At 45.2% G+C, this 72,089-nt stretch overlaps 1 long non-coding RNA gene across 1 annotated transcript; it reads left to right on the top strand.

Moving 5' to 3' along the window:
- The first annotated feature begins 18,955 nt into the window (after nucleotides 1–18,955).
- LOC144366160 (uncharacterized) lies at nucleotides 18,956–51,874 on the top strand. The gene is made up of 5 exons (XR_013425056.1): nucleotides 18,956–19,128; nucleotides 45,209–45,275; nucleotides 48,300–48,440; nucleotides 49,955–50,021; nucleotides 50,158–51,874. It is a non-coding gene; the product is annotated as an uncharacterized LOC144366160 (long non-coding RNA).
- Nucleotides 51,875–72,089: the final 20,215 nt, after the last annotated feature.

A 72,089-nucleotide genomic window follows, 5' to 3' on the forward strand; every position in this document is an offset into this window, starting at 1 on the left:
GGTGGCCCGCTCCCGCCCCAACACAGGGAACAGCGGCGCGGGCTGGTGTTCCCGTGCCCTGCTCTGGGTGGTCTGGGGACTGGGGCTGCTTCGGAGCTCATTTGCCTGCAGACGCCCTCACCTTGTCAGCGCCAATAATTATCCAGTCGGCGCTCCTCAGAGCTGCCATTCCTTAAGATTGGATTAGATTGAAGAGGCAGAGGCCCGGCTCCTCTGTGCATTTTCTCAGTCAGTTAGCGTAATCACTGGGGGCCGCGGCGAGGCCTACAGCAGAGCTACACTAACTTTCTCTCCCCTTCCTTATTACGGAGCTTAATAACAGCAGGCAGTGTATTAATATGTAAGAGATCAAGAGATTATTGATTAGAGTCACTTGCCTAATATCCCCTGTCCGTCATGTAGTTCAGCAGCCCTTTCATGATTTTTTGTGTCAGGCCATTTAAATATTCATGACCGAGTTGCTTTGTACCTCCACGGCTGAATTTCTAATTAATCTGTCAAAAGAAATACAATATGCCCGGCAGCCTTATTATTATAAGGGTCAGCTGAAACAGAGATGGCCTGGCGAGGCCTAAGGGGTAATTAATTATAACAATGCAGTGTTTACCTTGCGTGATACCTGCGGCCTAAATGAGCGCTAAATTAGACTCCAACCACTCCAGCCCGCGTTTGAAGCGTCCCTATATGCCAGACTAGATCATAATGATGGGAGGAGAGAGCGGAGAGCCGCGGCTATGTAACAACATAATCAGCAATTATAGCTGCGAAATGGGGAGAAGGGGGAATTTTATCTCATTAGAAAAGCCCAAGCACAAAGTTTTTTTTTTCTGTCACCAGCTCTTTTCTTTAGAATTCAAATGATTCCACTCTAAAGGTGAGGGATCTCAAATCTAATTCCAGTGCCGAGCTGGCCTAATTAGTGGTATACTTTGGCTAAAATATGAATGACATTTGTTCCGTCTTGCAGCGGCCTATTAATAGAGGGTGTCAGAGTGAAACATTAAGTGTATCATTCTTCTGTCAATTTATTCCTGTCATTATTGTTTCTTTATTTCCTCTGCCACATTATGGTCACTAATTTCTTCTCACTTTTATGAGATTCTTAATGTGGGCCTTTAATGAACTCCAAAAACTCATCCAAACTCTAAAATTAAAACACTAGGCTCCTGTCAGGTTAGCTCGACAGAGTAAAACTTGAATAGTATCATTCTTCTGTCAATTTATTTCTGTCATGATTTTTCTTTATACCCTGCCACATTATGCCCACTAGTTTAATTCCATTTTTATGTGACTTGTTAATGTGAATTTTAGGTGGCTTTTAATCACCTCCAAATTTGTAGAATATCACAATAAATCATAACTGTATCCCCTCTTATGACAATTTATTTCTGTCATTATTTTTTATTTCTCCTTCCTTATTACAACCCCGAGTTTCATCTCCTGCTCTGTGACCTTTACATTGTTGCATTTTAAAAAGAAGCACAGAGAAAGTTTGCTCTTCCTCGGGAACTGGAAGAGGGAAGCCATTTTATGGGCTTGGGTTTTCCTGCTCCGCGGGGTCACAGGTGTGCTCCCGCCTTGGCCTCTCCCCGGGTCGGCAAGGTGTGTGCGTCAGAGACGGGCACCGTCTGCAGGAGAGGCCGCTGGGCAGAGCACCAGGAAACCCACATGTCGTTTAGAGAAGGGCAGAGGCGGAGACAATGGGCCGAGTTCCGGAAAATCACTCATTTAATTCCAGCAATAAGAATCCGAGATGGTGCCACTCGGGAGGAGAAAGTCGCTCTGACAAACACTCTTGTGCTCTGGCCACCTACCTGCTCTGCGAAGTTCATTTCTAATGCACAGATTGGCCAAGGACAGCCCACGGGCCAGATCTCTCCTCCTTCTGGACAGGCTGCACTGTAAGTGTGTTTTACATTTCTAAGTGGTGGAAAGAAGGCAAATAATAAAATTATTATTATTGTCATTATCATCATTATTATCATTATTGTTATTTTGTGACAAGTGAAAACTACAGGAAACTCAGGAACTGAAGGAGGGAAATTTTGGCCTCCACAAATAAAGTCCCCTTGGAACACCAGCAGCCTTCATGAAGGTCCCCTCCACGGCAGCCTCCTGGCTAACAGAAGAGTCAACTCTACAGCAGAAACCATCAGGGCGGGCAGATAGCCTGTTGACCCTGTTACAAAGAAGAGAAATTACTTACTAATGTTTCTTCTGAAGAACTTCCGTGTGGACTTTCGGTTCAACATGTAGAGAACGTTATGGAACCTTGCAAGCTTGCTCACGGCCAGCACGGAGCAGGCATGCCTGAGCTACCTTGCCCACAGGGAGAGCTGCAGGCTGGACAGGCAAACCCATCTTGAAAGGACTTCATTCATTCATTGCCTCAAAAAATAGTTCCTGTGTTTCAGCTCTGCAAGAGGGCTTGCACTGGGACATCAGGCCCTTGAGAAGGAATGCCCCTGTCCTCAATAACTGTGTTCCTCTTCCCTGCAAGGAACACAGGTTTAAACCATGCTCACAGAGGAAGAATCCCAGACAGCACTTCTTACCATGAGTTAAAATGTCTAAGTGGGGGCAGGAGAGGCGATCAGGGCAATCACATCTTATAACCAACCAAGAGTTTAACGTAACAACATTTACAGTGTGCATGACTTAGGGCAGGTAGATCTTTTGGCTGTGGGAATTCTAAAATACATCACTGGGAAAATGTCCTGCCTTCAGGGAGCTCCTGACTCACCTCTGACCGCCAAGGCTGAAGTGCATTCAGTACCTCCTGCGTTGCTTTCCGAGGTCATCCCACCTGCAGGAACTGAAGGGTTTGATTCAAATCCCTACCAGCCCTCCCTTGTTGTGGAACCCATGGGGTTTTTTTTAGGTATAATTACAAAGGGATCCAAAGCATCAAAGATGAATCACTGCATTGTCTGCGGGATCAAGTTCATGCCCCTGCCCAAGCTGACCCTGAAGGACTTTCCCCATCCCTCTCCAACCCCTAGGGAGCCTTCTGACCACCAAGCATAGACCCTTCCCTCTGTGCTGTGGGTCAGGACCTGCTCCTTGGAACACTCACTCCCAGGAGCATCTGCTCTTCAGAAGATGTCCCTGAATGTTTCTCCAGTTTTTCTCCCTTTCTCACCCAGAAGCCAACACATCTGCTACCTACAGCAGCCACATGGAAGGCAGCCTCCCAGCTGCTGCCTGAGCACACACTGTCTCTCACCCCCAAAGAAGGGTAATTGCCTTTATGGTGATGTCCAGTGCCTCTATCTCTTCTAACAAACACTTTATATTCACTTTTTGGAAAATACAGGAAATTATCAAAAAGGAAATAATAGACACCCGTAATCGACCCATCCAGAGAAACACCATTGACTCCTTTTCGTTTCTTTCTCTGCTTCTTCCCATTTATAATTGAAGTCTTTTATTTTAAATGACATAGTTAACGTTGGATTGGGCACCTTTTCCTGTATTTGAAATTTCCACCAACATGGGCCTCTTCAAAGATTCATAAGATTTTAACAGCAAAAAGACTCCATAACCTAGGAGCAGAAGGAAAGCTCTTCTGCAGGATGAGAAGCATCCACCACATGCTCACAGTCGGCACTGCTCTTCCTGGTGAAGGAAGGAAGGCTTCCCTGCAGGATGGGTCCCAGGCAAGATGTCCGACTGCCCCGCTGTCAGTCACCCTTTGGCAGGAGGGTGTGGCCAGGGCAGGCAGGCAACGAAAACAGATTGAAAAGGAGAGGTAAAGCCATCTCCATTCTGAGATGCCACAACCTAGTACACAGAGGTACTAAGGAATCTGCAGACAGGTATCAGAGGTGATAAGCAGTTGGAGCTAAATTTCAAGATAAAGATCAGTAAATAAATTTCACTTGATATCAATTGTGTCTTATTTTTATCTTTTGCTATGTTTTTATATGACACTAATGATAAATAATCTAAAAACAAAATTAAGAAACAATTCCATTTCCACCAACATCAACAAGAAATTAAATACCTAAGGACAAATTTAATAAAAGAAATGGAAGATTCATTCACCAAAAACTATTAAAGTTTATTGGAAGATATTAAAGACAGCCTGAATAAGTGGGAAGCCTTTCTGTCTTGATGGATCAGAAGACTTGATATTGCTAAAACCTCAATTTACCCCAAGTTCATTTACTGAATCAGTGCAATCCCTATCAAAATCTCAGCTGGACTTCTTGTAGAAATTGACACACTGATCCTAAATTCATATGGAAATGCAAGGACCTCACAATAGTCAAAACAATTAAAAACAATGTTGAAGAAATCACATGTCCCCATTAACACAGAGCCACAGTTACCAAAGCTGGTGGCAGTAACATAAGGATAGACAATGGAATAGAATCTAGAGTCAAAATAAAGTCATACATTTATGGTAACTGATTTTTTGCCAAGAGTGCCAAGACACATCCATGGACATTTTGATGGCCGTTTCTCCAGCGGGAGCTCCAAACCAATGTCTCCATGTGAAGGAGGAGGCTTGCCCCTAGTTCACATTTTATATCCAGAACTCAAATGGACCAAAGACCAAAAGATAAGAGCTAAAACACAAACCTCCTAGAAGAAAACACAAGTATAAATGTCTGTGAGCTTGGATTTGGCAACAGATTCACAGACATCTAAAACAACAAAGGGAAAAATAGATAAAATATATTTTTATTAAAAACTTGTATTCTTCAAAAGACGCTAGTGAGAAAGTGGAAAGAAAATCCCCAGAATGGGAGGAAAAAAAATTTGCTTTAATCATTCAATTTATGAGGGTCTAGTGTCTAGAAGCTAGGAAGAACTCTTTCAACTCTACATCCAAAATACAAATAACCTAATAAAAACATTTTGAATAGACATTTTTCTTTTTAAAAAAAATATGTTATATATAATTTATTAATATTAATTATATAATCAAAATCCTATAAAAAGGAAGGACTCTAATTACTTACTCTTTAGATTCATAGAAACTGAACCATAAAACAAGTGGGAGACTTTAGTTAGTAGGTGGTTAAACCAATGTTACAATTCTATTCCTCAGCTTCAAAGCCCATGCTTCAGACAACATATTGCATGATCTTTCAATTAAACATTGTTTCTATAACTAACTTCAAAGTGTTGATGTATTTTTTATCTGCTTCAAATTCTATTTATTTATTTATTACATATATAAAATATGTATGTATTATATATATTACATATATAATATGTATGTATATAATATTACATATATAATATGTAATTACATATAATATATGTAATAAATAATACATATATAAGATGTCTCCGATGTGGAGACGCTGAGGAAAGGAGACTGACTCCCGGGATCCCACTATCACAATAGTGGAGTGCATTACAGTCATAATTATCCATGAACCGACATTTTTCTAAATAATACATATAATGGTCAATGAGAAGAAAAAAAGACACAACCCCATTGGTCATTAGGAAATTCAATCAAAACCTCTTCCCACTCACTAGGGTGGATATAATCCAAAAGACAGAAAACCGCCAAAGTTGGCAGGAATGTGGAGAAACTGGAACTCTCTCACGATGCTGGTAGGATGTAAAACGAGGCGGATGCTTTGAAAATCTTGCAGTTCCTCTTAAGACGCCGAAATCTGACTCCTGGGCACGTACCCAAGAGAACCGTAAACAAATGTCCACACACAGACACAGAATCTGCACAGCTCAGCTCTGTTCATAGAATCCCCAAAGTGGAAACAACCCACAGGTCCATCAGCTGCTGATGAATAAAGGAAGCAGTTTGTTCAGCCATGAAGGCATTGGAGCCCCGATACAAGATAGAGCAGGCTGAACCTTGAGAAGGACCTGGCGAGGGAGAGAAGCCAGACCACACAGAGGACCCTGAGCTGTGCCATCCCACCCATGTGCAATGTCCAGGACAGACAGATCCACAGGCAGAAAGCACATCAGTGGGTCCCAGCACAGAGGGGTGAAGACTGTTCTGGAATCAGCGATGGTCATGTAGGCTTGTGAAAATACCCAAACCCGCGACTGGTACCTGTGAAGGAGAATCACAGGGCGTGTGAATGTGTTTTATGGAGTTCGGCGACACAGGTGACTCTCCCGTCAGTCGTGGGTCAGAATACCCCTTGTGCCTTGAACACTCCACAGGGGAAGACAGGCGCGTTCTTAGGGAGCCCTGGGAGGCCCTCGGGTCTCAGGGAGCCCCTCGGAGTGGTTACCCTGTCCATCGTCCAGCCATCCACTCTCACCTATGTAGGCCTTTTCCTGGCAATGCCTGTCCCTAAATGCCCAGGAGTCTTATGGACACCTTCTGGGCTCCTTAAAATTGTCCCCAAGGGCAGGGAGGGCTGGCCTGGTGCTGGCTGCTCCTCCTCTAGTCCCTGGTACCCCTGGACCTGGCTGGGAGCACGCAGCAGGAGGCACCCTCAGGAGGGCAGCCTGGGCACACAGACCCTGAAGCAATGAGGAAAGGAGACTGACTCCCGGATCCCAGCCTCACTTCCCTCATCTAATCTGGGCAGGTGCCAGCCTAGCTTCTGGGGCCCCTCCCTCTTGCTCTAAACTGGACACGGGAGGTGAACATGCAGTGTGCACCTATGTACACACACACGTACAGACACACACACACTTATATTTATATATTATTATAAATTTCCAAACACAGAAGTATTGAAAAAGATAATGCAATGTGCACCTTCCTTCCCTCTACGGAGATCTCACACCTGTTGCCCTTCCGCCATGTCTGCTGTCTTCCTTGGCATGTTCTCATACACACTTTTTTCTGTATTGTGTACAAGTTAGAGGCCTCGTGACCCTTGCAGTGTGTATTCTTCACCTTGAGTCTCTTTAGGAGATGTGCTTGTCCATATGGCCTCCACGTTATCTCACTGACAATGTACCCAAAACTTCAGCATCTTACTTGACACCCAGTCCAGTGTCCCGTGTTCTTATTTATCCCCAGCCTTTACAGGATTCAGTTTAGATCCACATTTGATTTGGTCACTGTTATGTCAGTTTGCTCTTTTGTGATCTGCAAAGCTCCCCCTCCCCCGGTCCCTGCACAATGTCTTGCTGGACAGCCTGAGACCATTCCAGAATGACTTGGTCATTGGGCTGCACAACACATTTTGATCCTTTTTTCGCCACAAGCATTTTCTATGTTAGCCCACGATCTGCAGTCTTCGTCGCATTAATTACATCTATTCATTCATGCTTCCTTCTAAAATAAAAATAAAGGAAGTCTCGGCCACAGAAAGTGAAGTACTTACAAAGATGCAGAAAGAAAACAAAATCAGTACATGCTCTTGGTTCCTCCGGGTGGCCAACGACTGCAGTCCTCGCTGGCATCTGTTGTCCCCAGCTCTGAATGGCCGCACACGGGGTGCCCAGCACAGTCTTGCAGCTCAACCTTCCTTGGCTGTCCACGTTAGGATCAAGGTGGTTGGAGAGAAGGACAAAGCCTTGTACAAATTTGGTCTCTGCCGTGGACTTTCATTTTCTTTGGGTTCATCGTCTCCAACCGAGGTGGGTATCAAAGTTCTCCACCACTGTTAGGCTGGGTCAGCTTTCTCCAGAGGGAGCCCTGGGTGGGGTGACCATGGGAATTCAAGAGCCTAAGGGGTGAGGCTCTGTGTCTATGGGCTCTGTATACTAGCTCCTCACGATCTGACTTTAACGAAGGGCCCCTTCTGCCCCATCCATCAAGCAGCAGAGCCTGCAAGGACTGCTCACCCTGGACACACATGGTTCAGGTCCACGGCACTGAGCCACCAAGAACCTTCCAGAGAGATGGAGGATCTGTGGCCTCAGGCCAATGCAACCTGCCTCACCATGAACATCCAGGGGAGAGATCAGATTTAAAACAAGTTCAGCCAGGCAGACCTGAAACGTTTCTAGATGTGAGGTCCAGATACCCCAACCATTGGGGACAGAGCTGAAGGGCTGCTAGAAGAGAGCACCCAGAGATGGCTCCAGTGATCGCTCCAAGGTGCTGCGCCCCAGCACCTACTGGAGCAGAGAGTCCCCCTGTCACCCTCTCCCCTCCATCCACTGTGCAGTGGGGCCAGTACGCATGATGCTGGGCCAAGCAACTGAAAACATCCTTGCCTCTTAGATGCGTGGTGACATTCTAGAATCTTCTTTGAGGTTCATTGCCCAATGTCCTAAGAGTTGTCAAGTACCACCACTTTTTAGTTGTTCCAAATGACATTTAAAAAAATTATTCTTTTAATGACAGTAAGGTGTATTTTGACATATAATACACACATGGAGTGTAACTTATTCTAACCAGGATCCCATCCTTGTGGTTGTACATGATGTGGAGTTCCACTGGTCGTGTATTCATATATGAACATGGGAAAGTGATGTCCAATTCATTCTACTTTTTCCTAATCCCATCCTCCACCCTTCCCTTCATTCCCCCCTTGTCTAATCTAATGAACTTCCATTTTTTCCTACCTGCCCCCATGATATATTATTTTAATGAAAAGTCTGAATGAAAATATTTTCCTCAAAAACAGCTTTATGATTTTTCTGATTATAAAATAAACACATGATCAGTATTAAGCCACTCAGAGTCAGAAACCCTGTGCTAATTTTTGATGTACGTAATTCTAGTGTTTAGGGTGTGTGTGTGTGTGTGTGTGTGTGTGTGTGTGTGCGCACCAACATACAGGACAGCAAGAAGGGGCCTTAGGATATTGACTTTAAATCTACATCATTATTGTAATGGCTACGTAGTATTCTGTTTTATGTATTTTTAATAATGTAGTTGATAAGTTCTTTATAAGGTTATAATTGTTTAGAATATTTTTCTTACATAAACAATTTAGAAAAAAATCCTTCCCTATTTATCTTATCTTTCATTAATTCTCTTATAGAGATAAGTGGAAGCAAAATTAAAAAGTATTCAGGATATCAAAGTCTGTACTACATTTCAATGATTTTCTTCACATAATTTATAAAATTTTCTCCAACAACCTGAGAACATTCGTTAGTGCTTACCTCATTTGGCAGCACATATTATTTTGTTGTTCTATTTTTGTGTATGATATTTTACCTATTGTTTCATTTTTGCACATTTTTATTTTTTAGTCTAATAGGCACAAGTGATGTCTTAGTGGTAAGTTTCCATTTTCTGATTAGGAGTCAACCCCAGCATCTTCTCCTCTCCTCGTCCCCTCCTCCATCTTGGACCACTCCTAGGCAGCGGAACTGACTTTCCAGGGGCTCTGCAGGCAGCTCCACCTGAGGCCCCAGCCTTCCCTGCTCTCTCTGACCCACCCTTTCTTGGCCGCCACGAGACTGTGCATCTGCCTTTCAGATTTGTGCTTCTCCTTTCCTTGTCCTAGTTTGTTTTGTTTCAATTGCAGCTGGTTTGCTATATATATGATTTTCCCCTCTAGCTAAATCTCTCCATCTTTTTTTTTCTTATGTTTTCACTCCCTGATTGAGTCTTAGAAGTCCTTTCCTTCCCTAAGATCATTTACTTATTTATTTTTCTTCACAGTGGGCTCTCTGTGTTAAAGCTGGCATACATCTGGACTCCACTTTGCTCTATGTTATGAGGGCAAGGATGATCCAAGACCAAAGGATGCCCTGGTTAAAAGAAGAACACGGGACCATGTCCCAGGGGTAAAAGTTAACCCATTGTTTCTCAATAAGAAGCAGCATAAACCTTTAAATTACTAATAGAAAACAAATATTTATAATTGTTTATTACTTCATGCAACTAGAATTACTTGTAGGGTAAATTGGGAACTCAGGGATATTATGATAAATAGCAAAGGATGTGAAATACAATCTGATGTTCACATTTTTAACCAGGACTCTGATGTCAATTAAGTTTTTTTTTTCTTTAAAATATATTAATATCCATGGAAAAGCACATCAGTGGATTGTATAGATATTGCAAGATTCGCAAGATTTTCAATAGTTGAATTTGCCTCCCTCTAAGCAGGGCAAGGCACACCCACCACCTCCGAGCAGAGCACCTGGCCTTCAGGTGCTGGAAAACTGTCATGAAAGGCACTTGTGCTCAAATCTCCCTCACTGCACGTGCTCAGAGAGTCTCAGATGCAAACGTACAAAGCACCATCCGTGAAGCCAACACTGCACTCATGCAGATGCAGAAAACTTCCAGAGCAATGAACTGTCAGTTCTGTAGCAGGCACTCACTCCTGAGGAGCTCACCGTACGGCTTCCATCACCACCTTGACCCTGGCCCCACCCTAACCCTTATGGATGCCTACTCAGGGGTCTGGCACCATTCATTAGACAGCCTACTCAAAATGCCACTTGAAGTGCGTCCTGAGTGGCCACGCGCACCTGGGTGGACTGCTCTGGTGTTCCTGTACTTGCACTGTTGCTCACTGCGTTGATTCTGGGTTTTGCCCAAGACGTGGTACAACAAGCTCCTCTCATTACCCCTGCTGTTATCCTCAGGAATTTTCTTTTATTTTTATCTTACATTGAACTTAGAAATCATTTTATCCATTTCTAAGACCTATCTCAGACACAAAACAATCCTGCTACAATTTTATTAAGGTTTAGTGTAAAAAATAATTTGGGGAGTATTGTAATTATTACAATATTGAGTCTTCCTGCAACCAAGGTGTGTCTCTGCATTCATTCAATTCTTCTTTTATGCCCCTTATTAGATTTTTACAGTTTGCCTCATACACTTTTCCTTTGCATTTCTTGGCAACTATTCCTAGATATTTTATAAGATGGTTTTGCTGTTGTCAACCTTATTTCCACTTTATTATCAAAATGATTGTCATTGGCATATAAGAAGACAATTGATTTTTGTATTTATTTTAAACAATGTCACTGAAGTCTTTTTAAAATTTAGAATGATTCTTTCACATTTTTAATTTTTCCAGATAAACCATTATTATTTTCATTCGCAAATAATGGCAAATATACTCCCAACATGCCAACATATGCCAGCATGGGTACATTTTGTTTCCTGATCTTATTGGGTTGGGTTAGTGCATCCTAAATAATGTAAAAAAAAAAAATGGTTGTAGTAAATGAGCTGCCTATTTTTCTAGAGCATGTCCACCCAACGACAGAGGTGTGCTGACCGTCAGGTATCTCTTCTTTCTTCCACAGACCTCAAAGGCCCAGCATTCCCTGTGAGGAACTGGGGGGACTGGGGTCTTGGGTGGCCAAGTGGGCTAAGGCCCCAGATGCTAAGACTGAGGTCAGGGTGGACCACATAGAATAAGCCACTGCTTGGAGCCGTGGGTGATTGAGGCCCTCCTGCTCCACAGAGGTTCAGTGCCCCCCGTCACAGGCACTGGACAGTCTTCCACTCGGATAGCACAGAGGGTAGCAGGCACCTCATCCTGCCAGGACAGTGACACAGAGAGGAAGGGTTGATCCCAAGGGACCGTGGATACACTGAGTAGCCTTTGGTCCTGTGGCAGCTGCACACTGCTGCACTGTTTCATCCCCTGTCTCCATCCCCTGCTTCCACAGTTATCTAAAACACCTACTGCGTGACACACCTTGTGCGACCTTGGGGTGTAAAAAAGGGTGAGATCTCCCTGGCTCAGAGGCTGAGAGCACTGGTGGGGGGCGGCGTGGCTGATGATCAGGCAGGTGGGAGGAGCTGGGGTGGGGTGGTGGCATACAGAAGGGGTCCCACTGAAAAGGCACCTCCTGGCCGCAGATCCCAAGAGCCTGCAGGTCCTCTTCCCACGTGCTTGCACACCTGAGCTCCCGCTGAGGGGATTTTCTTGGATTCTTTTCACATGAGCTTAAACTGGAAAAGGGCAGAAGTTCTAGAGACTGTGACCTTGTCTGTCTGAGCACAGTAATCCTTAGACTTCACTTGAAGACAGGGTTGCTTTCGGAATTTCAGCTCCCTATGAAATCGGGTGAGCTCCACTGGGGCTTTCGGTAAACCAACCAAGCAGGCCCCAGACTGTGTTGTGCATGTAGCTTCCCTAGGAGCTCCCCCAATTCCCTGGAAGGCCCTAGTTAACAGGGTGCTAGGAGGGATTTCAGGAGCTGAGGAGCTGGAGTTTCATTAGACACAACACCCAAATTATCTGGCAAGTTGCTCTTATCCTAGACAACCTTGTTCTTTTAACTAAGTACAGGCTAATGATTGTGAACGGGATTAAAGCCCCTTATTTTAAAGAAAGACTACTTCCCATTTGAATTACTTTTAAACACACCACTTTGCCTCTAATTTAAAATGAATAATAGGCTTAGAGCAGACAACAAAAGATCATTAACCTCATAAGATAAAGTGTATCAGGAAGCGGGTGTTTTGGCAGGCTGCAGGATGGAATGGCTAGAGATGTGCTAATGTGGAGATTTTTTTTTTTTTAAGCATCGTTATCTGGGGGACATCTTTTTTGGTATTCAAATAAGAAAACTGAATTCTCTCCAATGCCCACTTGAGCTTTTGTTCTGCTCTAATTGAAAGCAAACCTGTACCTGAAAAATGATCCTCACGGATGTGAAAGGTTCAGGTTGGGTTAAAAAAAATTAATCTTTTTATTTTTTTGTAGAGAACAATTACCTTGGATAGTAGCTTTCATCTTGTTGTTTATCCTCTTATTTCACTTTCTGTCTTAATAACAATTCAGAATAGAAGAGTCATTTCATAGTCACGGGTTTTGCCATTGAAGACACAAAATCCAAGGAGATGAACTGTGGGTGATGTGGGGAAGATCCGAGGGAAAGAATCTGAATTTTTTAGTTTTTCTTTAAATATGTGTATTTAGAAAAGTTCTGACGCGATCGATACAGTGATTCTTTTCTGGAATGTGTCCATGGACAGGGAGAAACAGTAAGAAGGGTTCTTTAGGGACAATGCAGCCAGTTTGGGAGCAGAAACAAAAGCAGGTACCATAGTGGATGGGAGAGGGAGTGAGGGTCTGGTCTCAGCAGAAGGGTGCTCAGTGTCTGCTGGGCCGGCTCTGGCCGGCTCTGGTCTCCGGCATTTGCACCAGCATCCGGCTGCACAGCGCGGGAGTGTGTGTGCATGTGAGGATCCCGGAAGAGGCCGCCAGGCAGTGGGCAAGGCTGAGCAGGGCTGAGCAGCTGTCTCTTCTGGGCTTTCAAAAACTCCTGTCAGTTGGCTACTGACTTCCTAATGCACACTCTTCTAATTCTTAATTAGAGCGACATAGCTAATTAATAAGTTTTTTCCAATTATAAATTAACTTAGGATCAGAACTCTGGCTTTGCATGTAATTTCCTATAATCGCTAAAGCTACTGCAAAAACATGCCTCCTGCCAACCGTAACTTTTTTATTTAACACAGACAGACAAGTTCTCACTGGGTTTACGTTTTACAGCAAATTATCTCTGTTGGGATTTATGAAGAGAAATTAAAAAAAATATATCAGAGGTTTTTTTTTTTTTCTTTTCTTCCTCTATTCTCCCTCCCCTTGTCTTTCTTCAACAAAATCACATCCTTAAAGGACAATTTCTCTTGAAGATTTAAAGGGAATTTGCCTTAATATTTTCATGTTATTGCAAGGTAGGAAAAGAGAAAGAGCAGGTGATAATTCCTTTTTGTTCATAACTATTCCCACCTTTTCATGGTTCCTGCAAAAATGATTTGGGAGGTGCTGGCATGCTGTTCATTTACAGAATCTTAACTGGAGAGACACTTATCTCTTTAGTAATGAAGGAGTGTAATTAAAGGTGGGCCCACAGACCAGGCGCCAGCTCTGGTGACATGTCACATCCTTGGCTGCCACAATTCCTCGGTGGTTTATCAAAGACTACTCCTTTAATATGGAGATTACACTTATGTACTTGTCTGAACTTGAAAGGCATTTGCCTAATTTACTTATTAATGAGATGTAAATCTATTTGTATGGCACGTCACAAGTTTCCCCGAAATCGCTGCTACTTAACCGGTGATAAACCCTATGATTTAAACGAAAAATAATACATTTAGCTTTCCACGTTCATTCTGTTAAAAATTGATATAGTCTATGTTAAATTTATTAATATTGCTTGCTGTCATTCAGTTAGCAGCTCCTGCTGAAATACGACTTGACAGCGGCCGCATTAAAGATGTATGCCATTGTATTCAACAAAGATTAATGAAGCCCGGTAAAAATAGCTGTAAAAGAGAAAGTGATCCGAATGTAAAATCAGTGAATTAAATGAGGCCGCGCATACCATTTGTTAATATGCATGAGGAGGGAGGCAGCGAATGAAAATGTCTCTATGCAAAGTTCATTTGGGAATGTTTCAATATTGTCTGGATATCCCCCAACTATCGAAGAGCGGCCTAAGGGAGCCGCGTTCCTCGCAGACCGGGTGGGCCCGGCCGGTGCCCTCCGAGGGCGCCAGGCGGGGACGCGGGCAGGCGGCGCGGGCAGCTCTGCATCCCGGAGTCCTGTGGTTTTCTCCAAGTCTCTGGCGCATCCTCCTCGCGCTGCTCGCCTGGACCAGCCTGTCCGTCCGTGGGAAGGAAAAGGAGTGCTTCTTCGGGGCTCAGACTCGGTGCAGTGCTGGGGAGACCAGCTCTGGGCTGGGCTTGGAGTCCGACTGCAGACCAGAGAGGGAACGCTGCTGAGCCTTGATTTTTTTTTTTTTTTCCTCCAAATAGAGAGGGAGGTTAGCACTCCACTGTTCAAAGCACTTGGACATTATGAGATGAAAGACCTACACGCGTCCGCATTATTCTCCTAGCATGTAGAGAGCCCCTTCCCGGGGCTTCTCCCGCCGCCGCGCGTGTCTGTCTGTTTGCATGTTGAGCCTGTTCTCGCTGGCGCGGGTGTGTTGAATGATTGGGTCCCGCTTTCTTTGTACTATTCGGAAGGGATGATTTATTTCCACAGTTCTCATTATAAAATACTGCTGGTGTCATACCCTGCCAGGTTAAGACTTTCAAATAAATTAACAGTGACAGAAAATTGTATGCAGTAATCATAATATAAACCCAGCGTGTTTATCAATCAAGAAGGTGTTTTGATAGATTTAAGCCACTAATGATAGGTATTTCTCCCCAAGGTTTGCCTGCATGGAGGTCAAAGTCTGTCCAGAAGGAACTTCGAGGAGGTATTTTGTGTTTTCAGGATTTGCTGGGGGGTGGGGTGGTTGTTGTTATTTGCATGTGTGTGTCGGGTTTAATTAACACAGTCAAGGGCAATAGAGTAGTTCCTGTTGCCGCCTGGCTGCCAGCTTGGAGGCAGTTGGGGGGTGGGTGCACACATATTGAGGGTGACATCCCATAGAAAATGCTGCCTAGAGCACAAGATTCCCCAAAAGGGCGAATACAGGTGTTCTTGCTCAGAGGGCTTGTTGTTCTGCAGCTCAGCACATGTCACCCACGCTGCAGTCTCAACAGGTAGAGAGAAGCCTGACTCTGGCTGTGCAGGAATGCCGGGCAAGGGGCTGGGCTTGTCCTTCCAGGAAGGGTGAGGTGGTGCCCTCCTTAAGCCAGCTGCAGCTGAGGGCAGGGGAAGAGTCTCTACCCTGGCCACTGTTTTAGGGTGATGGAGTGACATGAGCAACAGTGTAGCTATGATTGAAAGCCCTGAGAGGGAGCAGGGGGAGCTAAGTTGGCTTGTTCCACTGTTGAGTGTCCTACCAACTGACTCCTTTGGCCCAGCCTCGGCTGCCGCTCACAGCCAGCCCTGCCTGGCCATTTCCTCTGGGGTGAATCTGATGGGCCTCAGGGCCCACTGACACTCCAGTAATACCTCTGCACCTGTGGGACCGCCAGCTTCACCGCTACTCTTGCAGCTGCTGTCTGAGGATGCTCCTTGGCACCAGGCTTCCCAATGGAGAGGTCCTGTCAAATGGGCCTGTGCTTTGGAACCTCTGTTCCCCTCCCACCACAGTGTGACACACACGTGTGGGATGTATATGGTTCCTGTCTATGTGCACTGTGTCATCAGGGACAATGACCCTTTTTGGAGGACCTTCTAGAGGCACAGAGCCTGGAGGAGCAGGAGGACCCTGATACTCACAAGGTTATAAGATACTGGGTCCTGGAGTCCTGGAGTTGTAGGGACCTTAAAAAGTCACTTTTACCCTTTTCCCAACTTCCTCACCCCAAAACCTGGCTGGGTGCCTTTCTGCTTTGGGGTCCCTGCTAGGATAAGAATGACTGCTTTCCTGTGGGAAGTGAAGTAACTTCTAGTCCACGTTCACAAAATGTAGCCCAATGGTACAGCTTTTCCAAATAAAAAAAAAATGGAGACGGGGGGGATGTCACCTCCTGAATAGTACCCAACAGGTTTGGAAGCAGTGCCCTTCTCTTGGGCCAATGTTCATGATCTATACAAAATCCCATCTGTTTTAAGGCAGCTGATGTAGCCAAAAGACCCAGGTATTTTTTACTTCAATTAAAAAAAGAAAAAATTCTGGATTAGTACCTGGGAAGTCACCAAGTAGACTAGGAAGTGATGGACTGCCCTGCAGGACAATTGTTAGATTCTGTTCACTGGTTAGTGGGTCATTCCCAGCAAAATGGCCAGATCCCCTTGTGCGTGACTCTGTCTGCAGAGACTGACCCTCAGGATAGCCCACCACCCTCTCAGTCGCAGCCCTCCTCTCTAGGCAGGAAAGGCACAGGGGCCTTTGCCTTCATTCTGTGCATTATGTGGTCACCTTCTAAGTGCTTGCAAACTAGGTGGTCCTCAGCTGGACAAGGGCTGTGGCAGCCACTTCCCTGAAACCCATTTTAAAGAGAAGGGGGTGAGATTCAGAGAGATTGTGAGATGTTCCCAAGGTCACATGGCAAATGTAGACAGTGCCCCACTGGCCTATGCTCGGGGCTAGATCAACCCAGTTTCCAGGGGCCAGGATGAAGATGGAGAGACAGCCTTTGACCTGGAAGGCAGGTAGGCGGGAGAGGGAACGTCTGAGGGCATTTTGCTGTATGCACGGAGCCTTGGACACAGTCACCAGGTTGTGAAAGGAATAAAGATATCTTTGTGCTGCTTGGATTTAATGTTCCTTTTTAGGGAAAACATTGAAAATTAAGTAAACACTCCGACATTATTCATGTAACCAACCTCCAAGCCATTAAATGAAATGAGTTTATGACGTACAAATTTGTTTTAACGAATTCCCACCAACTGCGGAGTTGGCTCTTCTCACGTAGGAAAAAGTCTTAGACTTTGAGAGAAAGGCAGCTGTGGGGACATTGGCAACAGGCGCCTCAGAAGGACCCATTTTGCATGTTTGGTGCGGTTTTGTGGTGAGGACATTAATTAATGACCAAATAGAGAAATGTCTGTGTGCCCGGCAGATGGTAAACAAGCCCGGGAGAACATTACCATCTGAATTGCAAAGAAGGCTGGCAGCCGCTTCCCACGCGCTCGGAGCTGCCAGCCTGCCCCTAAGAGTGGCCGCGGTCCCCTCCGGCTGATTCCAAGCAGGCGTGGGAGGCAGTGCCACGGTTGGCACTTTCAGCATCAAGGACCCTGAATCTTTCCATCAGAGTGTGGGAAGGGGACAGTCTAGTGCTGACTCAAGAGGCCGAATTACCAGCTTCTACTTCTCTTCTGTTTTGTTTTGCTTTTTGCTTGATTTTTCACACTGTGAGGAGGATGGCTTCATAGTCAAGGCTGGCCTCAGAGAACCAGGCTTCCTGTATTCCTTCTGAGCTCAGGGCATTGCAACCAATGATGGCCAGAAAACACAGATACCACAGAGGCGATAAGGACCAAGGACCCGCCCAAGAGCCAATGTGTCCTATGAGCATCCAGCATTCCACAGCCCTCAGGCCAGCAGCAACTCCCCCCCACCCCAAGGGCTGGACCCAGGTGGCAGATGCCAGCACAGTGTGCCTTGCCCTGGAAGATGACATCCCTACATTAAGCCAGTACTTCATGGCCCTACGCTGAGTACCACAGGCATTTGAAAGAGGGCTGGTGTTAGCCCAGTTTATCAGTCCTGAGAAGCCCACACAGCCACCAGCCTCTGGGTTTGGTGTCCAAAACTTACTTTGGATTGAAGTAAATATTTCTCAGTCAAAAGTGTAAGGTGAATGGTGTAGCCTGAAGTTTCTTTTAACCTTAAACGGAGAATAAATTTGGTGCTTTGATTTATGAGTGACCATCCTGTTTATTTTTAACCATTATTTTGCTGAATTAGAAATCATGCAAATATACACTGCATCACCACCGGCACGAGTGTCAGAATCCAGGTCTGCTTATAAATAGTTCAAAGAGGAGAAGAATATTAATTGGATGATTTGAAATTATAGATAGACATGCCTAGGGTGCTTAGAATTCTACACGCTTAGTTCTTCACTATTTTTATACTTATTACTCTTTTTTCTTTCATTGCTTTCCTAGACGTGGCCTTATAAAATAGTTACACCCATGTGTTTTATTGCCCATTATTTACATTGCCTGATTTTTAAACTAAAACAATTGCAGAGTTTAAAAATAAATAATTTGGGGTGTAATCAGCAGGCAAACATTCATTGATTAATGCAGTTATTAGTCGGCCTATATGTGTAGTCAGGATCAACAGAGACATACGTTTTTTAAGTTCCAAAATAGAAAAAAAAAAGTAGGAGTTAGAGAAAAAACCGAATGGGTCAGAAGGCAGGAGGGATGGGCACAGCACCATGCTGGAAGTTGGGGTCCCAGGGGCACCTGTTTGATTGTGGGAAAATGTTTGGTTTTTTCCTTTTTGTCTTTTTGTTTTTGATGCAGATGATATTGATGAAAAGTATATTTCAAAATGACTTGTTCATTGAAAGGCACTGGTTCTAGGAGCTGCTCAACGGCTTACAGAAAGACTGCCCCCACAGCTCATTTCCCACCAGCCACCAAGTCTCACTCTTATTCTCCACAAGCCTCCTCCACTGAGGGAGGAACAGAGACTTAGATTAAAAACAAAGTTGAGAATTCCAGTGGGCACACTGTGTTCAGAAAAATGTCCCCCACCAATATTTATTAAATAATGAGAAATTAGCATAATGCAGAGGCAGCCCAGCTGCCCTGTGCAGATCTGCGCTTGAATTGCTGCCTGTGGCTGACCAGCTCTGCAGCCTGGAGACATCCCCAGAGAAGCCTCTCCCCCCAGAATGGAAGCCCCTGATGGCACAGAGGGCGTCTTGTGATCTCTCTCCCAGCGCCTCGCACCTCACCAGATCTTGGAACAGAGAGCCAGGTAAGCCCATGAGGGTTATTGGCCCAAACCTGAGGAGTCAATCTCCACACTTAGTTTTTATCCTGTCCCTCAAACATCTCTTTTGCATGTAGCTGCTCAAAAAACAAGAATATGAACTTTTTAGACTCTAGTTAGATTGTCTTGCTGACATTCTTTCCTAAGATTCTTCTAAGAATGTCCCTATGAAATTATAGCAAATACAAGCAGTGTTTCCTGAGCATGGGCAATGCCTGCCACTTCACTGGGGTCATCTCAGTGGAGCCTCAAAACAGCCCCCTGGTTGTGCTCTTAGTCCACATGGAAATCTTGCTTTGTTTTGTTTTCTAAGAATGCTGCTTCTGGCGGGGGTGACCAGATGGGCCATGCAATGGGTGTCATGCTGGTGGTGGCTCCCACCTTCATGTAGCTTCTTGGTAGGGTGGGCAAGGCCACAGGACAGAGGCTGTGCATCCTGGAGCCTGCGTCCAGCAGCCTTCTCCACTGCAGCCCCTACTCCCCTGGGTCAGGAACGGGCAATGCATGTTGATTGTTCAAAGCAGCTGAGAATTGGGGTTATCATTTGTAGAGTCATTCATCCACACTGATGACATTCAAATAAGATCTGAAAACTCAGCACAGGAAAAAGAGCTCATTGGCTGGTATCGATGTTTGAGAATAGTTTTATATATATATATATAAATAATATAAAATATTAAATTGTGGCTGAGGGTTCATGACCTCATGAGTAATACTGAACACTGCAGCAAGTGTGCTTGATGGAAGAGAACTTCCAGCCCCGCTCAGTTCTGGGCCTGTGTGCACCTAACATGGCACAGAGCAGGCCCTCAAGGGACACTTGTTGAATGACCTGATGTGCATAATATGCTCCCGCCACAGTGCTCCACTGGAGACTTCCTGAGCCTGCGTGAGGGCACCTCCATGAATGTCCCCAGCCTCTTTTTCCTGCTGGTATGGACCCCAGGAAGCACTAGATACATGACATTGGAGTGACCTCTGGCTGGGCACTCAATTCGCCACCCGTGTGTGGAATGTTTCCCACGTGACACCCATTGGCTGAAAATATTTTTTTCCCACCAATTTGAAAGCAGTCCACTGTGAAATACAGCCAGCAACCTTCCCCCAGCAATAAATTAAAGCTGGGGAAGCTCCCGGTTTGAGTTTTTGCATACACAGAGCTAGCCCTGCTGAGTGGAGCTGTAGGGTGGCCACTTGACACATGCCACACTCACTGGCTCTCGACTTTTTAGGTGGCCATCTGCCTGCTACCACTGGCGGGTGAGAGGGCAAGCGCTGTGTCTGCATGAGCACTCAGTATTTGGTGACAAATCACTTTTGCACCACTTGTCATCACTCAAAGAAACCCGGACTTTCTTCCTTCCCTAGGAAGTCCACCAGTGAGCCTCATAACAGAGACAAAAGCACAATCACATGTCTCCTGGACTTTTTCTTAACAGAAACTGCGCCTCTGGTTCCTGAGGCCTATAATAAGGGCAATACCATCTAATGTATGTGATTTGAATTCATGAAACCCCTCCACGCCTGTGACTAGCGCGTGTAAGCTCGTGACTACCCACCGAGGAGGACACCATCCACATTTTTCATGGCTGAGACTCACGGCAGATAAGGGGCTTGTCCAAGTTCATGTGGCTGGAAGGACAGGAACTGGAAGGTGAGCCCTTGTTTGTGGGCTCCGGTCCTGTGGAAGGAGGGAAAGGGGATCAAGGGAGCTCTTTCTGTCTCTCGGTTTTAGAAGGGCAACAGTGTGTGTACCAAGAAACCCGGAGGTGCCCTGGAGGACCATGTTCAGACCACACCAAGCTTGTCACCCAGGCAAACCTGATCTTCTCTGGGAGCCCTTCCTAGGTTCAGAGACTGGAGGGCAGGGCTGGCAGGGGCTCATGAGGGTCCCATGAGTCCCTCCGAGACTCCAAGGTCCCTGGTATGGAATGACGTCATTCCAAAAAGACTGAGGGGCGAGGAAAGCCCTGATGTAGGACTCCCGCTCTGTTGTACAGTTCCTTTCAGGGACTGTCACAGCTGCAGAGAGCAGGTCTACCCAAGGCCCACCCTTCCCAGGTGGCCCACGGACAACCTTGGCTAAGCACAGAGAGCAATAGGCCTGGCTGTCTTGGCCCTTGTGGGACAGATCCTGAGGGCAGTTCCAGCCTCAAGCTCATCAAGGCCCTGCCAAGGAGGCTGTTGGTCCTGCCCCACAGTTGGCCTTCCCCCTCTGCCCAGGGCTGCCTTCTCCTGCCCTTCCTTGCACCTTTGTGGATCCCGAAGGCTTTCTCTCACAACCACCTGAGGCTAAACTCCTTCCCCAAGCTCACTTCCTGGACCCACCTGAGGCCTGTGCCTCTGCAAAACTGTCTGGATGCATGACCCCATTGCCCCTGCACAGAAGGGCCAGGATGGCCATGCCCTTTGCTTCTGGAGCAAGACCACCCTGTCACCTCCCTCCATTGCCAGGATATGTTCACATTCAGTCCCTGGAAAGCCCAGAAGACAACCTGTGCTCTCTCCTGCCCAGGCTTGCACCTCCATTTCTGTTCACGTAGCCAGCTTCTGGTTGAAACAGTGTCTGCCTCATCACCTAGTTCCTGCTTTTGCAGTGAGAGGCTCACCAACTCCCTGCACTGTGGCACCTGAATGGCCCAGGAGCCACCATCTGTGAAACAAGGGCAGAAAACCCCCTCGTGGTGCATCAGAGAAAGCCCTCACAGACGGTCCTCCACGACCTCCCAGCATGGGCAGGGGGAGCTGTGTCCACTATGCCCATGCAGGAAGGAAAGGAGATTGTAAACTGGCCAGGAAACCTGCTCTGGTGGAAAGTGAGGCTCTTGAGGGAGAGCGTCATGGGGACCTGGTGCTTATGTCTGAGTTCCCTACTGATCCACTCATGGCTCCAGCCTTGGACCATACCACTAGATGACGCCACTGGCCTGGGCCCCCCGGGTTCTGGATGTGGCTGGGATGGCCCATTAGAGACAAGAACGGGGCTCCAGAGGTGCCTGGGGCAAGGGGCAGTCGGGCAGCACTGAGCCTGAAGAGGAACGGCTCTGTGGCATCCGTTCTGTTGCCTCCTCTTCTTGACAGCGGATGTGTTGGCCCTTTGCCAAGCTGCTTCCATTCTACACAAATCTAAAAATCAGATCCCAGGGCAATATGGAGTGTCACAGAAGGGTCCTCAGCAGGAAAAGAAGTCTCCAAAAGTGACAACCAAAAGAGTTTAACCAAATTCTGGTGGTAAAGGAGAACTCTGCTGGAACACAGTGCTCAGCTGCTGATCCAGTTCCAAGGGCACGTCCACACAGTGTGCCCGTGAGGTCGCTGCCGTGTGCAAGGAATCCTGTCTGCCATGTCTTGTCTCTTTCCTAAGAAGCATGAAGAGTGTTTCCTGTGCTGGAGGGAGAGAGGGGTTCTGCAACTGAAGACAATAAATGAAAACCGCACTTCCTGTTTCCACCCGTGCCTTAGGTCTTGGAGGACCAGGTGCCTGCCACCAGGGTGAGGAGGGCGAAGCCCAGCTAACTGCGTGCAGAGCCCAGGGTGCCCTTTGTTGGAACATTACATTTTTATGATCCTTTCAGGGGAACCAGTGGGTATGATTGCTGCTTGTCCTCACATCTTCTATCCAAGAACCTCCGTTGGCTTCAGGTCACTGAAATTGCAAATCAAACAAATTAAATGACTCAAGTTTGGTCTCCAGGAATGAGTAGATGCTTGCCCAAGTCCAACCTTATGGTGAGTTTTGCTGATGATAGGCTTGAATGAAGTCACTTCTAGAGAAAAAGGCAGGAGACGGAGCCACTGAAGAGAAGATTTGGGACAGCCAGCCCCTTGCTGGAGCATGGTGTCTCCTGCCGGGTTAATGCAGGGATATCTGCGTGAAGCCTCCTTGCTCCACATTAAAAGGAGCTTATCCTTGAGGCTCACCCCACCACCACATCAGCCGTGGGTCTTTGCTTAAAGACTTATGGGCGAAGCACTTACAGTTCCCAATCCAGTGACATTTGCGGCTCACTGTAATTTATTGAATATCGTCCAAAGAGCAAACACAGGGTTTACCCTGGTGGCGTTTTAGTTGGGTTGTAAATGTTTGCCGTTTTCCAAGAATAGAAAGAAAGGGTGAGACAGGGACAAGGGAGGACTGAAGGATAGAAGGAGAGAGGGAAAGATACAGGAAGAGGAACCAAGGGAGGGCCCGTTCCGAGGCCTGGGGACTCACGATGGAGCTGCCTGCGGCTGCTCATCTGGATCCCGGGGTTGGCTTCACAGCTGTCCTCCTTCACATGAGGCCAGCTCCACTGCCTGCTCCTTCCTCCTTTGCTGGCCTCACTGGAAAGCCCGGCTCATAGAGGGAAGAGGAGTCCAGGAATGTTCTGGTCTCCTTACTCCATGGCCAGAGTGGCCAAAGACTAGAAGTCTTGGGATGGAGGGGCTAACTGAGGTTATCTCTATTTATAAACAAAAGCAGTTATTTGATAAAGTTGAAAAGAAATATCAGGATGGTCAGCATCTTCAGCCACTAGGAAAATACAAATGATAACAGTGACAAGATACCACGACACACCTGTCCGAATGATCAAGCTAGAGAATTAGCAATGACATGGGACATCTGTGCAGATGATGGGCAGGTGGATGGCCTGGACATCATGGGTGGGCCATAAAGGGCACTGCCTCAGAAATACAGTTCTGGAGCTGCCTAAAGTCTCAACGCGCAGCTCCCGTGCAGCCCAGCACTCCGACTGCAACTCGTTTCCCACAGAATGGAAGACACAGGTTCTCAGGAAGCCAGTGCACATGCTTACAGCAGGTTTATTTGTAGGAAGGCAAAACTAGAAGTGACCTGGATGTCCTTTAGCAAATGGGTGATTGAACCAAGTGTGGTACCTGGACTTATGTTTGGCAATAAAAAGGAATAATGTGCCAATAGATCTCAAAGGGATCAAGCTGAGTGAAAAAACCAGTCTCCAGGGCTCCTAGAATCTACACTTTGGGTACACTTGAGTCTACACTTGTGGACCGGCTGCATAGGCCTTGACACAAGTACCTGCATGCGCATTGGGAGGCATCTGGAAAGGCTCTGGGCACCTCAGCAAGTCATCTCCAGGTTCTGCTCTTGTAGCACATCGAGCAAGGCAGAGCCACTGGGCAAGGAGCCCCAGAAGATGCACCAAAGACACGCCCCTTTGTCATACATTTGGGATATATTGAGCTGAAGACTTCTGGAAAACAGCAGGTGTGGGGAAGGTTCAGATCTTCTCTTCCTGGAAACTCCCCTGGGAGAGGCCCTCGCTGGGCCAGGAGAAAAGAAGCACTGGAGGTGAGGGGTCACAGCAAGAGGTCTCTGCTAACAGACCCGGGTGGGTAATTCTTGCCCCGTTCAGTCCCCCACCCACAATCATGCTGCTTTCCCACAGTTTCCTTTCTTTATTCAGCCTCGTGCTTAGGTTTTACCACTTGTGTGGGTCTTTGTTTTCTCAGAAGGGCTCCAGTGACCTGTAAAACTTATATTCCACTTATATGTCTTTCTCTTGTTAATCTCTCTCACATTGATCTTCTCAGAATTTTCTCAGGCCCAGCCAGGACCCTAAGAAGATAGAGGCAGATAGTTCCAGCTCCATCATGGGGGCGATGAGGTCATGGGAGATCTCCATGCACACTTCGTGCAGTTACCTGTGACTCCATGATTAGTTAAAACCAAAGTGAATGAATGAATGGGAAGAAAAGAGAGGAGAGAGGATTAAAGGAGGAGGAAAGGAAGAGGAAGAGCAGCCGGGGAAATGGAGAGGGGATGGGAGTGGGAGAAGTGGTGGGATGCACCTGAGGTCCACCTGGGAGGTGGCCAGCGCCCCTTCTGCAGGACCGAGCCTGTGGTAGAGACCACACCAGCAGGTTCCCAGAGACCTCTTTGCCTACTGCAGAGTAGTGACCTCCGTAAGTACGTCCATTTGCTTACCATATCATTATCCAGAAATACTCATATTATCTCTAAGATCCAAGAGTGATCGAAATAGACATCTGGTTCCTACAAGAGAGAAGGACTTTTATCAAGAGGGATTGACGGAGGGGTACAGGCTTCTGTTGTGCAAAGAGGGCCCAGAGACCCTGCAGGGTCGACTCAGGGTTCACTGGAAGGGAGCCTTCCTATCCAGAGGTCTAGAGTTCTTGCCATTATACACCTATTAACAATACAATAACACCAGCAAGGCCTCAATGGTGGCGAACGCTTTATGGGTGCATACTTATTCTCAAGATCATCAATTTTTATTATTAAATACATGCAAGTTTTTTTGTGGGGAGGGTATGGGGGGTTTAACTCAAGGGAATTTGACTACTGAGCCACATCCCCAGTTCTATTTTTTATTTTATTTAGAGACAGGGTCTCACTGAGTTGCTTAGTGCCTTGAGTTTTGCTAAGCCTGGCTTTGAACTCACGATCCTCCTGTCTCAGCCTCTTGAGCTGCTGGGATTACAGGTATGTGTCACTGTGCCCAGCTACATACAGCTTTTGACATGTTGATCAGACCTCAATGAAGTGATTTAAGAAAAGTTGTTGTGGAGGGTAATTTAGGACATTCACAAACGAAATGAAAATTAAGCTATGTTGTGGAATGACTGCTGGTGGAGCTGTGGTTCCCAGGAGAATCCCAGGGCACCCAGGGCAGGCTGCCCAAAGATGCCAGACCAGGTGGCCACACTGTCTGCAAGCTACCTTCAACGCTCAGCACGGATGTGGAAAGCAAAGGAGCAAAGGTGGCCCAGGCTTAGCATTTGTTGGATGAGGGTGAGGCATATGGATGTTTACTGTAGTATGTTCTTTGAATTTTACTTAAAAACTTTTTCAAAATAAAACATAGGGGAAAGGGAGGAAAAAGCATTTTTCAGCTTTAAGAGTGTTTTTCAAAAGAGTCAGGTATTCCACATAGAATAAGAGTTTTTAAACTTTAAAATAAACATTTGTGACATACAGTCCTGTGAACTCTATGACAGTATTGCTTTGTGGTATTTGGAATATGGGAGAATGTTTTTCTGTCCAGCCACAAGGATGAGGCTCTTGTCCCACCTATAAAGCCCTTTGCAGGTGTCTCAGAGCTGCAGGGAGAGGATGACACAGTCACTGCTACATATGTCCTTGGAGCTAATATAATTCAAGAGCAGATATATCAATACTTGAGGCAGAGTTTTGAAAATGTTAAAGTTATAGAGATGTGTAGTTTGGTAGGCCATGACCTGCTCTGTTCACCCTAAAATCAATTCAAAGAACTGGAACCACTACTTTAAAAACATGGAAGTCATTCAATAAAACACAAATTAGAGGACTCTGATCCTGCTGGAGGGAAGTGGTTACTGCAAAACCTTTCGTAAGCAGATGTCTGTGTGTGTACCTGTGTCCACTCTGCATAGTGAGGTCAAAAAGATTAAAATTAGCTGTAAAGTATCTATTGCATAATGTATGTGTGTTTAAATAAGCAGATTAATGACTTCTCTCACATTTTTAATTTACTCAATTCTAACTCTGAATTTAAATTTCCCAAGACCCAATATGCTCATGTTAGCATATTAAATATTGAGTCTGAAGATTCTTGTGGAAGTTAAATGCAGCGATGTTTATAAAAGTACTTTGTAAACTCTAAAGCCCGTCCAGATGTGAGGGATTCTGCTGCGGGTGCTCCTGGAACACCGACGCTCTTCTAAAGGGCAGCGTGTTTAAGCACCGCGGTGTTTACCAGTTTTAGGGCAGAGAAGGCCTGTGCCCGAAGAGCCATCCAGAGTCTGAGCTCCAACTCGGCATGTCATGAGAGCCACCGGCTCTGTGGCCAGCTGGCTGTGTAATTGACCTCTCCATGGGTTTCCAATGGAGTTCCCATGACTTACATTGACCTCGTCATTGCTGTTGCCCCCATGTGCCAGCTAGGGCCACGAGCAGGATGTCAGCCATGGGTGGACGTCACAGCCCTAGCCAGATGAGGACTTACCTTTGCCTCCAGGTCAGGGAGACAGTTCCCTGAGCATTGTCTGGGGAGTGCCAGGCTACCTGGAGAGCCCCCGGGGCTCTGATCTGACAGCAGTAACAGCCCATTTACCAGACACTCTGAGAGGCTTGTCCCCTCCTCCCCTGCTACGGGCATATGAGTGACACCTCTCCCTCTGACAGACGGGAAGGCCAAGGCTCAGAGGGGCCAAGAGAGTTCCCTGCATCACAGAACACATGGGTGACAAGTTTAAATTAGGATCTGGTGTTTTCCCAACACACTCTGGTCCATTTCCACAACACCACAGATTTGGGCACCTTCCTCATTTGAAAATGTCACGTAGAGGTCTGGAGACAAAGACAGACAGCATGTGGAAGTACAAGTGTAACTGCTCTATGTGTCCAAGGCCTCTAAGGCACCCAAACACCTGGGTGCCTACCACTTTCAATAATCTCTAGGTCCACGTCCACTCTGCTGCTCAGACAGGACGTCCCAAGGCAATACCCATTTCCCAAAAGAGATGGAAGTAAGAAACGTGACTCCCGCAAGCTTGCAGGGCCAGTCGGCATAAAGCAAACCCAGGCCACTCTTCTCCCACCCCAGGGGCTCAGAGAGGGCTGCAGAGGTGGCTCTTTGGACCTGAGGCCAGCAAAGGAGCTTGCAGGCTGCCCCACTGAAGTCTAATGTGCTTGGTAACGTAGAGCTGCGAATAACGTGCTGCATTAGGTAACCAACAAGCTGCATCCAGGAGCTCCGACCGAGCACGATGTCACCTCTTCATTAGTCCTCTGGCTTCTGATCCTTCAAATGCCACTGTGATGAAAACTGGATGTTTATTTTAAATTAATATACAGCACACTGGCCAATGAAGGAGGACATGGTGGGCAGTGGCTTCTGCATGAATTTACGTGGGGAAGTAGCCTCCTATCCATATAAGAATGAGTGTCTGTAGGTCTCATAGAAGAAAGCATTCTGCTGGGAGGAGAGGGTGTTCCTATGGATGACATCATGGACATGTCCCCAAGCACCTGCTGCCACTAACTCCTTGGTTTTCTTGCTGCTTGTGCCACATGATGTCCACACTGGCATGGCCATCTCTGCTTGCTGAAGAATTTACCAGGCTGTTACAGTGCTCGTGTGTGGGGTGGGGGGGCAGTGTAAACATATTTTTGCTGACTATGGTCCCATCTGAATAATAGCCAATAATAGTACTGGAAGGTCAGAGGGATTTCCTGGGAAGCAGGTATGAAATGCGCTGGCTCCTTGCCATGCAAAACGAATCTGGCTTCTCTGGTGGGGTAAACGCGTTTCAACCCAGAAGCCCCTTTTGTGCAATAACATTTCCTTATAGTGGATTAAATTTAAGAAGATGAAAGCGACCCTCATTTATTTTTCATGTTTATCCATTTAGAATGAAATTCTTCATTGGACGAGAACTCAGTGAAGTGTGTCCCCTCCCAGGCTCCAGTCAAGGCCATGACATAGCATGGTTGTGAGCTTGGGGTGCTCACATGGTGACTCCAGTGAGGGGCTGGAGGCCAGAGGCAGCTGGCACCCAGAGCTAGTGCCAGCTCCCGGGCAGGACCCTGGGCGCTAGGTGCAGTAGGCACTGGGAATGAGTCTACCGCTGGCTGGCAGCCATGGCCTTGATTCCAGGGAGTGCCCAAGAGCAGGCAGCACAGGCACCTGGGTGCTCTCAGCCTCATGGGCTGCCGTTCACCCTTGATCTGTGTTTTCCAAACTTCACAACAAAACTTCAAGAAAAAACTATTAGCTGCAAATTAGATATTCTGGTGGAAGCCTAGAATTATTTTTCAGGACAGAGGGCTCAATTTCCCACTCTCAGGTGTATGATTAAAATCAATTAAATCACTCTTCCAATGTCAGCCGCAAGATTCTCCTGACAAATGAAATTATGCGAAGAAAGTGTTCTCTCCCTCTCCAGCCCCTTCTCTGCCTCCCTCTCACCGCAGAGGAGATCAAAATGCTCAGCTCGGGGATTTCTGAGATATTTTCCATAAGAACAGGAGCAATCCCTGGACCCCTCTGTAAGTAGACGAGGAGGTCTCAGGTGGCCAGATTTGATGGCCTCTGCACATGGAGATAGACTCGCAACTAACGAACAGGAAACGCTAGGAGGGGAAAGTTAACCATTCCGGGGCTGAGCCCGGCTTCTTTACATAAATTAATGTTTTCTTGGCAGGAGCATGAACAGGCCCTTCAAATTCGGAATGTAACCTTTGCATGTCTCTTTTTATGCATAAGACAATCTTGGGTGTGTTTTTCCTACTGAGAAAGCTCTGTCTTAGCAGCCCCTGGAGGTCCTGGGTGGGTTTAAACCAACAGCCAAGCAGAGTGACGCCTTCTTTTCCTCCTTCCAGAGGGTCGGTGGGGTGAGTCAGCCCAAAGCCACCGGCCCTTGACTTGGACCACGCAGGGAACAGTTGCAGCCATGCACGCCCATGGAGGTGGGGAGTCCAGGGACAAAGAGGTGTTCAGATGTGGCTCCACGCACCTTCAGCAAATTATTTACCTCTTAATTTGTTAAAACATATGGGCTTAGGTGTGACTTTTGCCCAGGAGACGTTCATCGATATTACATGCTCATTTGATTTGACTTTCCTTCCCCCATTGAGGATTGAACAAATGTTTCCCACATTCCGGAAGCTTCCCTCCTCCCTGGCCACCTCCTTTCCTCCCTCCCTGCCCCAGCTTGTAGGTGACAGCTGTGTCGGGAGACATCTTCTGCTCCCCCTCAGCTGAGGGCGTGCGCAGCCCCCGATTCTACTTGTGGGGCTCCTTGTCCAGCCCTGTGCCCCTCCAGCACCCCACCTCTGCCCCCAGCTCAATCCAGTCTTCCTTACTGTGCAGCTTTCCCTGCCATGTCCCAGAGACCCTCACCACACAGGCCACTCCCCTGGGTATGCCTCCACCTTTCTAGGTCTTCGGGCAGGGAAGCCCCCTCCTGAAGGCTCCCCACATGCTGTCCTCACTGACCCCTGTACCCGGCCCAGTGCCCACTGCCCCCCAGCCCACACCCACCAGAGGGGGGTGCCCTTGTGCAGTCCCACACGTCCCCGGATATGCTCAACTTGGCCCCCTGCCTCTGAGCTCTCTCTGGGTGCCCTACCTCTGGTCCCTCTTGAGGGCAAGGAGGACTATGGTTGAGGGGACAGGCTCTGGTGCAAGCCTGGGTGTGACTCCCAGCTCTAAATGCACTGGTTTCCACCTGAATCCTGTCACCTAGGAGGACACTTCACCTGCCGAAGGCTCAGTCCCACCCAGTCACACGTATGCCCTCCCACAGGGCTGACGCAAGACTATCGGTGGGCGCACTGAGGGGTGACTCTCTGGCCAGGCCGCTCGAGCCCCAGCACACCTTGCCGCCGTGAGCCCTTCGACATGCTGGGGCAGGTGGCAGGTCCTCCCTGCACTGAGCTCTTGTCTGCCTGGGCTGGAGGCTTCTGGAGGGCAGGGCACTGAGCCTGCGGCATTGGGCAGAGCCTGGCTGCTGGCTCATACCCACCCGAGTATCTCTTAAAGGCAATGACTAAATTAATGTTAAATTTTATGAAATTTCCCAAACTTTGAACATAAAATAAGAATTGTCCACAGATTTTCCCACCTCAGATCTGAGTGTTTGGAGAGTGTCTCCAGCAGAAGCCTGAGCCGTGGTCTTTAGGGTCATATTTGAGTCTTCTGTCTGCACTGCTGCTGGTGAATGTGGGGGAGACCCCTCTCTGGGGGAGCCTGCTCTGTAGTAGAGAGGGGTCAAGGTCTCTAGGCCTCTCTGGACAGAGCGGGAGGATATGGAGGCAGTGGTCCATAAAGTCCTCTGACTCTTCCTCCAAAACATGTTCCAAACTCAGCCATTTGGCCTGCCACCCTCCGGGGCCCAGCCCTCCATGTCACCCTGAAAGCCCCAACCAGCTTGCGGCTTCCCACACCTGCCCTGAAACCACCCACCTCCCTGGGATCTCCTTCCCGTGCCTGCGTCCCCCAGTGGTTCTGACCCAAGCCCTTCTCATAAAACGGTGTCGTCGACAGTGACTTTGAGCTTCTCTCCCCTTCTCTGTTGCACATTTGTGCTTCTTCAAGTTTCCTTTTTATGCATGTGAGGCTCATGGTTCTATCTGCAGTTTCTTAGATTTCAAACCCATTTAAGAACGCTCACCAGCCCTCCTTGGCCTTCTGCCTGCAGCCTTTCGCATTACGAGTGTTGAGGTTTCAATTTTTACGTAGCTATATCTTTTATTCTTTTCCTATAACGTGTTGCCATTGTCTAATATTTATAAAGTCCTCAGATACCTTAGAATTTGAAGATATTTCCTGTACAATGATTTATAGTTTCATATTTGATAATATTTTCTATATATGTGTTAACCTTAGTTAGCTAAATTTTATAATTGCATTTATTACATAAACTAGTCTTCACCTGCTGATTTTAAATTCCTTTGGCCTTTTAAAATTCTATATTTCTCTCTGCCTTTAGAGATTATTTGGATCCATTGATTTATCTGCAATTTCCAGCCCTTCCTCCCACCCAGTTAGCAACTGCACCTTAATAAATAGGTTTTAAATTCTTCCCCTAATGATTCTTCCCTTTCAACATTTTCTGATTCTTTTATGTTGACTCTTCTCTCCTGCATGGTGAATTTTAGGATGATTTTGGTTAGTCTCCTACTTCCCAAACATAACTTTCCTGGAAAGGTTATTACTCAGTGACAAAAGGATCTCAAAGTCAGCACACACTGCCACAAGGCTAAATCCCAAAGTAAATATTCTGAGTGAAAAAAAAAAAGCCAGGAAAAATAGTATCCACTGTATGATTTCATTCACACAGAGTCTAGAAAATGGAAACTAATATGTAGTGACAGGAGGCCGCTCAGGGTCTGGGGATGGGGTAGGGGAATGGAGAGGGGATTTCCAGGGGCGCCTCCTGGGAGCTCGGGAGGTGCACAAGCCCACCATCTTGGTTGTGACACAGACACACAAGAAGATCTGCCAAGCTGTGTACTTTGAGTAGGAGCAGTTCATCATGTCAGCTACCCCTCATCAAAGCTCAAGGAAGGGTCTGTGAATCTAGAAAAAAAATCACCCAGGCAGAACCAAGGACTTCCCAACAGGGTCCCCCATGTGAGGAGCTCAGTGTCTCCCCATCTGGCTGAGCCTTCGAGCACACGGTCTGCTTTGCACCTTTTACACAAAGTCCCGACACCTTTCTTGTGAGCTCAGTTCCATGGTTCAATATTCTTGTGATTTTAAATAAATTGTTTTTCTTATTGCATTCTCTATTGACGATTGTGGATGCACAAGAAAGTGTCGATAACATGCACACTCCTTGTTATAATGTAAACAAACACAATGAAGACTGGCCAGTTGTCTTTATGACTTGAAGCTCTTTCCTTTAAGGGTTTATTTTGTAACTGATCACCTTATTGAATCCCCTTATGGGTTCTGATTTTCCAGCAGACCCCTTTTCCTGGGGGACGGGGACTCTTAGTGACAATCCACACTCCCAGCCGCTGTGGGAGGGTCATTTGGTCTCGTCCTTTTAAGGGGCTGGACTCCCAGGATCACGCTCTTATCTTGATCTTATGGCAATGACTAGAATTTTCTAAAAGTGTTTTAAACTTATGGTACAAAGTGTTTTAAATTTAACAAGACGTTATTATCCTATCCCTAGTACTAATAGAAATGCCTCAACCTTTTTATGTTATGTCCTTGGCCAGTTAGTTGATTTGAGACAGGCTTAAGCATCAAGGATAGTGCTTCAGCTCTCTACACTGAGGAGTCCCTGAGACGATTAGATGCTGACTTTTTTTCTGATACACTTTAAACATCTAGATAAAAAGAAATCTATGATTTTTGCTCTTCTTTGACTATTCATAATAAAGGTTATGTTAATAAATTCTATAACAGGAGTACATTGGTATTAGTCAATTAATATGGTATTAGAAAGTCAGTGCCCTACAAGTATAACTATTCTATATTTTATTTAATTTGATTTTGATTTATGATTTTTATTCTATCAAAGATATAAATTGGCAATAGTTTTATCTCTCTCTCTGTGTGTGTGTGTGTGTGTGTGTGTGTGTGTGTTACCTTTTTGGACGTTGATGTCATGGTTTTTCCTAGTCTTATAAATGGATTTGGGAGCTGCAGAGGATGTGAACTATTTTACATGGTACAGGTGACAGTGAGGTCCTGCCCACAGAAATCAATAGCTAGTGCAGGCCATGCCCAGGCCCTGCAGCCCACAGCTCAGCAGGGTTGGAGCATCCTGGAGGCCTGAACCACCAGACTGTGGGGAGCCGGCATGGGGCTGGGATCTGTGCATGGGAGCAGGTGAGCTGGGGTTCAGCGACTGGCGGGGAGGTGGTGCTGTGGGTCTCCCCTTAGGGAACCGGGCTCTGCCAGGCGGGTCCAGGCTCAGGGGGCAGGCACCTTGGCCAGCCCGCCCTGCAGGGCATCTCCAGGGCCCCGGGATTGAGAGAGCTGCTGCTCAATTTCTTCCATCTTTGGGCTCTTTAGTTTTTATGACCTCATGTTTTTTTTTCCAAGAATGCAGTTATTTCCCGATAGTTTTCCATCCTTTATCATGAACCTGTGTGGGGCAGCCCTTGACAGGCCGTATTCTCCCCTTTCTTGGTTTCCATACAGCAGCAGGACTGTGTCCACTCCATGAGTTCTTCTCTGAGGATTCTCACAGCACCTCTTTGCCTTGTCAGTTTTTCTTTCCTAAATCACTGATATTTTTACTTATCTCTATAATTTTCTTTGTATTGCAAACATCCAGCTTAGTGTAAAGAAAAGTGGAGCTCGCGCCTTCTGAAGTGCCACACAGACCCGGGGACACACGAGCTTTCTGCCAAAGCTACTTCTAATTTTGATTTTTCCTCAAGTAAACTTTTCCAAATACAGTTAAAGCCACCACCTCACAACCTGTCTCCTTCGCCCCAGGGGCGATTATACCCTTGAAATTGCTGGGCGTCCAACTCTTTTGATGATGTGTCTGTTTATCTACCTACCTACCTACCTACCTATCTACAACAAATGTTTTGGTTTTTTAAATATTTTTTTTAGTTGTAGATGGATACAATACCTTTATTTTATTTTTATGTGGTGCTAAGAATCGAACCCAGTGCCTTCCACATGCAAGGCAAGCGCTCTAACATTGAGCCACAACCCCAGCCCCAACAAATATGGTTTGTTATTGGGGGTTTCCTTTTTTTTTTTTTTTTTTTTGTACCAGGGATTGAACTCAGGGGCACTCGATGACCACCGAGACACATTCCCAGCCCTATTTTGTAGTTTATTTAGAAATAGGGTCTCACTGAGTTGCTTAATGCCTCACTTTTTGCTGAGGCTGGCTTTGAACTCATGATCCTCCTGTCTCAGCCTCCTGTGCTGCTGGGATTATAGGCATGAGCCACCACGCCCAGAAAAAATATTTTTTTAAGTCTACATAAATGGTAAAATCTACTGGAATTTCTTTCCCAACTTGATTTTTCATTGTTAGGGTTTAAATATGAAGTGTCCTCCCAAAGCAAACATGTTGAACAATACACTAAATCGAAACAACGGGGTTATAAGAACCTTAACCTCATCCATGTGTTAAGCGCCCCCATAGGGATAAGCTGGTGGTGACTGCAGGCAGGTAGGGTGTGGCAGGAAGAGCTGGTGCCTTGGGTTTGTATTTTATGAGCTGAGCTTAGTCTTTCTCTCCCTCTCTGCCTCCTGAAGCCAAGTCCCGGGAAACTTTACTCCACCATGCGCTGCTGCCATGACGTTCAGCCTCACCTTGACTGTGAGGAATGGAGTCAGCTGTCTGTGGGCCGAAACGTGAACATGGCTTTGAAAACATGAGCCCTAAAGTAAACTTTTCCTCCTCTCACTGCTCTTCTCAGGTCTTTTGGTCACAGTGGTGAAAAGCTGACTAAAATACTCATTTAGAATTAGGATCTCAAGATTTACACAGGGAGCCTGACTTCACTTTAACTTCCATGTTTTTAATTACCCAACGACACAGCATTCCTTTTGTCCATTCCTTTATCAAGGGCATCGCAACTGGTTCCACCTCTGGTGCAGGATGGGCCCAGTCAAGGACACCTGTATAAAGGGCCCTTTCCTACACCTATGAGAAACTTTCTGGGAAGTGCTGGAGTAGAGCTGCAGGTGGGGGAGAAGGCCGCCACCCCTCTGCAGGCCCTGTGCTGCCCAGCAGCTCCCCAGCATGTTCTCCACCGTCCGCATGCGGAGGTGGACATGAAGTGATTATCATCCAAACCAGGACGCCTGAGACGATGAGAGCCACCTCCGCACATTTATGCCAGATAAGAAGAGTGACCTGAGGTCTCCAAGGGCATGTGCCAGTCACTGACCCCAGGTCCCCAGGTCTCTCCACCTGCACACCTCAAGTGGGCACAGTATCCCTCTGCCTGACCCACTTGCATTTTCTTGATTACTGGAGAGACCCAAGCAAATCCACCCATTCCAGGAAATTTGTTGTCCATTTGCTGAATGTCCTGGCCTGTACCCAGTCCAGGGAGTTCAGGAATGAGCAGAGAGACCAGGAGCTCTCCTTCTCCTGGGGACAGATTTTTATCTTCCATTCTGTGTTGGTTATTAGGTACTGGGAAGGACTCTCACAGAGGACTGCAGGAACTGGCAGTCTTACAAGACCTTGCAGGCCTAGGCCTGGATGTTTTACAAGCCTAAGGAAAGTGGCAGGAAGTGAGGGGCCAGGCCATGGAGGGTCTCAGCCATGGTGAGAACCTTCTTACTTTTCCCCAAGGGTTACTGGAAAAATTGGGAGGGTTTAAGTAGAGATGTGAGCTGCACCATATAGAGATTTTTGCAGTGCTCTGCGGGTGGGTGGAGATGCAGAGGTCCTGCAAGGATTCCATGAGTTCTGTGGTGGTCGTGCATTGGACCTGTGGTAGCTGTGAAAGTCAGGTTGCTAGATCCGTCCAATTCTGTTACCTCTGTTACCGTGTAGAAGCTGAACCAACAGGATTTGCAACTATTCAACATGGAATGTGAGGCAAATGGAGGAGTCCAGAAGGGCTGTTAGATTTTCCTCATGAGCAGTGGAACAGGGCTTCTCTTCTGTGACTGGTCTCTTGAAGTCTTGCCTGCTTCTCTCTTGAGGTTTTAGCATTTTCTTGGGAATTCTCTATGGTACTTAATATTCATCATTTACCAGTTATAAAGTTGCAGACGTGTTTTAGGCTATGAAGTATCTTTCCACCTGAGATGTAGATGGATTTATGGATTGGGATTTTTGTGTTTTGCTGAGCACTTTTGGAATAAAATAGAAGGAACTCTTCACAGTGTTAGGTTTATTCTTCACCTGTAAGACCTGCACTTCTCAGGAACTTGGGTGATGTAAAATACAATGTGGGAACCACACTTTCATTTATAACCTTTCATTTCTCCCAACTCTAATGCCACAATTGTGCCTATGATATATTAAAGAGCAACCAAATACATGGTTGCTCCTATGGATTTTTTGTCTGGTCTCATTGTTTTATTTTTCCATTTTTGTATGAATAATGATCACTATATCCAGTAGATCTCTCCAACCAATGCTTTCTCACAATTGTCTTGGTCTTTGTCCTTTGACAAGCAAGTCAAAAAATCTTACAGAGATTGTTTCCAGGGATAAACATTTCTTGGGATTTGTATTGAAATTGAGCTTTTATTTTTATTAACTAGGAATAATTATCACCTTTTTTATACTTGGTCTTCTTCTGTGAACTCTCTCTATCTCTCTGCCCATTTCCTAGGACTAAATCCTTCAATACAGTGCTAACAGTTCATGAATGTCTTTAACAGCTTAGATTCACTTTCAGGCCATTTATATATTTGGTTGCTATCACAAAAAGAATCTAATTGTATTTATAATTACTTGTTGCAGGAGTATAGGAATGATCATTTGGGGGATGAAAATTTGATTCTTGTAAGCTTTGAATATCTTATTGGTTCTAATAACCTCTCTGAAGATTATCTGGAATTGCTGTGCTGACAATCACAAAGCTGTGGTTAATGGAGACCTTGTTTATACTTTTTGAATTCTCCTAATTTTATCTCCACTCACCTCTTTCTCCCGCCCTCCACCTGTCGTGTTGGCCAGAGTGTTCAGTGCAAAGTTGAGTAGATGTGATTAAAAAGCCTCCATGTATTTCTTCCAATTTCCTTATCTAAAAGATCTGTTTCCGTTTCAGTCAGCTTTTTCACTGCTGTGACTAAAGGTCTGACTGGAACAATATTAAAGAAAGAAAAGTTTATTTGAAGGCTCACAGTTTCAGAGGTCTAGTCCGTAGAGGACTGGCTCCACTCCTCGGGGCTTGAGGTGAGGCTGAACATCATGGAGGAAGAGTGTGGCAGAGGGAAGCAGCTCACATAGTGATCGGTAAGCAGAAGAAGACTCCAGATACCCCAAAGCCACACCCCCAATGCCCACCTCCTCCAGTTATCATTCAGTTAATCCATCCGGGGATTAATTCACTGATTGGGCTTAGGATCTCACAACCAAATTATTTCTTCTCTGAACTTTCTCTCATTATCTCACCCATGAGCTTTTGGGGGAACCTCACATCCAAATCATAATATTCTGGCCCAAGCCCCCAAAAGCTCACACTTATGGGACAATGCAAAATACACCTAGTTCATTCCCAAGGGTCCCCATAGTCTCTATAGTTCTGAGATTTCTCAAAGTTCAAGTCCAAAGTCTTCTCTGAGGCTCAAGGCAACCTTGCATTGGAAGCTCCTATAAAATTAAAGGCCATTTACAAGTATTCCATATATAATACAGAGTAAACATTTCCATTCACAAAATGAGGGGCATAGAAAGAAGGGATAAGACCAAAGCAAGACTGAAATCCAGGTGGGCAAACAAGTTCTGTAGCTCCAGGTCCAGTGTCTGGGGCATTGTGATGCTCCCCAAAAGGCTTATGGAGCTCCGTTCCTGTGGCCTTGTTGGTTGCAGCCCACGTGGCCTCTCTGTTGGCTTGTCTCTGCTCAATTTCTGCGGCTTTCCTGGGACGATTTCCCACGTTACTGGCATTTCTTAATCTCAGGTCTCCACTACAGCTTCGGCCTCCCCTCACTTCTTTAAACTTTGACTTCTCAGGAGGTGTCCGCAGGAACTCCAACCCTGCTACTCTTGGCCATGTGGTTGATGTTGAGATTGGCCGCCATCTGGAGCCATCGCGAGCAATAGCCAGACCTCCAGGGACCTTTCTGCAGCAGCCTCTGAGTGTCTGAGTAACTGAGCTCATTGAAAAGACTTTGTGGGCCCCATTCTGCAAGAAGGATGCCCCATTGGTCTCTTCTCAAGAGCGTTTTCACTTTTACTCCCTGGAGCCTGAGATGGATGTGGTCTTTCCAGCTCCTGACATACCCTCGAGCCATCTTTTAATTGTCTCTGGGCAAAGTCTTTAGCATTTCTTTAGTGGCAGTAATATCCTTAACAACTGCAACTTCTTGGCTCAGTTTTACTCCTACCTTTCAAGTTCAAGTTTTGAATCTTTCTGCTCTGCTTTCTGCTCCTGATTAACACAATAAATTTGGCTAAAAGACACCAGCAATATCCATGTCACCACCTGAATTCTAGGCCACCTAGAAATTTCTTCCACCATATTAAGAAGTCCATCGCTTCTAACATCAGCCTCACAGAAAGTCTCCTGACGTGAGCAAAATGAAGACAGCTTCTCAACCAGAATATAACATGAATGGCCTGTACTCAAAATTTCAATAGAGTCATCATCTAAACCCTTTTGAGCCCTGTCTTCACTATGTATGATCCTATTGGCATTCTATCTTCTGAGCTTCTACAAGAATTGGCCATTAAGCTCCATTTACAACAACATAATGCATTTCCAGCTTGCACTGCTAAATATCTCAAAATTCCTCCCAACTCAAAAAATTTCTGAACCACATAGTCAGATAAGTCACAGCAATGACACTACTCCTAATACCAATTTCTGTATTAGTCAGGGTTCTTTAGAGGAACAGAATCAACAGGAAGTATGATTATAAATAGGGGATTTATTAGATTGGCTGGATAGTCCACAGTGGCCATCTGCAGGCTGGAGGAACTAATAACTGTGTAGTGCAAGACACTGAAGCCTCAGATCAAGAAGGATCAACAGTGCCATCCTAGTACAAGACCAAAGGCTTCTGGAAACTCCCTGGAGAATCACTGGCAGAGTCTTCTTTGAAAGAGGAAAGGAAGGGAGAGTCTGATGTCCTCAGGGATCACAGCATCAATCAAGAACCCATTCAAGTACGGAGCTTTCATCTGCTGCTTCTTCCTTATTCTTCCAACTTTCATTCCATCTGAACCACCATCATATTGAATGGTGCTGCCCATGGTTAGGGAGGGTCTCCACTATCACTATCCCACAGGCCAATCAATCCTAGACACACCCTACTGACACATCCAGAAGCCTCTTTATCTTTAGCAACTCTTAAACCAATCAAATTGACAATTTAAATTAACCATTACCATTTCCAATGTGCTTTTGTTTTCCTATTAATATTAAGAAATTTATCTTCTTTTCAAAGTTTTCTAAAAGTGGTAATAAAAATATATGATGGGTTCTATTAATATATTTTTCAAGGGAGTTGCTCATGAGTTTTTCTTCTCCAAAATACCAGTTTGGCAAACTCCCTTAACAAACTGTTGTAGCACTGAGTCATGTTTATACTTGTAGGATCATAACTTTACTGGATCAGAGTAAGCTTTTAAGAAACTTTTGAATGTTTTTTCATTTGCTAATATTTTATTTAGTATATTAAAATCTGCATTTATAAGCTAGTGTGATCAGATTTTTCCTTAAAGGTGTAATTCTTGTCTGACTTTTGGTAACAGATAAATGACAGCTTTATGAAATGAGTTGGGCATGGCCTTCTCATAGCTATCATCTGAGACAGTTTATATGAAGTAGAAATTATTTTTCCACACTTTTAGTAAAATGCAAATTCACCTGCAAATCCACCTAGGCCTAGGTGTATTTCAGCAGATTTTCAACCTCATATTTAAATTATTTAATGAGTCCAGATCCATTTATTTTCTATTTTTCCTATATCCATTTTGAATTTTTTTTCAGTGAAAACAATCTTTAATCCTTAGAAACACACCTGTGGAAACATCATCAGGAAGATGAAAAGATCAGGACATGTTTTTCTGCACATAGCTCATAACATCTGCTACCAGGGAAGGCACCAATGCCCCTGTTCCTAAGGGGAGTTCACCTGGGGTCTACTCCGCTGAGCAAGGGACACTGCTGATTCCTTCCTTCTGAGTAGATTTGTGTTATAACAATAAATATCAGGCTTTAGCAATAAAATAGCAAAGAAGGTCAAAACATTGGAAAGGGTTTAAAATAGGACAAATTACAATCACATATGTAAAAGTGCACAAGAGTGAATTGATTCCCAATTCACTAGTACTAAGGAAGCACTAAGGAAGAAGTACCTGGGGCCTATTCATTAGAAGAACAAGTGTTCAACTGAAGGCTTGAGGTCGAGGAAGGGAATCTTTAGGCAAGACGTGCACCCTCAAACCCAGCATGCTGACCTCTGGCTGCACAGACACACTGGCCCTCTCCACCCCTGCTGCCCACTGCTTTTGTCCATCTTTCTAGTTGTCTACTTCAAAAGAGATATGTCGATCCCAGTTATCATTTCATTATGGCCAGAGTGAAGCCCCCATGATTTCTTAACTTGGGCCTGATAATTTAATATTATTTTCTCAAATCCACCAAGCTTTTAAAAAGACTTATTATATATATATACATACATATATATATATATATATATATATATATATATACATGAACAGTGTCTTACACTTTTTTTTACTAGTGATGTTTGTTTAAATAATCTAGACCACCATTGTTAAAGACAAGGTTTTCTTAAAAATTTAATGATTCTTTGCATGGGTGTACTTTAATTCTGTTTCCCAATGATGTCCCTTTATTCACTTATTTTCTTGATTAATTTTGCCCAATTAACTTCTATCTAATCATTTTTAAAAGCCAACACTTGGTCTTGATCTTCTCTGATTTTTATTCTAGTCCCTTCTGCTCCTCACCGTTACTTCAGCCTTTCTCCTCTTGTCACCCTCTGACTTCTCCAGGTGTTCCTGAGTTATCTTCCATGGGTCTGGAAAGGCAGAACTCACCTACTCTCCTCGGGATCCTCACTATTGCCCTTGCTGTGGATTTGCACACAGCGCCATGCTCTGATCTCAAGTCTGCTGTGGGCTCAAGAGCAACAAGTGCACATCACCCCTCAGATCCCAGCACCCTGGAAAGTCCTTTGTGCCCCCTCCCAGAATGTTTGTCATTCTTCACTTTCAAATCCCTTACAATGACTATTCTGATTTCTTTATTAGCACACGATTTAGATGATTTTTTTATATATGTGGAGAGAGGTTTTCTTTTGATTCTTTACCTCCACTTCTAATTTATTATAGTAAGAATAACATGACCAACTATATTTTTTGAGATTTAGTTTATAATTTACTGCAAGATCAATTTTAGTAAATGTCTCATATGTTCTTAAAATAATAGTCTTATACAGTGCATGCAGTCCTCTCGATCAGTTTATTAGATGAAGGTAAGTCACATGTTTTCAAATTTTCTGTACCCTTCCTTTCTAATTTTGTAAGAGAGATCTGTTATTTTCTTGGAATTTTCAGTATTCTGTTGCAATTCAGCCAATTTTGCTTTTTGTGTCTTTATACACTCAGGGCCTCCGAAGCATTTCTGTTCCATTGTGATCATTTTTTTATATATATATACAGCTGTGTGTTGAGTTCCTGCAACCTGCCTGCCAGCCCTCTCTGGATACCAGGGTCACAGCTGAAATGCAAGGCCCAGCCAGGTGGAGTTTAGGTGATTGCTACCTTTTGCTGAAAACTTTTCTTATTGTCATTCATTACGAGTTTCTTCACAATGAGCAGAGGCCTTGGCAAGTTAGACTTCTGGTGGTATCACTGCTTGGCCTCTCTTAGCATGTTCCTTGCATAGATTTCCCCAACCTTTTATTTTCACCTTTCCATATCATTATGCTTTGGATTGATTTCTTCAAAATAATATAATCTGTAGTCTATTTCTACAAAACCTGTCTTTTAGCACCAACTTTCATCTGTTTAAATACAACAAGGGGAACGTTTCTTTTCACTGCTCTGCTTTTATGAAGACAGGGGCTGTTAGGGTCCCCAGAGCCCAACCACATTCACTACCACACTTACTTATTCTGCTGATTTTTCCCAGGTTTTCTATTAACAATATATAATTATGGTCTTTCTTTTGCAGTGAATTTATAATTCTCTTTACTTTCCTATTTTTTGCTCTTTAATAACTTCCAGAATCTTTAGACTTTTATTTGCTATTATTTTAATTGTCAGACTTAAACTTTTTGCTATACATAATTAATGTGTAGCATCCAAAGTTTATCCCTCTTCTGGTTCCTCTCATATAATGTGAGACTTTAGCTGGCATCACCCAGATAACCCCCATGTTGGTGTTAGTTCCATCTAAAAATCATATCGAAAAAGCAATAGTACTGGTAAATGAAATTAGTAAAGTTTCAATTTCAGGTTACAAAATCAACATACAAAAAAAAGTAGTGTTTCGATACATCAATAGTGAATTTGCAGGCTGTGGTGATGCACACCTGTGAACCCAGCAGCTTGGAGGCCGAGGCAGGAGGATCACAAGATTAAAGCTAGCCTCAGCAACTTAGCAAGGTCCTAAGCAATTTAGTAAGACACTGTCTTTAAAATAAAAATATAGAAAAGACTGGGGATGTGGTTCTGTGTTGAAGCACTCCTGTCCTGGGTTCAGTTGTTGGTACCAATACAAAAAGCAAACCAAAAACAAAAAACAAAAACTGAACTTGCTGAAAAATAAATTAAGGGGAGAAACCTATTTACAATAGCATAAGAAGGAAAGCATAAAATATTCATGAGTAAATTTAACAAAGAAGTGAATAATCTGAACACTGAAAACTATAAAATATTGAGGGAAGAAATTGAAGAAGACACAAACAAATACAAAGATATCCCATGTTCATGAACTAGTATAAATCAATATTGTTAGAATGTCCACACTTAACCCAGCAATCCACAGGCTCAATGCAATCCCTATCAAATTTTAAATATCATCTCTCATGGAAATAAAGAAAATCATAGAATTTGCATGGAACTACAAAAGACCCCAAATTTCCAAAGCAATCTTAACCAAACAAAGCTGGAGACATCACATCAGCTTATTTCAAAATCTACTACAAAGCTCTAATAGTCAAAACTGTGTGTTGATGGCTTAATAGACACATACGAAAATGGAACAGGACAGAAAGCCCAGAAATGAATCTGCTCATTATAGTGGATTGATTTTTGACAAAGGTGCCAAGAATACAAAGCAAAGGCAATTTCTTCTATAATAAATGGAGTTGGAAAAAGTGAATATCAGTATGTGATGGTTATTTTTTGTTGCTGTTTCATAGCAAGAATTTATTTACCCCTGCAACAACTTAAACTGGGAACTCAGCCTTGCCCGGATTCCCCCTATTCTTTTTCCTCCTTCTTTATATTCCTGGTTCCTATAATAAAATTTCCCCCCAAAAAACTATTTAAATGTAAGCTTCCATCTCGTGCTCTTCTTTGGGGGAAACCCAGGATGAGACATAATTATAGTAAGAAGAGGAACTGGGAGTTTGAGAAGGCAGGTAATTTTTACATCCACCTGGTCTGAATACTGACGGGAAATGCACATGACTCATTTACACAATCAGAGCTGACATTGGGACTTTGGCTTTCTGGAAACTGGAGCTACCTGTTGACCAGCTCTCAGCTACCCAGGGACAAAAGCCCTGAGAAGTGGAGCTGGTTGGGAGGAAGTTTCAAGATTCACCAAGAAGTGTGATATGCTGGGGGGCAGGGTGTGGTCTTTGGAAGGCAGTCGTTTAAAAAGCGACCATGAAGTCTAAGTTGTGAAGAGGCAGAGCTGACATGAGGAGGGCAGGGCAGAAGGAGGAGAAAGAGAGATCAGGGAGGAATGGGGGGGAGCGAGGCAGGCTGCAGCGAACTGGGCATCATGGAACACAGACTCCAGGTGTGGGAATTAGAGGAACAGAATCCAGATCCCCGTGACACTGGACTCCAGGCAAGGAGGGGGACATGTGACGCTGGGGAGGTGGAGTGTCCATATCTCAAAGCCACAGCAGGAACTCAGCAGAGGCTGGCAGGGGACCTCTCGCCACCGGCTAGTGCAGAGTCCACTGACTTCCCATGCCCGTGTCGCTGTCACTGCCTGCTCAGCACCTCAGCACTGGAACTTGTTTGAAATATCCAATTCCCACTACCTGGCTTTCCTCCATTCACACATTCTCCTTCCTTATGGTTTTGAGGCGGGGTAAGAAGACTTTATTCTTTTCACTTGGCAAATTACAATGAGAGAGAGAGAGAGAGAGAGAGAGAGAGAGAGAGAGAGAGAGAGAGAGAGAGAGAGAACCCAGCAAAGGGACCTTGGAGAACATCCTTGGGATTCTTTCTTTCTCTTTCCACCCCTCCCCCTTCCTCCCTTCCTTCTCAGAAGTCAACACCTCAAAGTATGGTTTGGTTTCCATTTTTTACAGTAGTAAATATTTTATTACCTAAAAGGGGAGGCAGTGTTTGTTCTTAATTGTTTTTGATTAAATATGCTAATTACATTTTGGAATACTAATGACACATGGTACTGAATGTTTTAATAATGCAGTGAATAAACTGGCAAATATAACAACAAATTAACCTGAAATGGTTACATAGTTTTCCTCATTTTAAATTGCAATAATGCAAAACAGAGGAAAAAGTCAAATTGTGTCATCAATGCCGGGGGAAAAGAAAACTTTATTAAATGATTTTGGCATTTTAATTTTTTTTCCTCCCTGAAAGGATTCACTAAGAAACTAGTCTTTTCTAGAACAATGACCTGGGGGTCATCCGGCTGGCTGCCTATAGTCTGTGGGATTCATACTTCCCATGTCTTGGCATGAGCAGGGTGGCTTGTGGTGACCACACCTTCCTTCTCCCCTGTCATCAGATCCACATGGAACCAGAACTGGGGACAGATCGTGGATGGAATCCATTCCCATCTGGAGCTGGTACAGGTCAGTGACAGCCAGGGCCCCAGCAGGACACTGTTCTTCATGAAGCATCTTTTCCAACTACCAAATACAGCGAGCACGGAGGAGAGAAGGGCATGGTGAACGACAGGGATGCACTTGGCAAAGGGCAGGGCGGAGACACTGACGGCATAGCTCACCTTGACCTGCACATTAAATTATAGAGACAAAGGAGGGAGGGGAGGGAAGGGGTGGAGAGAGGGAGAGAGAAGAGGCCAAAGATGAACAGAGGTTTGAGACAAAGCAACTAATTGCAAAGCATAAATCTTATTTATCGTATTTTGATCCTGAATTGAGCAATAAACTGTTAAGGATTTATGAAGTTGCCAGGGAAATTTGAAGTCTAATTAGTTATTTAATGATAGCATAGAATTATTATAAAGTTTTTAGGGTCCTGTTGATGCATGTGGAGAGAGAGAAAGATAGATATAGATGTAGATTTTTAAAGATTGCTTTTTTTTTATATCAGTATGTCCTGAAAATTTTATGAGCTTGAAATTTACCTCAAAATGGAGACAGGGAGGGTGAGGAATGCAGAGTGTGGATGAAATGGGGTAATGGTAGGAAAGGGCGTTTTATCTTACTGTGATTTTATAAACTTCTGAAATTTCCTGGAATAACCTGTCTATCTATCTGTCTACTACCTATCTATATTTATTTATTTGTTTGTTTACATATTTATTTATTTATTTTTGGTGCTGGGTCTTGCTCCGTTGCCCAGGCTGGTCTTGAGCTCCTGGGCTCAGGTGACCCTCCTGCCTCAGCCTCCCAAGTCGCTAGCTCTGCAGGCAGAGGCTGCCGTGTCTGGCTAGAGCCATTTCCTTTGAAGCCTTCCTCATGGCTGTGGGAATCCTGGAGCCCTCTGTTAGCTTCAGGGAGACTGTCTGAGGCTGCCTGCACTTGCTAGGCACAGATGCAGTTACCTGGTTTCGTCAGTCTGTGTCACACACAAATCTCTGAATTTAACATTAAGGACACTGTTCTAGTTGGATGTTAAAAGTGTCTTTTTTTAAATTTTTCTCTTTTAAAGCTCCTTTGGCTTGTTGAGGTCTCTGTGAGAAAGATGGAAGAGCTCAAAGACCTGAGCTAGTTTCAGCACCAGCCAAGCCAGTGCTGAGCAGGGGCTTCACAGGGGGCCCGGGGACTGCACAGCGAGCTGGGCAGTGGCCCAACCCCAAACGAGGGTCAGGAGGAAGAGGCCCGCGGGCAAGGCATGGGGATGGCGGTGTGAAAGCGCCCATTCATCCCCTGAACAGCCCCGGCCTCTGCCTCCTGACTTCCAGGGCACCCGAGGTGTTTGCAAGGTGCCAAAAGACAAGACACACGCCAGTTGCTGCAATAAAACAGCCATTTTACTAGCGCACCCCCTGTGATTTGGTTACAAGGCAAACACTCCCACGGTCCTCCCCTGCCGGCTGGCGCTCCCTCTTCCCAGGGTCACCCGCTCCCTGTGTTCCCCATAGAGTGCCCAGTAGGACTTCTAAGGGGCAGCAACCAGCACTGTCCTCATCAGACCCCTGGCATCTTCAGGGGTACGAGGCTTGGGCAGCCCTCTCCTCACTATGAAGGGCAGCTGGCAGGAGGCACAGGTGGGGAGAAGCAGTCGGGGTTTCTACCCGCAGAGAGTGCCGAAGGAGTCCAGGCTCTGCACGGTGCTCTGACCTGTGTTCTGGGCCGAGGCTGGCTCTGAGTGGCATTAGCAGCAATGGCAGCTGCATCCAGACCTGTGTCCCAGAGGTCAGGATCTCTGGGCAGCAGAGGCTGAGTAGCAGACAAGACAACCAAGTTCCTTGAAAAGGAAAAGGCGGGTGCAGGCCTGGGCCAGCGGCGGCCATCAGCTCATGGCTCTGGAGTGGCCACATATCTGCCAGCTCAGGTCATCTGTCTGGGCAGACAGAGAGGTGGGCAGGAGTGGCCTGGCCCCTGGCTACCTCTAGAAGAGCATCACATTGACCCCAAAGTTGAAGCTGACCTTGACAGAGGAGCTGCGGCTGTCCCTCCTCACTGCTGGCTGGCTGTCCTTGAAGCACATCAGGCAGCGGTGCCAGCCATAGCACTCAGGAGCCTCATTTGCAAAACAGAAGTGATGGCCCTGAGTGAGCCCGGTGGAGACAGGTGAATGATGCCCCGTGGTCCACCTGGCCAGGAGAAGCCCTCGGTGCTGAGTCTCGGTCTCCGCATCACGAGGCAGATCCAGGTGCTCTCCTGGGAACCCTGGGGCCTGTGAGAGGAAGCTGTTGCTGATTAATTAGTCTGAGGACCAGCACTTGTAGAGGGAAACCTCTGCCCTCACGTTTTTATCTTTGTAGAACCCTGAGGGCCCACTTTTTCAGAACACACACAGTGGAAGTGCCCTCTCTGTGCCCAGCCAGGCCCACACCCAACTCGGGAGGAGGTTGACAGTCCTCTGACACCCCCAGTGCAGCTTCCACAGTGAGGTGCACTGCACTGTGAATTCCAGGGGCAGTTATTCCATGGGGACAGCACCGTTGCCGTCACCAGCACAGTTACACCCCAGGCCTATAAAGGGCTGAACCTGACAGATCTTCCTCGAATTGAACTGAACCTAACTGAAATTTCCAAAGTCACAACTCGCTGCTTAGAACATGGCTGACACTGAGACCCAGCAGGGAAAACCTTCAAATCCAGAGGGGAACATGCAGAAACAAAGCAGTTAATTGAAAACGCAGCATTTGGTAGCCCTCTCCAAGCTGCCTGTCAGCAACCAGAAGCAAACCTTCACTTCACCGTGGAGCCCGGAGGTGCTCCTGTTTGCACCTCAAAAGAATGCCGCACCCTACGCAGGTCGACTCATTGGCTTTTCTTAGTGACCCTCACAACCTAGAGGAAAGAAAATGCAATATAAAACCTAGAAAGGATAAAACTCTCACTATTTGCAAATAATAATTGCTTACCTAGAAAGTTTGAAAATTAGGCCAAAAACTAATATTAATGCCAAGAAGGTATTTTAATATTAATTTTGTTCTGAGTCATGTTCTTCGTAAGTAGATGTGAAGTCCTGAGCTGGCAAAGAACACAGCCTCTGTGGAACACAGGCCAAGGGTCCAACCTCACTCAGAAACAGAGACAAACGTTCAAAACACCATCAGCCAAAAGTCTTTACCTCTCATGCCGGCCTGCTTTTTAAAGGTAAGAGTGTGGGGAGTGGGTGGTTTTCACACCGTTAGCCAATGTACAGTTTTGTAGAACCATTTGGGAAGGCACATTTGTGAATGATTATATTTGATAATATTTTTTAAGAAATGTAAGCATGAGTCCATTAATTTACCTATATACTAGGATGTCATTATAATTGTGTTTAAAAAGACAAAAATCTCAATGAACCCAAATGTATGATCCCTCCATATTATATGGATACAAAGTTTTAAAAATGCCAAGCAGGCATGTCGTGCTGACTATCAGGGATGCCCATGATGCTTGTTATTTTTGTAAGCAAAATTGCAAAAATGAGACATATTATCATTATTGCAGTATATTATATACTATATGCGTATGCAGGCATATATGTGTGTGTAGATGGACACCCATATGTAGCATGTGTGTACATATAACATACAAACTCATACAAGGCCACATGTCCATTCATCAATGGTGCTATCAACAGGGGGTCTGTGACTTTTTATTCATACACTTTCATGTTGCTTAAAATACTTGCAAGCAGCATGTGTTCTTTCATTTTTAAAATAAATATTAAAAAGCTAAATCCTTGATACCATCTGTTTTTTTTGTTGTTGTTGTTGTTTTGCTGCTGTTTACTTGTTTATTATTCCTTTGCTTATTTTTTATGATTTGCCTCTTTCTCCCACAAGTGGCCTCTCTGGGGATGGTGTTCGTGAAGGCTCTGGGGAAGCACTGGTCACTGGAGCAGTGCTCTGGAGAGTGAGAGCCCCCGGTTGGTGGGTGCAGGGAACCCTGTTTCTAAATATGTTCTAAAATAAATGGTTCAGACACTTTACAAAAGGAAGCCTGCTCTGATTAATCTTTCCTTCCTGATATTGCTGCCATGATGGGTAGTACAGCCTTTTCTTTTTGCCAGAGAAGGACAAATTGAATTTCATTATGACAGTTCCCTCATCTCTAGTACGACTGAGCACCTTTTTCTCATATTTCTATCATATTTGTTATCAAATTTTAAGAGCTCTTTATATGCACTTGAGATGCATTTAGAGTATATATTAAATATAAACCTATTCACTCTCTGCTTAATTTTACCAAATCTACTTTGTGTTTATTGACCATTATTGTATTTCATCATAAAAATATTTAAAATTTTTCATAATGAAATGCATCTTTTAAAACTGTAGAGCTTGTTTCTGAAGACATTCTCTTTTGCTTCTAAATGATTTAAAATCTCTTACATTTTTTTCTTATAGAGTTTTTTTGTTTAGGTTCTTACATTGTACATCATGGAAAGAGATAACCAACTTGAAATAAACTTGAAACCAACTTGAATTAAAATTATTTCAACAGCCCAGGCACTAAAATCAGGTCTTTATTAACAAATACATTTATTTAAAAATATTAAGAATGCATACCTTAATATACAGTCATCATATATAGCGTCGTCTTATTTACTTGTTTGGTTAAGTATTAATTAGTGCTTACTCAGTGCTTAAAAACATTCACTTTTCTATCGTTGACAGCTCACCCTACTGCGGCACGCACTATCTGATCAGCTCACTTCTGTCCCGGTTTCTACACCTGCTTGAGGTGACTTAATCACAAAGTTTTTATGCTGTGATACCTGATTATATCTGATCTGAGAGGGTCACTGTCCCCGCTCCTCATGGATCACACATTTCTGGATATTATCTGAACTTTATTCTCTTTCCTTTTCCAACCTCAGGGGCCTAGTGAGCCAACCTGCTGCAGGCCCAGATGGGTGCTTACCCTTGTGAGCAGCCACGTAACCACCACCCAGAGCAAGAAAGGATCATCTCCCCCATTCCAGAAGTTTCCCTCCAGTTCCAGACACCCTAAGAGGGAAACACTATCCTGGTTTCACCCCTCACGAATTCTTTCTGCCTGTTCTGAGCTTCTGTGGAGGGCAGCTTGGAGCCTGGGCTCCTTTGGATCAGACTTCTCCCCACAACACTGTGTCTGTCCTAAGGCCTGACCGTGTGCAGCTCTTCCTTCATCCCATGGACAGGCCACAGTCAGCACGGGGCTCTTTCCAGATTGGGGTTCTTACAAATGAAGCTGCTGTGAAACCTTCTTGTTCATGTCCTTGGGGAATGAAAGCCCTCACTGCAGTTGGATGTGCACCGTTGCAGGATACATGTCTACTGCAATGAATTTTGGTGGATTCTGATAAACTGTTTCCAAATGGGACCAAGTATCCCTCCCGGAAAAACAATGTAACAAAGCTCAACCTCCCCTTTACACCTCACCTGCACACTCCCTTCCAGTTTAGTAGTCCTAGTGAATGTGTAGTTGTGTCACATTTTAAAATTTACAGTACTTGAATGACAAACTATGTGGTGCACATTCTCACATGCTGATGGACATTTTAACCATTTAATGTCCAATCTGATGAAGGTCTATTTAAGTTGTGCTTATGTTCAAATCTGTCACTTCTTCTTCACATCATCATTATCATCATCATCATCATCAGCAGCAGCAGCAGCAGCAGCATTGAAATGCAAGAACTTTAAGGGTGTCCTGTGATAAGGTCCTGTGTTGGAGAGAAACTGGCTTGTCTTTAAAGCTTCCTGGTCTTGTTTGATGCACATAAGTTCCTGCTTCAGTGAATAATTTATATCCTTTTCTTCCATGAAGCATTAGTTACCAAGATATGCCAAGCGAGTCCACAGACTGGGTAACCTGGACCAACAGAGATCTGCAGGCTCAGCGCTCAAGGCTGCAAGACTGGACCCAAGGTGGCAGCAGGCCCTGAGCTCTCTGTGACCTTGTAGGAAGGACCCTCCCTGACCTAGGCCAGCTTCCTGCAGCCCCAAGGGCAGCACAGCTCTCCTCTGCCCCCACCTTGGACTTCTCCCTGCATTTCTTCACATCTGCTCCCCTCTGAGTCTGTCCATATTTTCTCTAGTGAGGAGACACCAGTCAGATGAGACCAGGGCCCAGCCAGTGCCCTCCGTATACCTTCATTTCCTCAGCAAAGACCCTATCTCCACTCTAAGGTACAGCGGGTTAGGACAGTAACATCTCTTGCAGGGGGTGGGCAATTCGATCCATAATACCTAGTGCTTTTTGTATTCACTTTTTATTGTTGCTCACTCCCAAGATCTTGAAAAGTTTCTCCCATGTTTTGTTTTCAAAATCTGGCTTGTTTTAGTTTTTACTTTCAGTCTCTCGTCTCCCTTGAATTAAGTTTTGTGAATATTGGAAGATAGTAGTCCAGGTCATTTTTGCAAAGCATATTTATTAATGAAGACTAAACTTTTCCATGTTGAATTGCAATAGCTATTTTGTCATAAATCAAATGACAAATTGAGCCTTTTGTCTATTGCACAACTAAACACTGTCTTACAATCTGAGGTAGTAGATGTAGTTTTACAGCACAAATCCTTTGGCTTTCTAGTTCTCTAATGTTGCCTTGACTATCCTATGTACATTTTATTTAAATATAAGATTTTATTTAATATTATATGTTAAATGTGTGTGTTTTTCTATATATTTTAAAAATCCCTGTCGATTCCTATTCAAAATAGAACTTGATAAATTTTTCTTGGTATTACATTGGAACTAAAGATTATTTGGGGGAAATTAAGATAATAATCACACTAAGTTATTCCAACCAGGAACCTAGCATCTCTCTCCATTTATTTGTTTCAGTACTGTTTTACAGTTTTCAAAGTAGAATACTTGTATATCATCCAAACAATTATTCTTGATATTTGATGATATCAATAATCTTTTAACCAGTATTTTTTAAACTTTAATTTTCCATTCATTTGTTGCTAGTCCATAGAAATGCAATTGACTTTTGTATATTGACCTTATATCCAGCAACTTTACTAAATTCATTTATTGTCATTAATAACTTCTTGGTAGATTCTTCTGAAAATTATCTATGCCTAATCATGTTATCTTTACAAGACTGGAGTTTGTTTTTTTTCTAAGTTTCCTTTTTTTCTTTGCTCTAATAATAATTTTATTAGAATTTCACCTCTCCCCATCCCTCTCCCTCTCGTTTCCTGCCTCATTGCACTGAACTGGAATCTTCAGTGCAATACTGAATAGAGGTAGTCATAATACACCTTCTTTATATCATTCTTTACCTTAGGGAGAGAATTCAATTTTATCAGGAACTTAATGTTAGTAGTAGGGATGATTTAGTTGTTGTCGATGATTATTTGGCATGGTCCTTTATCATATTAAAATTTTTCTTCTTTTTTAATTTGCTGATGTATTTTATCATGCATAGACATTCAATTTTGTACATTTCCTTTACTACATTTATTGATGTGATTATAAATTTTATTCAATTTGTATAGTAAATTACATGGTTTGACTATTGAGAGTTAATTTTGTTTTATGCTTTTTTACATTTATGGAGAAAAATCCTGCTTGGCTATGACATATTTTAATGTATTCCTGAAAGTGACTCCCTGATATTTATTTAGCATTTGTGTGTATTTGTTCACATGCGATAGCATCTTGTAATTTTCTTTTCATTTGCTGTCCTTCTCAGGTTAACAATGACCCCATCACACAGCTGTTTGCAAGATTTTCTTAAGATAGGACTTATTTCTTTCTGAAATGTTTGATAGAATTCAAAATGAACCCATTTGGACTGGAATTCCCTTTGTGAAGAAGTCTCTCATCATTGACACACTTTCTTTCATAGACATAACACTATTAATATTTTATATTTCTTTTATGTTGCTTTCTCTAACTTGTGTTTTTAAAGTTCTTTGTTCATTGAATCTAACTTTTCAAGTTTAAGCAATTAACTTTTTGGGTTTTTTGAACACTTTTATGGAAGTATCATTGGCTACAGAATACACATTTAATGCACATGATCTGGTCAGCTTGGACATAGGCACATGACAACTTGCTATAGCCCCCAAAAGCTTATTCATCCCCCTCTGATTTTTATCTTTGTTCTGTTTTTGAGTAGGAACACAACATGATACCTACCCAGTGTTACTAACTGTAGGCTCCATGTTGTAAAGCAGACGTCTAGGATTTATTCTTCCTACGTTACTGTACTCCACACCCATTGAACATCTCTGCGTCTTCCCCATCTGGCCCCGATGCCACCTGCTCCTCTCCACTTCCATGAGCCTGATTTCTTGAGATACCTTATGCACGAGTGTCTGTGTTGGGTATTTGTCCTGTTTGTCCTTCTGTGATGCTTATTTTACTTGAAAGGGGAAAATACACTCACAAAGAATATATCGTATACGGGGTTGATAGTCAAAATAACAATAACAACAATAAGGAACTTGTACAGTTCAACAGCCAAAGCACAAATAACCCAGTTAAAAATTGGCAAAAAAAAAAAATAGATCTTCCTCCAAAGAAGACATAGAAATAGCCAATGAGTATATGAAAACATGTTCAATATCCCTGAGCATCAGGGAAACACAATTCCAAAGTATAATAAGCTGTCACCTCACCCCTGTTACGATGGTTATTTTACATAAACATACATCCTTGTTCATGGTTGATGAGAATGTAAAATGGTGTAGCTCAAACCAAAAAAAGTGTGGAGCTTCCTCGGAAAAATGAAAAATGGAACTACCGTAAGACTCAGCGAAGCTCCTAGTGGGTGCAGGCCCAGAGTAAGTGAAGTCATAGTCAAGGAGATAGCAGCACGCCCACAGTCATTGCAGCGCTGCTCATAGTAGCCCAGGTCTGAACACAAACTGATGTCCATCAATGAGTGAACGGATGGTGCCGTGGACAGTTGCTCAGGGTGACAAAGGAGGAGAGCCTCCGCGGTGACAGCACAGTGGACTTGCGGTCATTGTGCTAAAGGACATGAAGTTACACATCCTTCTAGCATTCTTTAGATTCCTGTAGTGTCTGTTCTTTTTGATTCCTGATATTGATGACTTGTATTTTTTTCTTATTGAATTTGTGCATCTTCCTTGGGATTTATCAGTTGATTCCTCTTTATAAAAACCCACCATTTCTCTATTACGCGTTTGTTTTATATTTTAGTGACTTCTGCTTTTATCATTATTGTTAGGTCATTCTATTTTCTTTGATTTAATATATTACTTTTTCTGACTTCTTGAATAGGAAGCTTTAGAAAACTAACTCTGGATGCACACATGTAACATATACATATATGTGGGCATACACATATGTCTAACTTACATGTAAATATGCAGACACTCACATTTTCTGGTTTGCATTTTAATTTCTTCTTAGCTTCATAGATCATTATGACTACATATAAAAGTTTGTAGACACTGGAAGATTTCCACTGTTTTTCCTTTTATTGAACTTGAATATAACTGCCGAAGGGGTCAGAGAATATTCACCCAAAGACTCTGGACTTTGGGGATTTGTTGAAACTGGCTCTACAGCCCATACTGTGGTTTACTTGATGGGTGGGCACTAAACACTGTATTCCACCACGTGGGGTACAGCCTTCTCAGGGTTGGTCAGCCGAAGTGCCTGTGATTTCCAAATTTCCTGCGTCCTTACTGATTGTGTGTGTGCAATGATCTAAGGATCACGAGGGTCTGTTCTGTCCCTTCTCTTGGGTTCTGACGACTTGGGGTCATATATTTTGAAGCTATTCACTAGGTGAACTTGCACGTGGGGTTTCCCAGCCTTGCTTCGCCTTCCCCAGGCGTCCCTTTCTCACCTGCCGGGTCAGCCCAGGGTCAGCCCAGGACGCCGCTGTTCCCGGCCCCCTTCTAATCCTGGCCCTTCCCACACAACATTCCTCCTATCAGCCACAGCGAGCATGAGGGGCGATTCTGCCTCTGTCCCTGAGAAGCCCCTCGGACAAAGGCGAAGTGGGGCACCAGGCCCTGAATCCTGGACGGGCTTCAGCTAAGGCTGCAACCGGGGCCTGAGCCCAGGACCTGGCAGCAGGGAGGCTCCTCACTGGAGAACCAAGATCTGACCCCCGCCAGGCCAGGGAGGCACAGAAAGGAGGAACCTGGTGCTCCGGCCCATGAGGTGCCCATTTCCTAAAGGGTGGTCTAAGCGGGCTGTCATCTCCCCTTGTCGGCTCACCCAGGATCATCCTCGCTGCAGGCACCTGGAGGGGTGCGGCAGCTTGACACCTCATGGTGATGTGGAGACCCCCACCCCGACCTTGTGGGCAGCTCAGTGACTGCAGATCTCCCCTGCCAGTCCTGCCCCTATCCCAGGGGCAGGGAGTCCTGCCCTGAGCATCTCCCGGACAGAGTGGGCAGGGAGAGCTGAGTCTGGCACTCCTGATGCCGGCGCCCCTCCTAGGACTACGCGGCATGGAAGGCGAGAGTCCTTTCCCCCTGTTCTTCTCTCAACAGGAGCTCCCAGACCCCTTCCTGTATCAGAAGGAGAAAGCTCCTCACGCCTCCCTCCAGCAATCCCCCTGCCCAGGTCCTAGTCCAGTCTTCTCTGGAAAGTCAGGGAGCTGGCGTGCGGTGGAGAAGCAGAAAGCCAGCCTAAGTCCATGGGTCCATGTGTAAATTCTAAATTGAACTTAAAAACAGCTCACATCTATTACCTGAGAACAGGGATTTGTATTCCCAATGATTTCATTATCTAAAACACTGCCCTGGCCATTGCTGGCTGTGTCAGAGCCTCTTCTGCAGACTGCCTCCCTGTGGAAGCCCCCACTCCCGAGAGGGGCGGGATGCTGTCTGCCACCTCTAGCCTGTTCTCTATCCCCAGGTGTTCTGGGCCTTCTGTGTCCTAGATAGGGTGGCATCTTACAGCAGTGTAAAGCCATGTCCCATGCCACCTGTTTGGCACGTGCCAGGCTGCAGCAGTGCTCACAGACCATCCCTTCAGAGGAATGTGGACCAGTCGCTGAGGCACCCAGGGTTCTGATGCATGTTACAGGACAGAAATGGCTGCCCACTCAGAGAGCGAGGTTTAACTGGGACTTCCTAGTACGTTTATTCCTGTGACTTTGGGACAGCTATGAGTCAAGATCACTTGGCCCCTTGAGTAAAGGTTATCATTATCTTCTGCAGATTCATTCCCTGAGACCTGTGGATAGATTCCATGTGCCCTCTTAATTGCCCATCAAGGGACATCAAATCTGTGACCTGAAAAGGTCCAGGCAACACCTGGTGTGATTGGTCTGTGCTCCCCCAAATCCATATGTTGAAATCCTAACCCCTAAGGTGATGGTTGGGCCCTGGGGAGATGAGGGCCCCAAGGCAGAGCCCTCCTGAATGGGATCGGTGCCTTGGTAAAAGGCTAAGTGGCTCCTTCACACCCCCTCCCTCGGAAGACACAGTGAGAAGCACAGCTGCTAACCAGAGGGTGGACTCTCACCAGAGGTCTGCTGCACTGTGACCCAGGACTCCAGTCTCCAGAGCTGAGGCTGGTATAGGTCCATTGTGTGGAAGGTGTTTTGTTAGAGCAGCTGCAGGGACCTGGGATGCCAAGGTGCACACTCTCTCTGAGATCCCGCTTAGACCTGGACATTTAAATTTAAATTAGTGAAGATTAAATAAGACTATTTTTAAAAAATCACATATCAAGTGTCTGATAGCCACACCTGGAGAGATTTGGGGTAGTGGGTGCTGGGCACAGGGACATTTGATCCAGGAGAAAGCTCTCTTTACAGCACTGCCAAGACAGAGGACCTCTGTCCCTCCTGCGCCCAGCAGGACACTTGTGCAGTTTTCCCAGGTCACAATGAGACAGATGTCCAGCTGTGTCTGGAGCCAGCTGCTATGTCTTCCCCAAAATGACGGAGGATTGTCCATCAGTGAAGGCCAGAGGAGCGGGTCTGGTGCACCTGCAGAGGGGCTGTGAGGAGAAGGCGATGTCACCTGCAGCCAGGTCAGATGGGGACCTTTTACAGCTGGTGCCCAACTTCCTTGTGCTCTGGAACAGCCACAGGAAGTGTAGCTGGTGGCTCTAGGTGCCGAAAGGGGTGGCTACACCCTGGGGGCAGGGCACAGGGGCACTGCAAAGGCCTGGCCACCAGGCGCCTGGCTTCTCCCTGTCAGCTCTGACATCTGCGTGTGCAGGGCAGTTCCCCTGGGCTGCACCCGTCCTCCCGCACTGGGGACCATCCTCCAGCTCCCCAGGCCAAAGGAGTGGCCCACTGTGTCCCTGACCTTAGCAGGTAGCCAGGAGCACTCATCACTCACTCCTGACCTTTTGCTGTTCTGCACACAAGACCCGGCTGCATGATGATATCTGAGGATCAGAGATGAGAGCACTGGGTGTCATCCAACTCATGTGGACTTGACCTCCGGGTCTTGGAACCCATAGTAATCTTAGTTGCACTGTTAAAATGCAGCAAATATCTTTATACGAATTAAGTGATGATAGGAATTTGCAGAGGTTTTTCTTCATGAATTAATCTTAAAATAAGCTGATTATACAAATCTTTAACCAAGCACTGACTAATCCAAAATACAAACATCACTTTGATAAGATACATTCAAACAAACATTGTGTGTGTGTGTGTGTGTGTGTGTGTGTGTGACAAATATTAGCAGAAACCAAGCAATAATCTGGAGATGGCATTTGATGAGTGACAACAGGGAACTCAGAAGGGGGGCCAGGTGTGCTGGCGTGTCCAACCGCATTGTGGGACTGGGTTACATCAGTGGCCGTGGAGAAAGTGAAGTGGGGTGAGCATCTCAGAGGGAAAGTCATGAGGACCCTCTCTGAAATTCACGTGTTGGAGAGGAGCGGAAAAAAGAACTGGCAACATCTACCCCGAGTAAGCTGTTTTCACGGGAGAGAAACTTCCTTACTGAATAATCCCTCACTTCACTAGCTGACAGACATGCTCCCCTGGACACTGGTAAAGCTCAGCTTCACAAGGTCCTTCCAGAGCTGGCCTTCCTTCTCTGCTTTGGCCAACAGGAAGCTCACAGTGACTGCACACACACACACACACACACACACACACACACACACACACCCCTCTATACAATATCTTATTTAGTTCTACATGTTTCTGGGTCTTACAAAAACGGCATCATATTCTAAGAAGTGATCTAGGATTTCTAAACTTCTGTTTCTAGCATTCATTCATACTACTGCCCGCTGCTATGTTTCTGTTGTTCTGTATTTACTCATTTTAAGACTCATAATTTGTTTGTCTCTTATGGATGAATTTAGGGGTGGTTTCTGGTCTTGCTGTTATGAACAGTGTTTCTGTGAAGAGTCAAGGCTCCTGCTCACATATGCACAAAGGTCTGCTCCTAACTAAAGTGAAATGTTCATATTTATAAAATGATACTGTTGTTTTCCAAAATGACTGTTCAAAATTATGCTTGGCCCAGCAATTAAGAAAAGTCTGTGTTGATTCAGTGCCTTACTTATTTGGTATCACAAAATCCAAATTTCTGTGTAGCTAGTAAATGGAGAATAATATCTCACTCTGTGTTTTCCATCTGCACCTCTCTGATCCAATGAGGGTTCAGATGTTGCTCTTTGTGTACCACTTTAGGAAAATGCCCTTCGTGGCCTTTGTATACTTTCTTGTCAGTTATAAAGGAATCCTTTTATGTTCTAGATGTGAATCCTCTTTTAGTTATATGCAGTAGAAATGTCTTTCCTTAGGTATGGCATTAATCGGTGGTCTTCCTCTGTATTTTGATGAACAAAAATTCCTGATTAAAATATGGTCATATGTATGAATCTTATTCATGATGTGTGCACTTTTTTGTGTTTTTAATCCTTTTCTACCCTTAGGTCATAAAAATGAAATTTTCAGAAGACACAGGGACTATCATGGAGTCCCTAAGGCACCTGGAATTGATTTCTGTGAGGGTCCTGAGGTAGGAATCACATTTTTTTGTTTTCCATCAGACAACAATTGCCCCATGGCTGTTTTACTACATAGTCCTTCTTTCCCTCCCTGATCCTCAATGCCCAGCCACAGCAGGTCTAGTGACACTTGTGTCTGGGCATCAGCTTCTGGCGATTTTATTCCATAGGCTATTTTTCTAGGCCTCAAATCAGTACAAAAATAGCTTACTTACTTTCTGCTACAATAGAAATCTGATAGGCCAAGTTCCACCCCAACCACCTTGCTCTTAGGGTTTTCATGGCTTTGCATGATAATATACACATATACATATAATATATATACATGTGTATATATACATATATGGTAGTAAATACCTTTACACAAATTAAGTGATGATAGAAATTTTGCAGGGGCTTTTTAAATCATGATTTCATTTTAAAATAAGTTGACTCTATAAATCTTCATCCAAAACACATTGTTTTCTTAAGATAAATTCAAACAAACATTGTGGCAAATATTAGCAGAAACCAAGTGCTAATTGCAATAATTTATATGTGGTGTGTGTGAGTTTGTCAGGTTCTATTAAATCAATTCTATTGATGCTAAAGATCAATTAACAAATATTTTCTGTTTATCCTACTGAGCATTTCTATACAAATGCTTGCTCTAATTATCCATTTTTTAGATTTTTTCATGTTCTGTGTTAAGATTTATAATTATTTCTATAAAAGATACACAGGATATTTTGTGTAACATTTTGCTACTTAGAATTTTATTTTAATAATTATATTTTCAGATTAATTCTGTTATAAGGAAATACTTAAACATTTTCCTTTATAGATAATCATATTGTCTGTAACTAATAACAATATCATTTCTTTCTTTTCAATATTCATCTTTTATTAATTTTTCTTGTCTTGGTGCAGTGGCTAGTATCTACCAAAAAAAAAAAATGTGGATTACTTGCTGAACCACCATATCTTTCTCTTTTCCTAATATTAATGATAATGATTTTAAGCCTTCATAATTAAGCACTATGTTTGCTATAAACATTTTATGTCTTTTATCAGGCTAAGATAAAATGCTTCATTGTTTTCCCTAGTTTTCAGAGGGATTTATAACAAGTTGACTTTTATTAAAACATTATTGTGAGATTTACCTTAATTAATCATCTGAACATTTGAGATAATATAAACTAAAATCCTCTTATTAAATTAGACTTGCATTTCTAATATAAATCTATTATTTAAGATACATTACATTTAATTATATTGCTAGATTCTATTTTCTAATTGGAGAGATAGGATGTGCATTTTTCTTTCTCATACAATGCTTGCCTGTTTTTACTACCAAGATACTGTTAGCCTCCTAAAATGAGTTGAAGAGTTTACAGGTATTTTTGTTTTTATTTTCTTATCCTTGAAGTAGACATAGATCCTGTTTAAGAATCCTCTGAAGGACAGATTGAGATTCTCTGTTTCCTTGCCTTTAGTAAAACTCAACTTCAAAGAGGTCTGAAAATTTTCCACTTAGGAAGATTTCAATTTTCTTTTCTTTTTTTAATAGTTTCTCTTCTCTCTCTCTCTCTCTCTCTCTCTCTCTCTCTCTCTCTCTCTCTCTCTCTTTAGCTGCACACCCTTTTGTGTGTGTGTGTGTGTGTGTGTGTGTGTGTTCACTCTAGAGGTCATATTTGTCCTTCCGATAGACACCACTGGAAATTGTCCTACCACTTGTTGAACAGCGTGGCCTTATGCCAGCTTAGTGATTCTGTTCCTGCTGTTTTCCTGTCTCACAATCACTAGAACACACGCCTCAGGCCCACAATGCATTGCTGATGCTTCCTGCCACTGACATGAAATTGCAGTAACCATACACATGTATTTTTTCTGATGCTGTTCTTTCTACTTCTGATAAATTCTTTCCCAAAACGATTTAATGATTTTGTTTTAATATCTTTTAAAATTTATCATTGAATTTAATTTTCCAAAAAACATCTTTATCTTGGCACCAGTTTTTGAACAGGCTTTTGTCAAATCTCAAATTCTAGGTTATTGATTTTTTTCCGCATTTCCGTGATGCTATTCTGTTAGCGTCTGCCTCCGCAGTTTCTGTTGAATGTCAGCTTCTGTGCTGTGTTGGAGGTAATAGGTCCCTTCCTCCCTTTTGGTTGTTTGGTCTTTGTCTTTGATTTTCAGCGGTTGAGCTGCGGTGAGCCAAAGGTCAGGTCCTTGTGGTCTTGGGGATCCTAATAGAGAGCGAGGCTTCGCTGAAGTTGTGAGGGCTTGGACTTGACTTGGAACAATTCCTGGCTGGTGCAGGAGGATGAGCCCAGGGCAAAATTAGGCACAGTAGGAACACTGGGGACCAGGACTGAGGACAGGGCAGGGTCTTTCCCAGAACTGGGAGTTACTTTGAAAGTAGATTTAAAAAAAAAAAAAAGTCTTACTAGTGTTCATATATGTTAAGAAAAAGAAGCATCAAGGCCATGTGTAGGGTTTGGGATGCCGTTGAGTGAGAGGTGGGGAAGCAGAGTGGGAAATCTCTGCAGATACTCCCTGACTTACATTGGGGTCTCATGCTGATAAACCCACCGGGAGTGGAAAATCTTCCTGGTAGAGACTTACTGAGCCTCACAGCTCTTCCGCGTGCTGAGCTGTGGGTCTCAGATGTCCCCTGGTGATTGTGGACCAACCGGGGGCTGTGGCTGCTGCCCTGCCCAGCACAGAAGAGGCTGCCTAGCACCAGAAAACATGTATTCCAAATCTGAAGTCTGGCCTTCACTGAATGTGTGCTGCTCTCACACCCTGGAGAGTCAAAACATCTCCAGCTGGCCCTTCCTAAGCCAAGGGGCCATCAGCAGTCCTGCCCTAAGGTGAACTTTGAAATGCCTGATATATGGAGATGATGGTGCCTGAGGAGAGGCTAGGTCTAGGCCACAGATGGAAAGACGAATAAATGAACTGAGAAGAACATCAGCATCTAGATGATGCCTAAATCCATCCGATAAGTCAATCAAAGAAAAGGAGACATGGGGAAGGACAAGGACAGAACCCTCCATGTAGAAGTTTGGTAGAGAAGAAAGAGGCAGAGAGATAAGAAAACAGCAAATAAAGGAGAAAAGTAGTCAGCAGGAGTCGAGAAAGCCAGAAGGACACATCTCAAGGAAGAGCGCGACCACCTGTTGGCTGCTACCCATAGGTCAGAGCAGAAGAGAGCCTTGTGCCGGGTTCAGGCATGTTGACCATAAAGTGGCCACGTCCATGAGCAGCGGAGGAAGCCCATGAGCCATCAAGGAGAGAGCTGGGGTCCACCGTGCAGAAGGTCCACCCCAGCAGAAGACAAGAACCCTGAAAATCAAGGACTCCTTGACCCCTCTTGTTCTCCTTGGTGTCAGCGAGGGGCCTGGTGTCATAAGTGTGTACCTGCCTAAATGTTGTGGCGTGCCCTCTTCCCCTGCTCAGCCCTGCCCTGGGCGATGGACCTGGAGGAGACTGTGAGTGCCCTGAAGGGGAGAGAGCCAGCTCTCTGGTGGGCCAGCTCCTTGCTTCCCCATCCCCAGGACGCCTCTTGTGTAGACAGGCCGAACTCAACTCTCCAAGTCACAGAGCCACTGCAGATTACGAGGCAGAATCCTAAAATAACAATTGCAAGATTCCATTAAGTTGGGTTTTCCTAAATTTCTGAAATTGAAATTAAATACAAAGTAATTACAAAATCTATCTGTGATTAGAAAAGCCTTTTTGTGCATGTGGTTAAAGAAGAAGAATCATGTATAACTCAGGGTCGGAGCACTTGCCTAGGCCCTGGGTTCAATCCCCAGTATTGCAAAAAGTGAATAGATCAGTAAGTAAATAGAAGCCACAAAGCACAGAGAAACACGATTGAAAGTATCATCCGTTTTCTCACTGTCCACTGTGCCTCGTGTTCCCAAGGCAAGACTGTCCAAGGTTTGTTTGGTACCTATCACCTCATCCTTCTGATCTTACAAAAATAAGAACATGAGACACCCTGCTTGTCAACTTGCTTCACTGAAACACTTACTAAGTCATCTGTCTTGTCCTTTGCGGGGGGGTGGGGGGGTCACTCATCTTCTATTCTATGTACATATTTTATTTAAATAGTCTCTTGCCAATTCAGGTGCCATTTCTATTTGGATTTTTTTCCCTTCTACCAAACTTTCCTACAGTGAACATCTTCTCAAATTTCTCTTGGTAAATATACCTGTGGGGGTAGATGTTTTGCAATGAATGTGCATTTTTAAACGTGAAGGATACTCCCCTGATCTGCTGGTACTCCCACCCAGTGGCGTGGGAGACCGCCCATGCGCATGCGTGCCAACACCGACACTGACTCACCTCCCTGACCCATCCTTCATACGAGAGGGAAGGACCAAAGTTTCTAACTTGGAGCTTGGCTGTGGCCTGGCTTGGGCACTTTGGGGCCAGCCTTAGTCAGCCTTGGGATCACTGTCCTATCCAGTGCTGTGGCCCTTGGCCAGGCTGCTGAACCAGCTGGATGGGCCCACTCAGAAGGTCAGGGAGTCCCCCAGGTCGTCCTCTGTCAGCTACCACCTCGGTCCCAAGGTCCTGGGACTCCCTTGCTTTCTCTTCTCTTCCTCATTGGTCCCACTTGAACAGACCCCCCTCCTAGCCACCTTCTCTCTGCCCCTCTCTGTGGTGTCAGGCGGTCTCCTGGCCTCCGATGGTGAGAGGCCTGGGGGCCATAGGCCGTGCTTTACTAAATGGGACGCAGGTTCCAGCTCCAGGCCCCCGCCCTTCCTCCACCTCCCCTTCCCTCGCTCCTCTCCAGGTGGGGGCAGAGCCTCAGGACCAGCGCCTCCCCACTCCTGTGCTACTGTCATTCCACCTGTCTACCGTCTCTCTGGGCCCCATGGCTGGACTTAGAGCCAGAGCCTGGGTGTCCATCCCCCAGGGCCGGGCCAAGGGGAACAGGGGAGCACCCCACGGCACTTAGGAAGGTACACGATGATGACACCAGGCCCCTCGCCGACCACACCTCAGTCCCAACCTGGCCGTGGGAGGACATATTCTAAGTACACGTCATTCCTCCCATGTTCCCCTGGAATCCTCTGATACCCACAGATATTTGCACAAGCTCAGATGCAATGAGGTCAGCCCCTGATGGAGTCGAGAAAAGTAGTGTCCACGCAAAAAGAGTTCACCCTCAACGCGAGACAGAGCAAAAGCAGATTCATTAGGAAAGGGAGAAAAACCAGGAATTATTTTCTGTATTTTGTGACTCAAAAAGCATAATAAGAAATCTCCCCCTACAGGCACTTTGGGGTTACTGCAAAGTAAACAGGTAAATGTACTGCAAAATATTTGCTCATCTATCAAGCTCTTTTATTTGGCTTCTTAAAAACAAAACTGCTCCACCTTGGCATCCAGCACCTCCTTTGCCCTGGGGAGATGAATAACACAGCAAGAACTCTCTCCCCATTTCTTCAAGCCACGGCTGCCTCACATTCAACTGCCCACTGAAGGGGCTTTTTTTTTTTTTTGCAAAGAGCTGAAAATTATCCAGACATTTTTATTCCTATTCTCATAAATTCACTGGGCAAAATAACAAGTTTCAATAGGGGAATGCTCCATTCCCACCCGCACTTGAAGTCGAAGAAGGAGAGATGGTGAAATGCCACATAAAATCAGTTGTCGCCAAGCCCTTGTTGACCTTGGAGGGGGAACACACATCATCAATAAAAAAGTGAGAGAGCCCTGGACTGGGGGAAGCCAGAGCTGAATTTCCTACTCGCCTTGTCTCAAAAGCAACTCTGCTCTTGTCTTCATCTTCAGATTCTCCCAACCTCCTGTGTTTGGGACCTGTGAGCACTGCTTCTTCAGACACTTGGTTCCCAGCCTGAAGGAAAGACGGCCAGAAAATCACTCCTATTAGGTACGAGGGTGTTTCATAAGGATCCCACCCAGCAGCTGGGTGAGAAATGGACCCTGGCCAGGCTGTCCTGCTCCTGCAGTGCTGCCCAGCCATGGCCCTGTGTGGACAGGAATTCTGCACCGTGGCCATCTGGGGGCTGGGGTAGGTTTGGAGGTACCCCCAGGTCACAGAAGGGTGTGCTCCTCACTCACAGTTCCATATATTATGAGTCCGCAAGTTGAAAAGGCTCTGGGCTGGGAGACCGCGTTCTCAGACCACTAATGATTTCCTGCTGTCCCGAGGTGTTAAGTGTATAAACACATGGATTCGGCTCAAAAAATTAGGACTCCGAGCTTCTTCCAGACAAGCCAGTGTGAAGGCCCATTCCATAAACCTGGGTCCCACACAAGTTCTGGCCGCATGCTAATGACAGGGACCCGCTGCTTCCGCCACGAGGCTGCTGTCCCTGAAGTTCTGAGCACACACAGGCACCTGCAGCCGCGCCTTCCCCTTGAACAGGGCAGGTGGGTCAGGCCACCTGTCCTTCCACAATGCCTGCTGCCCAGCCGTACCAGGACAGTGGGACAGGTGGCGGACAAGCCAAAGAAAGTGCCTAGAGACAGCATGGGGGAGACGAGCAGTTTATGGGGACACTCTGAAGAGATCAGTGACGGCTTCCAGAAGAGCTCAGGGGAGACGGACTGACGCACTCCCGTCCCTCAGAGGGCTTCATGAAGCAGCATCGCCACTGCACACGGCACACTGCCCAGGGACAGCTGGCTGGACGAGTGACATGTATACTTTCCACAGTGCGCTCAGTTCTGTGCCCGTCCCCACTCAGGGGGGGTGGTTATGTGCTAGGCTGCAAAAGCAGTGACGTCACTGGTGGCAACTTGCTTATCTGCTTGTCTGACCAGACTCCATGCAGAAAAGCAGCTTTCTACAGAGAGCACGAACCTGCCTTATTCCCAGTGCACATGAGAAAGCCGGTGTCCATCCATGTGACATGTGTCCCCACTTTCTGGCCCAGAATTGCTCACATTGGTCCCTTAACTCAGCTGGATTTGGGGGAACAGAAAGGAGGCATTCAGGGATGTGGTGTTTGACCGTCCCCATGTTCACTAGGGACGACACGTCTGTGAATCCATGACCCTGGAGAACACACAGCATCATCTATAGACAAGACTTTTGATAGGAAACAACAATGTGAAGACAGACCCAAAGAATGGGAGAAAATCTTAGCCACCTGCACCTCAGATAGAGCATTAATCTCCAGGATATATAAAGAACTCAAAAAATTTCACACCAAAAAACAAATATCCCAATCAATAAATGGGCAAAGGAACTGAACAGACACTCCACAGAAGAAATACAGTTGGTCAACCAATATATGAAAAAATATTCAACATCTCTAACAATTAGAAAAATGCAAATTAAAACCACACTGAGATTCTATCTCCCTCCAGTCAAAATGGCAATTATCAAAAATACAAACAATAATAAGTGCTGGCGAGGATGTGGGGAAAAAAAGTACACTCATACATCCCTGGTGGGTCTGAAAATTGGTGCAGCCACTCTGGAAAGCACTATGGAGATTCTTCAGAAAACTTGGAATGGAACCACCATTTGGGCCAGTTGTCCCACTCCTCAGTGTATACCTAAATGACTTAAAATCAGCATACCACAGTAATACGGCCACATCAATGTTCATAGTAGCTCAATTCACAATAGCTAAGCTGTGGAACCCTTCAATAGATGAATGGATAAAGAAAACGTGGTACATATGCACAATGGAATATTATCCAGCCATAAAGAGAGTGAAATTTTTATGGCATTTGCTGGTAAATGGATGGAACTGGAGATTACTATGCTAAGTGAAATAAGCCAATCCCCCCAAAAAAAACAAAGACCAAATGTTCTCTCTGATATACTAATGCTGACTCACAGTAGGCATGGAGGGAGGAGTGGAGGTCCACCTGAGTGGACAGGAGGCAATGGGAAAAGGGGAGGGGAGATGGGAATGGGAAAGACAGTAACATGAGTAGGACAGAACTTTCTTGTGTTCATATAGGATTACATGACCAGTGTAACTCCACATCAAGTACAACCATCAGAATGGAAAGTTATATTCCATGTATGTATGATAGGTCAAAATACATTCTACTCTCATGTATAACTCAAAAATAATAAAGGAAGAAAAATAAAAATGTAGAAAATAGACTTTTGCTACCTGAGTTCAAATTTTGGACAATAAAAGCACAGGCCTTGCAGATCTCATATGGACACAGGTGTGTATTTTGTCCATTAGGGCGATGGCATCTTCCTCCAGAGGAGGCTTTATGAATCCCGAATCTCAGAAGCAATGCACCCCAGATTGCATTGATGCTCACGTTGCCCAGTTTTAAGGGTCAACACTTCATGATTCATTTAAGGATAGGCCCAGAACGGGCCCCAGCTTCTCTGTGAATGCAGAATTCTCCATCAACCCAGTCTTATTCCAAACCCAGATGACAGTGGGCACAGCAGGACAGATCTGGGCTGATTGGAAATTGGCTGTGGCCCCTCTGTCCATGTGTCAGCCTGGGGTCCTGGACCGAGTGCGTTGTGGATGCTGACACCTGAGCCAGCATGGCCCGAGGAGGTGGCAGAGTCTGCAGAGACTCCCGGTCGGAGTCCTGTAGACCAGCCAGGGAGGCCTGCCTGGCAAGCTCTGGCCGTTCATGGCTGGATGGCTCAGGAACCAGGAGTCAGGTCCCAGCAGCCTGGTCCCCGGAGACAAGCTGTCTGGTCCAAGGTGTAAGCCCTCAGGGCCAGAGTGGACAGAAGGACCTGCAAGGAAGGGAGCAGAGAGCCCGCCCCTGTCATGGAGCTGCAGGGAAGCGGGACCCTCCTCCGTGTCTCCTGTGTCAGGCAGGCACAGCCTCACCCACAATGACTCTCTGCACACTCTCAGGGGGAGGAGGCCACACTGCAGCTCTCAGGTTCAGACTGGACAGGAAGGGAAGAGTGATTCATCGGGAAAGACCAGGACAGGAGTACCGTTTCCCACTTCTCTGTAACTGCAACCGAAAAGCCAAGATAGGTTCAGAAGCATATGAAACTGCTCCTTGTTACTAGTCAGTGACACAATGCAAGCCAAAGCCACAAGTGCTACCATCTCACATCCACCAGAGGATTACCATCCAACAACTGGAGGAAAGGAAGAAGATATAAAGGGGAGGAGGATGTTGACAAGAGTGAGAGAAGACGGAGCCGGAGCGTTGCTGTACAGCCACCGTGGAAGAAAGCCCAGCAGTTCCTCAACAGGCCAAGCACAGCGTCAGCAGCAGTTCCATCTCTAGGTGCAAAAAACGAAAATCAATGATTCAGAAATGACTCGTCCACCAATGTTCATCACTGCCTGGTTCCCGATACCCAAACCATAAACACAAACAAGTGGCCATCAACAGTGTGTTTTTAAAATATTTATACATATTATGGAATATCACTCAGCCCTTAAAAGGGTTGTAATTCTGACAGGTGTCACAACATGGATGAACGTTGCAGATGCTATGCCAAGTGCAAGAAGCCAGACACTAAAGGATGCGTCCCGCGGTCGTGCTTAGGTCCTGGACCTGGAGGAGCAAGGCTGGGGGAGGGGGAGGGTCTCCAGGGCCTGGGGGCGGGGACCCGCTGCCAGTTGGGTGCAGAGCGGTGGTTAGGAAAGGTGGAGAGTTCTGGAGATGCGGTGGTGGTGGTGGCACAACACCGTGACTGGACGTCCTGCCTCGGAATCATGCACTTCAAAGCGGCTCACCCAGCAAACATCGTGCATGGATAGTTAGCACCTAAAAAGGTCATTTAAAATAGAGCACCCAAGGGCGACGGCCCAGGCCCAGTGATGAAAGGGAGCCCAGGGGGTGGCTGGCTGACAAAGGGCTTTGCCCCAGGCCCCTGTCCTGCCTCAGCTTCATGGGGTGTTTCTAAGTGGAGAAGGCCCATGTCACTCGAGCGCATCCTCAGGCACAGGCCGCCCTGTGCTCCCTGACCCCTCCTGGCATTCCCCTCTTATGTGGCCATCTTCCTCAGTGGTCCCTATAGATCTTCCCAGGGAATGAAACTGGTCACGTGGCAGTCACTGCCACTGAGGATTAACATGGGCTTCCTCTGCTCGGGGCGAGGTGAGGTGGGAGACGTTGGGAGCCCAGCCCGGCTCCTGATGCTGTCTGCTTGTTATGCACTGGGGCCTGGACGCCTTTGCCAGCTCTGTGCTGCCCGGATGCCATGGCCTGGGACTGTGCACTCTGGCCGGGGACACCTGCGCTTCACAGGGGCAGCAGGCACACCGCGAGGGCAGGTTGGGCTCTCCTCCCTGCTCCTCGTCCCCTCGCCTGTCCCCTCCTGCCAGCCTTGTCCTCAGCCAGCCAAGTCCCCAGGCCTCTTCTTCCTTTGCCTTGTGAGTTCAGCCCCAGTCCCCACGGCCCATGGGCCCCCACCCCTGATGGCTACATGGGCATGGTCTCTCTCAGGGACACCCTGCCCGGCACGCCCTGCGGCCTCTGCCGTGCCCACTGCATCCTTCAGGGCAGGCTCCTCCAGTTCACATGACCCTCTTCCTGCACGAGCACCCCAGGGTGCTGGGTCTTTGGGTGGCCCTCCAAGCACACCTGCCATCTCCTTGCTTTTCAGCTCTCCACTTCACTCTCACACGCACCCCTCTAGGTCTTTCACTCTCCCTGCATCACCTGAAATGGCCCTTGTCCCAGAGAGCCTTCCACGACCAGCTCTGCTGGCTTGTACCTCCAGCCCTCTGAGGCTTACCGTCCCCTCTGCTCCCCTGAAGTTGTGCCCGAGAAGGCAAAGCAAGACTGCACAGGGCAAGGTGGCCGAGCCTTCCCTCCCCAGCTAGGCCATAACGGCTGAGACAGGGACGGGGTGGGTTTCCAGCCATTCCCACCAGCGCACACTGCACCTTCGAAACACACAGATGTCGACTGAATTTGAAAGCCCACTGTGACTTACACAGGGACACACTTGCTTCTTCCGGATTTGTCTCCACCCAAACTAATAAACCAAGGTGTATTTCAAACTGCTTCCGGCCACTCTCGGGGTCCAGTTCTTGGAGCCCCAACAACTGCAGCCTCCTGGTTCCTGGTGTGAGCCCTGCCAGGCAGTCCCCAGACCAAACCACCTAATGGGACATGTTTGCCGCTCCCTCCATGCTGTGACTGACTGACTGTGTCCCTCAGGAGGGCAGAACCACATTTCTGGTTCTCAAACCACTCTGCACGTGGTGACGGGGGAGCTGGCATTTGCTAAGATCCCATGCTAAGATCTACGCTGGGCAGGTCCCTCACAGCTCAACTACAGGAGCTCAGGGGGAGCCTGGGCTGAGGAAGGCAGAGGGCATCCTGGGCACCAGGAGGGAGAGGAGCCTGCAGGCCTGGGAGCATGGCCAGGGGACGGAGTCCCAGAGAGGTCCCCTGCTGAATCCTGGCCAGAGCTGGACATAGTAGTGAAGAGAAAACAAATTTAACAAGCGGTGAAGAGTGCCTTCAATTCTGAGCTGACCCTCCCAATGGGAAAGCATGTCATGTCCACACACAATAACTAGAAGTTCCAGAGCAATGCTAGGAAGCTATGTGAACAGGAAGTGCCTTTGCTGGACACCAGGCTGTCCACTGTCTTTGTGTGTGTGTGTGTGTGTGTGTGTGTAAGGGTACTTGTGCAGTAGCCATCAACATAGAGATACAGTTATTAGCAGGTACACAAGGAATTCATGTTGTGTAGAAAACTTTCCTAATATAATGTAAGTGTCATACAACAGACCACTTTTCTATGTTCACCTTTTTAAAGATGGCTCAACTTAATAAATGACTAACTTAGCATAGACTATCAAAAAGTTTTCTCTTATGTTTGTGCTGCTCCATTTCTAATTATAGCAAATTTATTAATCCTAAGTCTACAAACATTCATATTTTGGCTTTCTAAATAATGATTTATCTATTTATCCAATTTTTTTTCTTTTAAAGATTGAAAACATTTTGATTCTGTTGCTTTTTTTATAATTCCTTGGTTTTTAATTGTCTAATTTCTTCCTTTATCATTTTATTCTACTTTCTTTAGATGATAACAACTTCTTGGGTTAGTCATTATTAATCAATTAATTCTTAATCCTTTGAGTCTAGTCTACTAACAGTATGGCCAGCCTGACTTGTCCTCTTGTGGCCACTTTGGAAAGATCCGATATGTTTTAGAACGTCGTTATTACCATGACCTATGTAGTATACAGTTGTAGTTTTGCCTTCTTCATTAACCAATGCTATATTTAGGAGATTACTTATTTATTTTTATTTTCCATTTGGTGCTCCATTTCTTTGTTTGCTCAGTCTGTTTTTCTCATACACACATACACTACACTATAAATGAAGCAATGATTGAAAGGTTGGCATGATTGAAGTTCAGTGTTACAGGTATTCCATAGCAATGAGTTACATTCCAATTTAGAGTTTTGTGCTGAGAATTATTGATACATATCTTTACTAATCACAATGTTTAGTTCTTTTTACTACTTTTGGTCTATTTATATAGTTAGAGGAATAACTGTTTAGTGTATGTCATTTGAATTTACTTAGGTCTTATATATTTTCACTCACCTGTTATATATTTGGTTCAGAGTTACTCAAAATTAAAGAATAGGGTAAATTATTTTAAGTAAGTCTTTAGTATTTGTGTGGTTATTATATTTTTCCAATCTGAGAGTATTTTTCTTTTTAAAGATAATTCTTATCACATTTACAATTATTTTTCATCTTTTAATTTTTCCTTGATTTTGTTATTGTTATTGTCAGAGTTATTAAGTATAAGGTTTATTTATTTTGTTTTGTTGTTGTTGTTTGCTCTAGAAGCTAGAATAATGACTTGTTTTTGCTTTTAGTGGTGATTACTTTCACAACCTGAAATAACACACCTGTACCTGTATTGATTTATCAACATCAAAAGTAAAGAGATGGCCAGTGTCTGCAGTACTGAAAAGAGCT

This window comes from Ictidomys tridecemlineatus, chromosome 1 (assembly GCF_052094955.1).
Source record: "Ictidomys tridecemlineatus isolate mIctTri1 chromosome 1, mIctTri1.hap1, whole genome shotgun sequence".
Lineage (NCBI taxonomy): Eukaryota > Metazoa > Chordata > Mammalia > Rodentia > Sciuridae > Ictidomys > Ictidomys tridecemlineatus.